Genomic DNA, 71604 nt, shown 5'->3' on the forward strand with positions numbered 1-71604 from the left:
ATTGCCATATTTGCATTTAGCCTGTATATCAAGTATCCTGCCAAATGTAGGCTAATTTATTTATTTGTGAATCCACCTGTAGCTAATCCAAATATGCCCATGTGACCTATCTGACTGCATACTGCCTAATACTACTACTAAAACAGTCAATTTTCTCTTCCACAAAACATAGTCTAATCAAGGATATATATATATATTTATACTTTTATTTTTTTATTCGGTGTAAACAAACAAGCATGCGTGGAAGCCTGGAGTTGTCAGTAGCGTTCTACCTTTGAATAAAATGGGAGTATTACGGGAAGCTACTTTTATGCCTGTTCGCTACAGCTATATTTTGCATATTGCAGCTAATACGTCAACTGGGCTAAAAAGCATGTTAGGTTACCTTTCCTTCTCTCACTGCATTCTCAGAATCTTATCCTGTTCCTCCTATATCCGATTAATTCGGTGGATAGAAGGCGGAAGAACTAATTTCTTCAATCTTTTCATCTTGGCTGGCTAGTCTAACTTTCCGCTTTCTCTGCGCGCTCATGGATTTCATAGAAGCGACTACTACTATCGAGTCCCAACGCGAAACTGCTAACGTTGATGGGAGGTGTAGTTTTATGCTGCATTCGCGACGTGATTCTATGGTTTGCACCAGTACTGTTTCTCGATGTTGCGGTGTATTTTGTAGACAAACATTGACATGGTTAGAAGTCATTCGCACCAGTGCGCCTAAATATTTTTTTGCACTCGCACGTCATCATTTTTACTCGCATATGCGAGTGAAATGGGCGCACTGTAGAGCCCTGTCCCCAGGGGAAATTCAAGATACATACAGTTAACCTAAACACACACGCACGCACGCACGCACCCACGCACACACGCACACACACACACACACACACAGCGAGATCAGTGAACATCGCCACACAGGAGGGGTGTTTTTTGGGTGTGCCATAATGACAGCTGTCCCTCGCCACCAGATCCAATGACACCAATCGTCACCTCAGCGAGAGGCCCGGGGACAACCCCTGCCCTGAAAGAAGGAGGTGAGGAGGAGAAGAAGAGAAAGAAGGAGGTGAGGAGGAGAAGAAGATAAAGGAGGAGGTGAGGAGGAGAAGAAGAGAAAGGAGGAGGTGAGGAGGAGAAGAGAAAGGAGGAGGTGAGGAGGAGGAGAAGAGAAAGGAGGAGGTGAGGAGGAGAAGAAGAGAAAGGAGGAGGTGAGGAGGAGAAGAGAAAGGAGGAGGTGAGGAGGAGGAGAAGGAAAAAGCTGGAGGAGGCGGACGGCTCTTACCAGGTCGGCCACAAGAAGCACGTGTTGCAGGCACAACTCTGCCGTTCCATATCTATTTGGGGTGGGGATACATGAGAAATGATCAAACAGTGATACACTGTCCATTGTCCAATCTCAAATATCAACATTTCAACAGAATCGCAAACTGCATTGCTGCACTGTCGACCATGATAACTCCAGCAGTAACCCTTCATACTGACTACACTGATAAGTTCTGAGGTGACTTGTGAAGCTGCTATTGTAATGGACCCTAACGTGACTTGGGATCCTGAATCCCCGCTCTATAGCAACAGCAGAGCGCCAGTGCTTACGTCTCTGCATGACCATCTGAGGCTTTATAGCTTTTTCATTCGAAAGCCACAGTAATGTCGCACCCTACCTCATTAAGAGTCACAGTACTCTATTAGTAGCTAATCAGCCTGGGCTATTCATAAATCAAGGCTAAATTGCTGAAAGCAAACACACAATAAAAGCTGTGTGCTGCACCCTTTGAAAGTGAAAATAAATGTGACCATTTCAGGGGGACACCTTTTCCAAGGGCCAGCCTTGAGGCACGTGGGGCTAAATCTGGGCAAGATTGGGCGTGCTGGTTGGAGAGAGAGAAAGAGAGAGCGAGGGAGAGGTGGGAACTCACCGTGCCAAGAAACACCAGACATCTGCGGCCAGCAACGCTGTCTGTGCGTCAGGCTGCAGCAGAGCCCGCAACAGGGAGCGCTCCTGAGAGCGAGGGAGGGAGAGAAAGAGGGAGAGAGAGAGGGAGACAAGAACAGAAGAGGGGGAGAAATGCAAAGGGGAAAAAAAAGGTTAAAGAAAGGGAAAGCAAGAGAAGCTTGGCTCGTGAGGCCGGGCTAAACCAGGCACGTAACTGAAGCATTCCATTAGCGACGCGTAAAATCCAATTTAGATGAATGGTCTATTTTTTCGAACGTACGCGCCACTATCACGTCAGGTGTAGCTACTTCCATTGATTATAGTGGAAGCCAATGGTTGCAGCAGACGCAACGCGAACGGAACGCTTCAGTTACGTGCCTGGTGTAGCTCAGCCCTACACAGGGAAGCTACACCAGGCACGTAACTGACGCGTTCTGTTCGCATTGCGTTTGCTGCAACAATTAACTTCCATTATAATCAATTCAATTTAGTAATTCACCTTGCAGGTTAACACAAGAAATTGTTCTGTGCCTGGTGAATTTTTTTGCGTGCAGTGCTGTTCCCTTACCAGCGGGTGGAGCTGTGGGGCTGGTAGCACAGCCACACAGGCGCAGAGCTGCACGCACACGTGCTGATGCAGGCTCACGGCGCCCTGGGCCTGGCCACGCAGCATCACCCCCGGCAACCGCACAGGCCACGCCCGCTCCAGCGTGCACCGACCGAAGCTTCGGAACACCGCGTCAAACACACTCAGCCTAGGAGGGGAGACAGGAGAGGATGTGGTATGAGAGAGGGATGAAGGATGAGAAGGAGAGGGAGAGGGAGAGAGAAAAAAAGAACAGGAGCGAGAGAGAGAGAGAAGCTATAAACAACATAGGAAACAAACAACCAGTCCCTTCCACAATCCATAAACGAAACACTAAATTTTTCAAACATTTCAAAAGTATACGACACCTCTGCCAGTACCAGTGCTCTCTTTACATTGACAGGTTTACGGCGGTCGGTGGTGTCCCACCTGAGTGTGTCCTCCGGGAAGCGACTGCCATCGCACCACAGCTGCAGAGTTCCATCTGGTTGGGAGGACAGCTGTGCCACCACACTGACCAGCAGCAGGGAGTGGGCCAGAGCGCTGTCCCCACTGCAGGCTGATATCACACACACACACACACACACACACACACACACACACACATTTGTGTCAGATTAAATCGGTCGTAGAAACAATAGTTTCCAACCTCCAGTCTGTTGCTATGTTCTGTGATGTAGGGTCCTGACATCAACCTCTCCTTTCTCGTCTTACACTCATTGTACTCTCATTTGTACATCCCCGTCATCAGGTATTAAAGGTGTAGTTCTCAATCTTGAAGAAATGTTTTTTTTTTTTAACTCAGCAGCCAATCAAACACACTCCTCTCTTCAGTGCCACTTTGTTTGTTACCCATTTACAAAAGCCAGTACGGTGGTGTGAATGAGCCCTGGACATTTTGGGTGCACACGCAATGCAGGCAGCTAGAGGATGACGTAGAGAATTCAGCATAAAACATTACAATCTGCACCTTTAAAGGAACCATATGTAAGATTGTGGCCAAAACAGGTACTGCAATCACTTTCAAATTACTGTAGAGCAGTGTATCCTCTCCCCACCCCCCCTGACTCGAGGTTGCCAACCCGGATGCCGAAACACTACTGACTTTGTGATTAGCAGATAGGTGGAGGGTGGCGCATCAGGCCAAAACACAACATGACATGACAAAACATCAACATCAGTTGAGGGCTGCAACTTCACTTTTTAAATGGCAATATCCTGGCCGGACTACTGTTGTCAGTGATATAAGTATTTGAAATGAACATGATTTCTTAATGTCTAGTGACATATCACCACCAACTAAGTGTAGTGCAGTAACGTGCCGGTGCGGTGCACTCACTCTGGTTCTCAGCCAATAGGCTCTCAGCAAACGGTCGGAAGGCGAGGAGCTGGGACAGGAGCGCATCCATGGCAACGAGCACTGCCCCACTCAACTCGTCACTTAGTGCAGGAGGGAGCGAGGGAGCTCCAAGACAGGGTGGGAACTTACTGGATGGAAGGAAACAGATAGATAGTGGATAGATAGATAGATAGATAGATAGAGATAGAAAGAGCAAGAGAGAGCAAGAAAGAGAGGGGGGTGGGGATGGGTGGGGTATTACGGCCCTTGTATTATCGTGAGGTAGTTCTCACAATGGCATTACCAACAGTAAATCCCATCTCTTACAAGTTGCTTACATATGTGTATGGATAATTTTCATGGATCATATGGGCATTCTTAAAGTATTGTGTTCACAAGAATGGGAAATATATGCAGTTGAAGTGGCCTTTGATTTTTGACCTCCAAAATTGCATAATTTCATGTTAAGAGTCCAAGCAAACATTTGTACAAAATGTGAAGCACTTTGCTCAAGACATTCTTCAGATACAGCGTCCACAAGACTGAGGGCCAGATGTACTAACGCGTTTGCGCCCACTTCATGTGTATTTGTTTCGCAATGTGCGTGTAAAATCATTGCGAGGTATGTACAAACAGGCCGCAATGATGTAAAAGCGCGAACTGCCTGTCGCGGGAGCTGAACATGGCTAATTGCGTTTTTCGTGTCATGCATGCATTCATGGGAGGATCCAGGGGAAAGTGGGAGTTTAGCGTAAAAAGATGGGAGGGGAAGCGTAAAGAGCGCTTAATTATGTATTCCGCGGTATGTACAAAGACTGTTCCTGAAAGCGCGCGTCTATTCTGCGCCTAAATACTTCCGCCTTGTAAAAGCAGGTGTTAATCCAAATTGCAGTTCAATGCATCAATAAGAGAACCTTTCAAAGACAACAGAATCGCTATTTAGAGCACCCGTTTTGTAAGTATTTGTACTATCAAAAGCAACCTTAACTTTCGTTGGCCTTATGAATGTCTTACTTTTACTTTCACGTCATTCACTTAAACTTTCCTACTTGCTAGATTTGACCAATTTTCCATAGCCTGTGTGCACAAATACTTTGAGTAAAACTACTGATCTTCATTATCTCCCTGTTTGTTGACATCTTATCATGTATGGTATAATTTCATGATCGCTAAACGTTTGATTCTTTTTAATGTTGTCATCAGTTAACTTCATTCAACTGCGCTTGTATAGGCTCTGCCATTTAGTTGTGGACGTTCATAAATTGCGTTTATGGGCGGAGAAAGGCGCAGTTCACACTAGTTTGATAAATACGACGGAAACTTGGGTCTGACAGCGTTCACAATCTGCGTTTTGTCCATGACGCTGATAACGCTACGTTCGCAAATGTACATACATCTGGCCCTCAGACTTTCATGGTCACAGTGAAAATATCTAATTGAATATCTAATCAAATCACCTTTCAGTCCAAATCAAGATTCGTGTTACATTTTAAACACGTGCCCCAATGCATTCTTGAGATATAGTGTTCATAAGAATGGGACTTTTGTTAAACTTAGACCTCCAAATTCATCCAAACTCATACCAAATTTGAAGCATGTGCCTTTGTCGTGATCTTGAGATATTGAGCTCACGTGATCAGGATGGACAGACTGTACATACGGATGTACGTACAGACAACGCGAAAACAAGATGCCTCAAAACATGATGCCCATAGCTATCGCTGGTGCGGAGGGATAATAAGGGTATCAATGTGAAGAAGGGTGGGAGAGAGATGCTTGTGGTTGAGTCCAGATAGATGGCTGAATGGGGACCTGTGTCTCCATTAGAACAGGTATATTCCTGGGCACTGGAGAGATGTCAGCCCAGGTGACAACCCCTTGACCAAAGGTACCTGTGGATCTGGAGGAAGAGCAGGTGAAGCCGTGGGCAGGATGCGGCCATAAAGTCTTTGAATTCCTGTTACAAACATACACACAGACACAGACACAGACACAGACACACACACACACACACTCCTGTTACCATGAGAACTGCCAAAACAGGATGTGATAGCTGGCTTCCCAGCCTGATCTTCATTGTTCTCTGGAAGCCAATAACTGGTTACCTTCACATAGTGGACCAGAGTGTTGGCAAAGAAGCGGCACATCTTCATACTTCTCTGAAACAGCTTGACTTCTGGGCTCTGTGCCTGTTCAGAGAAAGTCAGTTTAGGTCATGTGCTACTGGACTACAGGAAACATACATCACACACACATCCTTTATCACTGCTTGCGATACTGTGGGGGGATTTCTGTGGGGGGGGGGGGGGGGTTATTGCATTCAGTGTAGTCTGGAAATGTTCCCATGGGTTCAGACTAGGTGACGAACATAACTGATAAGCACTGATCCAAACTCCATTTGAAATTAGCACAAACCCATGAAATTACAACAAATTCCAGAATTGAATTAAAAACTGGCTCTTTTCTTGAATTTCACTTGCATTTCAATTGAGGTAGCAAACAGGAAGCAGAATTGCAATTCGAATTGTGCACAACCCTGTCATATATACAATGTCACACTTAGTCATCTATTTCAAGATGAACACACAAGAATCCTCCCTCAATTTCTTCAGACAATTCATGTCTGCAAAATTTCAAAACCCAACCTCCACAATATACCTTGAGGCTGACCAAATGTTCATATACACAGCACTGTGTGCACTTACTGTACTAACTGCAGGTGCTTGATACCTGTCGATACTGTAAACTGTATATGTTTACTATTTTGTCTTCGGCTATGTGCACACAGGTATATGTCTAATACCTTTAATCCTTCCTGTTTGATTTGTTCTGCTAGTTCCAAGCAGCCGTTCAGAGAGCCTTGGAGGTCCTCACACAAACAGGACGTGATGTCAGCATGACGCAAGTGCTCCTCCACCAGAGACTGGTATTTCACACTTTGCCTGGAATCAGTGATGATGGATCGACAATGGCATACAATGATCAGCCCAACCCAACCAAACTGTTTTCATTTTCAGTATTACAGCGGCCTGTATTGGTCATTGTTTTCAAAGCGATAAGTCCAAACAGTGTGCTGTGAGTGCCTGATAAAAGCACCAGATGGACCACATACTTGATGATGAATTTCCAGGTGTTGGCATGCAAGGCCATGTCCAGGCTGGAAATGATGGAGCAAATCTCCAGAAGACTGTGGATCACTGAGAAGGTAAACGAAAGTTCATCAAAAGTTTGTCTCAGATCTGACTTATTCTCAAAAACACACCACACACACACACACACACAAAATCAACTCCGCTCACTCTCTAATAAAGGCAATAGCTAAGGCACGTTAGAACATTAATTAACATTTTTAACATTATAGCTATTTTTATGAAGACCTTTCTTCTGATTCATTAATTAACATTTTTAACATTATAGCCATTTTTATGAAGACCTTTCTTCTGATTCATTAATTAACATTTTTAACATTATAGCCATTTTTATGAAGACCTTTCTTCATTTTTCAGGGTTTTTCCTGCATAGAGCATTGTGAGGCAGTTTTAATCAAAGTCAAATTTAGTGTCGGCTCCACCTACCGACAAATTTCTAGTACTTGTTTTCACGAAAACCATTATCTCCAAACATGCATTGACAGTTGTAATTTCAATTGTTGGCTCTACGCCACTACGGCAGTGTATTGCCGCTATACTAAATCCGTGCATCGGGCAAAGCAATCCAAAATTGCACTCTGACTTTGCAGCTCTCGAAACAGGTTTTACAATATTACATCTTTTACCACCAAGCAGACCCAACATTACATCCTTTTACCACCAAGCACACCCGACATTACATCCTTTAAAAACAGAGTTTGCGAGGGGGAGAATCACGACAACAGGTCAAAGAGTGCAGAGTGCAACATTTTCCTACTCAGTCAGTAGCACACTTCAGTAGCACTTCACTTCAGTGGATTTCTTTTATACCTGTAACAATGTCGGAGACGTCTTCGTCTGAGGCTGCTTCATGCAGGCTGATGTGGTCCAGTAGCTCTATTAGGCCTTTCTGCAGACTGTAGGCCTCCTTGAAAAGTGCCTGCAGCAAATCCCCAACCAAAGACAGGCGTCCACTGTACACCACCTCGCTCTCCTGCAACAGGCATAAACCACAGGAAGAAATGCGGCTGGCTCACTAGATAATACCAAGCTTCAAGAACCAGTTCTCTGTTGGTCGAAAAAACGCCCTATGATACAAACACAGATAATGGATTTGGTTGTAATATTAAGGACCCCAAAATCTACTGTAGACATGAACAGTGGTCATGCTTTGGGTACCTTGCAGTGCTGGAAAGTGTTTCTGAGGAGGTAGAGGACACAGGAGGGGACAGAGCGCACTTCGGACAGACGGGAGACACCTTCCAGGGCACACACATGCCTCACACACATAGTCACTGCCTCAAGTGTCTGTACCATCACCTGTAAACCCCAACACACACAAAGTAGTTAGTTGAGCCTCCAAATTAACTACCCAAAGATAATAAGGTAGCACACACAAATCTTCATAGAACTGGACACATCTTTATTTCACCAGTTTATTTTTAGCCAAGTCTAAACCAAATATGCCAACATTTCAGCCACATGGCCTTAACCAAAGCATTAAATAGCTACACCACTGTAGCACATTTTAGCAAAATACATGCTTTGGCTTGACACAGAGGGTGTCCTGGATTTGGAACTATAGAGTGCACTCTCTGAGGCAGGCCAGCCAGAGAGGCCTTACCTGAAGAATATTCCTCAGTGAGGCGGTCAGCTCTGTGTTTTGACTGGACAGCCCACTGACTTGACTGGAGATTTCATCCATCAAATTACCAAATACTCCCACCACCTACACACATAATACCTTATTTTCTGATGTAAAATGACATTTAACAATTGCACACTTTTTTGAGGATATTGATGATATTATTTTTGTAAGGAAGTGCACATTATCACATTGTATAGAGTGTTAAAAGGATGGCTACTATAATTTGGGCATCTGTAAATGGGCTATAATGTATCTGCCTAGACAGGAGCCTACACACCTTTGGTAGAACTTTAGAAAAGCACTCCTCCTCCAGTTCAGACAGACGTAAATGTGGAAGAAACATGTCCATGATTATCCTCAGCACACCTAATGATGCAAGTTACACAGGACAGTCTATGTCACTGATTGATTGTGTATTAGTTCAGCGTGCAATTCATTTAACGTTAATACTTACGTATGTGATCTGTCCAACTATCAGTGAGACAATGAATTGAGTAAAAGTAGTTAAAGAATGATACCTTATAAAGCTGCTACTTCAGTTTCCAACCAAACACCACATGTATAACAGTGATTGACAACAAATGTATTTCGTAATTAATAGTGAAAGGATATGACGAGCTTGGGCAGCACTGTCTTCAGCTCCTTTTTGCAGGTGTCAGGGCTCCACTGCTCAACCTCCTCAAGAAGGGTAGTCTGCGACATGGTGGTTTTCTCCCCGAATTCAAGGTGAATGTTGTCGAGTTACATTCAGCAATCTGTCAGAGATTGCATTTTAGCTTTTAGCAGCTTAACTGTAGAATGTTAGCTACGTTAGGTTAACTGTTGAGACTGTTAAGGAAGTAAAACTAATTTTACCTAACGTTAGTCCACGAACATTAAGTACTGCACACTGCATCATTTAGAAACAACCATTGCTCAAATTAAATATAAAATTCACCATTAATAGACACACATACCGATTTTGTTCACGGCAACGTTAATTTAGCTGTTAACGTTAGTCAGGCAAGAAGAGAGTCATTTTAACACTCATCTGCTGCTGCCCTGATCACTAAAGCGAAGTTTTCTTTCATTCACGCTGAAAATAGACTCCAAAAGGTGGAATTGTCCTTGAGGTGTCCAATGACAAATATTAGTTTTCGCATAAAAGCATGGTTTTTATTAAATATTTAAGACATGGATGCTGCAGAAGCAAAGCTAATCATAAATTGTTTACAGTCTGTTCTAAATTTCGCGCGTTCTGTTGCCGTCACCAGTCATAATATTTTCGGCAATGTACCGCCACCTTTGGTTTGGAGTACTAATTGCTAAAATCTATGCCCCTATGCCTAGGCTATTTGCAGCAAAGCAAAAGCAAAGCCAGGATCTCAGGATTTTATTACAGTTTTTTTCTGAATGCTGAAACACAACTGTGATTTTTATAGCACAATTTCTAAAACTATTAATACTTATAGCAAAACCACTCACTGAGTTTGCAAAACTAAAAGCACAAACACTGCTTTGCACTCAGTTTGCAATTTTGTAACACACACTTTGCACAACTGTAGGCACAATTCACTACACAGCACTCTTTTTGCAGAACTGTAAACACAACTCATGCTTTACACTCAATTTCCAAATGATCAACACACTCCTAGCAAATCTATACACATGTATGGCTATTATTTTCACTATTTTGCCAACTCTCTGGCACACTTTGGTTCTGGTTCACTTTGCAATCAGCCTAAGCACTAAGCCACAGGTAATGTACAATGGGTACAATAGAGGGAGCAGGAAGAGTGAGAAAGGTAAGAATTAGGGGAGGCTGAAGAATAGGACATGGAGGTGTAGAAGTAGGAGGAAGAAGAGGAGGAAGAGGATGCGGAGGTGAAGAAGTGAGAGGGAGAGAATGACAAGGACAAGGAGGTGAAGTTAGAGGAAGATGACAAGGAGGAGCAAGAGGAGGATGGGGAGGGGGAAGAGGAAGGGTAAGAAGAGAAATATTTTTTTACAGGCCCTGTCTACATAACTGTAATTTTTTACAGGCCCAGTCTACATGTGGGGATATTGTCATGTCAGACCTGGATACGGCATTCCAGAATATATTTTCCCCGGTGCCTTGGACTAGGACATTGCATGTGATGTAGACGAAATTTTGAGAGAGACGACCCAATGTAGACTGATTTGTTTTGTCTCAGTGAAATGCTAGTTTGTGTTTTGACTTGGAAAAACACACTTGTGTTTGTTTTTTTTGTTTTTTTGGGCTTTTTATGCCGTTAATTGGATAGGACAGTGGAGATTGACAGGAAGTGAGTGGGAGAGAGAGTCAGGGTGGGATCCGGAAAGGACCACGGGGCGGGAATCGAACCCGGGTCGCCGGCGTACGGTGCAGGTGCCCCAGCCAGTTGCGCCACGGCTGGGTCCCACTTGTGTTTGTTTTGATGTGTGTAAATAAACACTAATACTTGAATTTTGGTCCCCTGTATGTTTACAGAACTATGACAAAAGTATGACCTCAAACTGACATAGTCTACCTTGTGCACAGAGAAAGCAAAAGCCAGATGTGTTTTTTATTCATACCATCAGTGTGTAGTTGGCACATTGTGTGCTTACTATTGTGATGGCTTGTGTTTACGGTTTGATAGTAGCTAAGGTGTGTTAGCTTTTGCAAGAGAACTACAATGTTTTGCTGATTGGGTGAAAGGTTTTCCTATTTGTGTGTAGAGTTTTGCAAAAAAAGCCATTACAAAAAAATTGCTTAAGCAATCAGAAAAAACATAAGTAAACTAAAGTGCAGTTGAAGTATACGGCCTAGTATAATTCCCAAGTTTACTTTAAGTAGTAAGTTTACTAGTATAAATGTGGTATACTTGTAAGTGTACTATTTTAATATTATTTTTTACTAATATTTTTTATATTAGTAAACTCATAAGCATACTTTATTTTACTGCAACTACAGGGTAAACTGAGTACAGTTGAGAGACTTTTTGCTCACACAAAATCAAACAAAAATTAGGATACTGAAAATAAGTGATTTTCCACATGACATTTCCTTAGCTTGTAGACTAAAATATATTAATCAATAATATCCATAAGTATTCTATATTTTTCAATTAGCTCATAACCCATATGGTAGCCTACAGTTTCAACACCCATTTTTAATGATATATAGTTAACTAACCGTTCATTGAAAAATGTAATACATAAAAAAAACCATAGCAATTGCAAAGTATTTTTAATTTAAATTCATTCATTTAATTTAAATTAGCATTGGTTAAAAGGAATAAAACAATATGTGACACAGGAACAGATAACGTGGCAAGAAAAAGTATGTGAACCCACACAGCAAATTTGCCAGTGTTAATTAACACCCACAGTGTTAATTTTAACACCAGCAAAGTGTCTATATGCATCCACTCTCTCTAGTGTTAAATTAACATTTTTGAAAGTGTTAGAAAGTCAACACCCAATTTTTGTTGAATCAACACTGTATATTGTTAAAACTCAACACTACACCAATACTATACAACACTTTATGGTGTTGAATTCACACTACACTGGTGTTAGTGTTAAGATAAAATGTTAAAAAAGAACACTGCTTTCTTCAACACCAACACCAGTGTAGTGTGAATACAACAAAACTCAAGTGTTAAAAATAACTAATAGTTAACACTACTAGGTGTAAATACCAATAACACTAGCTGGTGTTATTGGCATTTCTTGAATTTCCCCTGGGGATCAATAAAGTATCTATCTATCTATCTATCTATCTATCTGGTGTCAAATTCCCCAATACCCCACTAACTGAAATAAAAGACAAATGGCAGAAATTTTAGAAAAAAAATGACCTTTGTATTAAATCATTTCACAATTCAAGGCACATCAGACAAAACTGCAGTAGGGCACAATATACTGTACATTCTTTCGTCATTTTCAAGTGAAAATCTTTGATAATGATTTATAATCTTAATACACATAGGAGGGTCAACAGAACTTGAAGCTACACAGTCTCCATGTACTCTCAATAAATGTTTCTTCAATCCTCAATATGTGTAAAAAACAGAAAAACACCCTGTCTCGGCACATTTCAAACGCAATGTCCTGGATACAAAGCATGACCAGACTTCAAATGTTGGGGGCAAAAAAAAAAAGAGCAACTTTTGTGCTGTACCTTGCAAATGTAACAGGTGAATATTTTCAAACCTCAATATGATCAACTTTTGCCCTGATTTCCTTGACCCGTGGACTCTCTTTTGTAGTGCCGACGTCAATCCCATATACGGTAGTCTGAATGAAGGTGTAGAAGTTGCACAAGGCCTCGTCGTAGGATACAGCAAAGACAAAGTGGGCCTTAAACAGTTCGTCGAAGGCAGCCACAGCTGTCTGTGCCACGCAGGGAATGGTCTTCTGATCGAGGATGACGTAAAACTTCTGGATACTACTCTTCTTTTCTCCAACACATAGGAGGAAGGGCTGTGCTGATCCAACTCTGTCAAGGAATGTCACCATGCTCGTCCCCACCTAAGAGTGTTGGAAGGGAAATTAGGAACAGTATTTTGTGTTTGTTTAAACACCGAAGAGGCAGAAAAAAACATTCTCTACCTTCCTTTAGCTGGATAGGCATCTAAACATCTCAATGACATGGCACATTAAAGGCAGAGTTTTTTGGGATCTACTGAATATCTATTCAACCAAGAGCAACGTGCATACATATTAAATAAATAATGAATTCCCTCATTATCTTGGCCTCCTTGATTACAGTGTCACCATAACAGTGAATAAAATATCACCAAATCATTTTAAGAGCATTATTTTATGTAAACAATATACTTCAACCATTTGGTCACCAGACTACAACCGTAAAATATATACAATATATATTAAACAAGATGAAATATTCCATGTTCACCCATCCTTTGCTAAGAGGCGTTTTCTTTTAAAGGAACATTACAATATTTTAAATGTTATCCCCCAAAGTTAGATATGATGATGCATACCCTTCTCGTCACTGTGCGTGCAGTAACTCAGTCTGATGCGGTTAGCCTAGATTAGCATAATTCATTGACCAACTAGCCTAAAAAAAATTTTCAAAAAAGTGACAACAGAACGCCAACATCGTCCTATTTGAATAATGTGACCAATAATTACAATGTGTTTAAAATTTAAATGTGAAATGACAGCTATATTCTAAGCATGTGCATGCTTGGAACTACATTCTCATTCAGGCAAAGCACTGCTACTTGGGATTTTCAGAAGGAACACCGTGCTTTTTAGGTGCTGCATGCAAATCACTCTGCCCAACTAGTAGTGCTTCGCCTGAATTAGAACATAGTTCCAAGGATGTATATGCTTAGAAAACCACTGCATCTCATTTTACATTGATGTTTACATACAAATGGGAAAATGTTGGAGTTCTAATGTCACTTTTGAGTTATACTGTAGGCTTGTTGCATCTGCCCACCTCAATGAGCTGTGCTAAACTAGGCTAACAGTGGGTGTGTCAGACTGAGTTACGGCACGCACAGATCTAACTCTGAGGGAGACGATAAATAATAAATCATTTCCCTAAATGTTGGTGTGTCCCTTTAACTGCTGTGAGGGGGGAGATGCACACAGCTGACCAAGAAAGTGACAAATCATAGGCAAATTAAGTGTTAAGAGGCAAAACAATATTCAGTCACCATTTATGTCCCGAACGTACATTCATGAACTTGACCACATGGTCAGTCGCTTCAGTGGCACTGATTTTCCCATGTCTTTTTCCTTTTGCGGTTGGAGGTAAGAGATGAACGAGCAGGAGGATAGCTGCCAAGTCACTGTCCCATCCAAGTGGATTAGTATGGCAACACCCACATCGCATGAGTATACACAGTCATAGTTCATGGGTGCACATGAAGAACACTGGCAAACACAATCCGTGGACACTTACCATAATCATTTGATTCCTCTTGAGCAGACAGAAGGTCATCCACATGAGTACCAGGGCTAAGGCCTTCGCTGACCGTGATAATCCTAGGTTTGTAGAACGTTGGCCATTTTGCAATAAACTTGCCTGAGATGTCTTCTCCAAATAGCATTGTGAAGTCTTGGTTAATCTAACACAAACAGAAACCATGTCAAAACATGGTACACAACATATTTAATAATTGGTACATCAAGCTAGTCTCTATTCTTACCAAGCCTGGTGTATCCAGGAATCGGGGAAAGTGATCTAGGATGACTGAAGACTGGTCTGGATCGTGCAGCATACTCTGACGGTGCTTGAAGGTTGCCTTCATTTTCTCTTTAACAACTGGTTGGTCTGCTGAATGCTTCATCACGGACATCGCTTCTCTGCATTCATCACCTGACAGCTGCTCAGATGTTGATGTCTTACGCAGAGTCTTAGGGCCATGTTGATCAGCAGACTTGGAGCTCCTCTTAAAGTCACTTGTGATATTGCGCTGAACCGTTTTCAATCTGTAGGCCAGGTAACCTTGGCCACTGTGAGGATCGTAGTAATGTTCCTGTCAGACAAGAACACAAGCAAGAGGCACGATCAATATTAAAATCTATCAAAGCTGATGTCTGTATCAGGACCTCACAATAAGGCTTCTCTATACATGACCAAATTAGACTAAATGAGGAAATACTCACATAACCAGTTGGTGAAGCCTTATCCTTCAAATTGGAGAAAAGGGTGACTATTCCAAGGGCATAGGACACACGGACATTGATTGATGGGACCCTCCTACACCATAGCAAGACAGGGTCAGTTTGAAAAGTAGTTCAAATAAGTTTAACATGGCTGGTGTAAAAGCTTGAGAACAGAGTATATAACAGACATTTTAACAAGTATTTCAGTTATGAAGTAGACTACAACCCCAATTCCCAAAAGGTTGCTGCAAAAATGACATAAATGCTGACAATTACAAATTTCTTTCAACTTTCATGGAAAATAAGCACATTTTGAATTTTATGCCAGCAACACATCTCAAAAAGTTAAGACGGGGGCAACAAAAGGCTAGAAAAGTTGTGTAATAGACAACAAAAGGAGGAACATTTCACAACTAATTAGGTTAACTGGCACCATGATTGGGTATACATTTTTCTTAAAAAAGCATTCGAGCCTCTCAGAAGTGAAGGTAAAGGTTAACATTTTGGGTGGCCAAATAATTAAATAAAAATAATGTTTTTTAACATGAAATTACGAAAAATTTGGGGATTTCATCTACAGTAGATAACAGCATGAAAATATTCAGAGAATCCAGAAAAAAAAGAAATGACCCTGTCCCAACATTTGAGACATGCTGTTGGCATCATATTCAAAATGATATATTTTCCAAAAAAAATAACTTTTTCTGTGCCAACAGTTGTTATGTTGGTCTTTGCACTATTCAGAATTAAATAAAGGGATAACATAATTTGTAAATCATAGCATTCTGTTTTCATTCACATTTTACACAACGTCTTAATTTTTCTGGAATTGGGGTTGTATTTTATTGGTCACTTACCCATGACTCTCAATCATATCTGCCACCAGGATGTTGACAAGTTTTCTTCTTGTTTGATCAGAAAGGCCTTTGGTCGCGTTGTACTCTTTGAATACGTCTTCACCCCCGTTTTTTTGATGTAGAGCTACATAGACCATCTGTAATATAGACGTTGCATGTAAACTTGCTATGCATTTTGAAAATGGTTTGACATCCTACCAACAACCTAAGAACTACTTACATCTTTTGCTGCCTTACTGTCAGGTGGTCCTTCTACCAGTTGCCTTCTCCGTGCTTTGGTGCATTCTGTAATAACAGTGGAGCCTGAACTCGCAGACTCAACTGATGAGAATGACCCCTCATCTGAGCAGAAGGAGGCCTCAGAGACCTCTTTCTCAGCTAAGGGAAGAGGGGGGAATATTTTTTACATAAGGCAACATCACCCAATTTTACCAATAGCAATATTGTTGTTTCTGTTCCTATTGACAGATGTACTCATTTTAAGTCAATCTAGACAAAAGTGTCTGCTAAATGACCTAAATGTAAATGCAATGGGAGGGGCATTTCTGTGTCTTACCAGAGTCCTCAGTGAACACCTTGAAAGACACTGCAGCAGATCTCACTAACTCATCAAAAATGTCAGCATCTACATCAACTCCTGATGAGTCCTTCAGGTCCACATCAGATTCGTTTGGCAGGTTGAATTTAGCTGAAACTGAAATAAAAATAAAAAAAAAACTGTAATTTCTCAACAATTAACCACAGTTGATACAGTAATTTTGTAAAATTCCTGCATCTCTGCAACTAATACTCGGGTGCGGCATATAAACAGAAATGGTAATCATTGGACTACCAATGCACTGCCGCGAGAAGGTGGTGATAATGTACATAAAAGCTGTTTTGCAACAGCATCACAAACACATGCCATTAAGTTTTAACCTATAACACAATGAAATAACTGTTTTAGAATAAAACAATCATGAGGTTTATTCACTTGGCTGTTAATAATCAAGAACTGACCCATATTGGCATGCAATAATAGGTGTAATGTGAAAAAATGGGTGAGTTACCCTTTTACTTACCTTCTTGAATGAACTGAAAGTAATCATAGCGATCATCCTTCATTGGTATTCGAACCCATTTCAGGACACCCTTGCACTCCATTTGAACCAGCATTTCTTTGCTAAAAAATAAATTGATACAACATAAATCTCAGGCAAACAGTTAAACATGTCAATGCACCAGTTTCAAAGATTAAGAATGACTGACATTTACAGGAACACGAGTCTAAAGAATATCAGTGCCTAATTAATTTCAGTTCATTCCATTTTTCTAGATTTTGTTTTATTAGTATTATACACTGTCTAATCTAATAAAATCTAATCTAATATGTCAGGGTAGACAGGATAGGACCCAAGCGCAAGACTCTTTCAAACAAAAGTATGAACAACCACGTTTTATTAAGTATACAAACTATACTTACAAGACTTCCAACACGACAGAGAAACAAACCGTCAAAGAACAGAGGAACAGGTAAATATACACAGACTAATTAACAGAAAGACAGAGGACTGGACTAGACCAAAAAGACAATTACGGGGAACAGGTGCGAGCAGAAACAAAGGGAAACTAATGAGACAGGAAGTGCAGACCATACAAGGGTGGAGACAGTCACATGAGTCAATCAGTCCCTGCAGGATCCTGACAGGTCATATTTGCAATTAGCCTGTATATCGAGTCTCCTGCAAAATTTGGCAAATCCAAATATGTCCATGGTGACCTGAGCCTATCTGACTCCATACTGCCTAATACTACTACTAAAACAGCCATTTTCACTTCCACGAAACCCAGCATAGCCTAATCAAATATATTTATATTTATTTGAAATATCTGACTTATGGTCAGTGGGCAAATTTTCGTTTTGTAGGCCTACTTATAAATATACAACATGGACATAATTGTCGTTATGAAGATTATATTCGGTGAAAATGAGCATGCATGCAAGTCGAGTTGTCAGTAGCAACTCTTTGTATTGGGGAAGACGAGTATTACAGGAGGCTAACATTCATTTTCCCCTGGTTCACCAAATCTATATTTTGCATAGCCTATTTCAGCCAATTCATCAACAGGGCTAAAATAAATATTACCATTCCTTCTCTCACTACCATCTCAGAATGCCACCCTGTTCTCTTCCTTTATCTTTCTTCGTGGTTGGTATATTACTTGATCAACTCGATGAATGAAGTCGGTGGTTGGGAAGAACATTCCGCTTCTTCCGGCCCCTTCGTATGTTCCGAAATACCGCGAAACCGCTAACGTTGATGGGAGGTGTAGTTTTTAATGCTGCGTTCGCAACGTCTTTCTACCAGTAATGCTTTTTCGATGTTGTGATGTATTTTTGTAGACAAATATGGACATGGTTAGAAGTCCATGTCATAAGTCACACCAATCCTGTCAATGATGGCTAGCATGCTACATGTTTTCACCATCTCAGCTTGCAGCAACCAAATGTGACTAGCACTACGTTAACGTTAACTTAACGTTAGCCAGCTTGCTAGTTAGCAATAACATGCTACTCCCGCTAAACACTGCACATTGCAATTTTCAACTCTGACATAACCAATACAGCCTAATAACTTCATTTTTTAACAAGTCCAACGATATATTCCCGCTTACACAGTAGGTTCATTATCAGGGAGTAAACTGTTCACTAACGTTATAACCTGAGAGTAACGTTGAGTCATGCTAAAATCTTTGCTATAACCTAGCTATTACCTAATGTTACAATACAAAACAGACGGTTACAACTTAAATAAGCACAAAAAATGAAGCAAATATTAATTATGTTAAATAGGTGTATGACTAAGTATTGAATACCCAGTTAGACAGTCAAATTAATCACTTACCTTCTACCGTTTTGCGTATTCCCATGTGAAAGAAAATGGCGCAGGAGAAAGTTTTTCTTCTTGATCACGTCCTGGACAACCGTTACGTAAGGGCGTGGCTTAGAGCTGCATCAACACTGTTGAGCTTAACACTCCGATTTGACAACGCAAATAAGTTACAGGCAACACTAACAGTGCTATTTTATAACTGTGTGGTGTTAAAATAACACCAACACTCTTTATTCAACACCGTCCCTAACATTTTAACACTCATATATTTGCTGTGCATGTAATGCTAAAGTTGGTTCTCAGATTTTTTCTGTTATTCTCTCAATTTGGAGATCGGGAATTTTCAAGCCCCATCTGACCCCATCACCCCGGCAAAATGGTAACATTAATATTTTATTTTCACATTTTTTGGTTCCATATTACATTTCCTAGGTCTTCTGGATCTGATGATGTTTGAATTCATATGTCAGTAATGTTTATGACTCATGTTGGTGTGTGGCTATTTTTGAAACTATAATCTTTCTTGTCAACAAAGAAAGGCATTAATAAAGATAGGCACAAAATACAATGTACTCCTGTTCATCGTACCCCACCTGTCATGTCTCTATTCCCCTAGTGGGGCCCGCCCCAGACTTTGAGAACCACTGGCCCAACCCAACCAAACTGTTTTCATTTTCACTGTTTTCATGGGTCATAGAGCCCACCTTTTCCGTGGCCAGGTCCAGGCTGGAGATGATGGAGAAAATGACTGTGAATCACTGAGGAGGTCACCTCAGAGACACCTGTAACAATCATTCAAAATCAATTCAGCTCACTCCCTGACGAAGACAATAGCTGAACTGTGTCAGAACATTAACGTTTATTGTACTGAATAGCTATGCAACAATAAAAGCTTTTTATGAAGGCTTTTCTTTATTTTTGGATTACTTCTTTGCCCCTCTCCGTTAAGTACCTTAACTCTCTGTTAAGTACCTTAACTTTGCCGCATCATTAACAGTTTCCTACTCCCTCTGTAGCAAATACAACCAGTGGATTTCTTTTATACCTGTAACAATGTCGGAGACGTCTTCGTCTGAGGCTGCTTCATGCAGGCTGGTGTGGTCCAGTAGCTCAATTAGGCCTTTCTGCAGACTGTAGGCCTCCTTGAAAAGTGCCTGCAGCAGATCCTCAACCGAAGGCTGTACACTTGTAGTTACAGTACATTTGTAATATAAATAGAGTGCTATGGGTGGGATAGGGTAGTGCCACCTCCTTGTTGTCCCTGTGAAGTGTGGTCGTGGTGCAGCGGTCAGGGGGGCGTCGGTGGGGTGCCCACACTGTGACCTAGTCAGTTGTGGACGATTGAAATGTCATGAAGGAACATAAACTGAAAGGAATAGAACAATGACAAAAGCCCAACACAAAAATGCCATGCTGCACTGCTTGAAATATTTACCTGTGGTGGTACCTACGTGTAGGACCATCAGTCTGAGGTAGGGCCAATCAGCTATAGTTTCGTAATCGAAAGCGGCTGTGGCAAACATTTACCTTTTATGAAAGGTAGACCTACATACATTGTTTCCTGATGCAGTTTATTGTCCGTTTGTAAAGTTTAGGCAAAGTAGGAAGTAACTTTAAAAATCCCTGATTACTGTTATTGGTTAGGCTTGACCAATGATTTCAAGTTAAAGAAAAGTCTACATCCGTTACGATTGGAAACGTGTCCAAATCATGAGAGGCCAGACTCTCTTCACAAAATGAATGAGTGGTTTACCAGACTAGCAATAAACAGGCTCCAAGTGGCTTCAGAACATATAGTGTATGGACATGGTATTTGTGACTATACTAATAGTCCAAAACAATTAAAATTTAGACTTTCCTAGATTCAGAAATGTGTAACTCGGTGATAATGATCCTATACAAACACCCAGTGAACAGCAGCACTCTATTCTTGAAGTAGTCCCGAACTGTGCGCGCACACATTTCCTTTCAGGGCAAAAAGGCCCGACCACAGGGCTCGATTCAATTCAATTCAATTCAATTCAATTCAGTTCAAAAAACTTTATTTATCCACGAGCAATTTTCCCTATGCAGGCATAGTGACATATAAGACATAACACAACATTTAAGACAGGACAAAAGAAAGAACAGGACAGACAAAGAAAGAACAGGACAGACAGGAGTGTAAGAGAGGGGGGGGGGGGATTAGTCCCAGGAGATGGAGGAGGAGGGGGCTGGGAGCATATTCAAGTTCAAAAGGCGAATAGCCTCAAAAGTAAAGCTAGCCTTCTTCCTGTTAGTCCTAGCCAGAGGACAGCGCAGATGCCTGCTAGAGGGCTGCCATTCAAAAACTCTATGTAGGACATGTGTAGAGTCTTCTAAGATGCAGTTGGCTTTCCTTAATGTTGCCTTGTCGTGCAGTGATGTCAGAGACTGAAGAGGGTGGCCAATGATTTTAGAACATGTGTTCACAATGCTCTGGAGGTGTTTCTTATTTTTGACTGAGAGGGAGTGAAACCAGCATATAGATGAAAAGGTCAGTACTTTCAATAAAGGAGGTGTAAAAAATGCTGAGAATCTTTCTGCTCACTCCAAAGGAGTATAGCTTCCTCAAGAAATACTGACATTTTTTAAGAATCACCTGTCTTAGAGTCAAAACGCAGTTTGTCATCAATGACGGTGCCCAGGTATTTATATTCATGTACTACTTCCACTGGTTCCCTCGTGGAGAATTAACACCCAAATAGTTAAACACACAGTGGTAAAAGCAGTTCCAAGGGATATGTTTGTACGGGGAGTCTAATAGGTCAACTAGTATGACCAGTATGACCTTTACAGGAAGCAACCGAAGAAAACTGAAGTCATTCCTATGTTCCATCTACTTTGACGTTAGCCTCAAAGTAGCTTTCCCCCGGAAATCTTCCTTAAGCAACCATATTTATTGGACACTCATGAGTAGGGATGGGCATTGTTATTGATATTGATGCCATTGTCGAGTTTGCTTATCAATGTGATTCCTTATCGATTCCCACATCGATTCCTGTACCATTTGCTGAACACTTATAGGATGGCTTTGAGAGTTGTTGGCTTTGAATCAGGGTTGTGCACAATTCAAATTGCAATTCTGCTTCCTGTTTGCTACCTCAATTGAAATGCAAGTGAAATTCAATAATTGAATTGGAATTTAAGAACCAGTTTCAATTCAATTCTGGAATTTTGCACAAGCCTGCTTGGAATGTCTCATTTAAAGTGGTTTTAGAGAATGAATACCAAGTGTGCAATATCAATACAGAAGTTGAATGCTTTAACATTTCTAAAAAAGTAACATTTTAAAACAAAGCTTTGTATTGGAATTGTTAGTGGAATCGTTAACGTGTGGATGTGTACAATTCCGATGGATTGGAACATTTGGAACCGGTTCCAAACCGATACCTGGAACCGATTCCCAAGCATGAGAATCTCTGTAAGTCTGACAACTGCAAACTTATTAATTCCTCTCTTTTAGATGAAGTGGAGAGGAGAAGCTGAAGGTGGCCATCTTATATCTGTTCATGATAGCGAAACCAGTAATGGTGTGCGAACTGGTTCTTCCAATACACTGGTCTGAATTGGAGGATTCAGGCTGCCTAATGTATGAGTGAATACACAATTATTTCATACAAAAGGTAACATTTCTATTTATGATCTCTCTCTCAGGGTAGATTTATTTTTATGCTATTTGATGATTTAAAAATTATAATGATTCTATCCACTCTCTATAAAGATGTTGACGCTATTTGATTCTCTCTCTGTCTACTTCTGAAATTATTTGGTTTAATTTCACTGCTGGTTACGGCCCTGGAAGTCATTTCAGAAGTGCAGCGAACACATTTTGCTTGTAAATGAAGGTTGTAAAGACAATACTCTCTTCCATATCTGTTTAACCCTGTCGTCATCAGCGCAGCCATTTAGTTGTGTGTGTCAATGCACATCCTGGGTTTTTGGTGATGCGGAAACTGGTACCAACCTTTTCAGCCTAATCTGCAGAGCAAATTCAGATTTGCTAACAGGTCCGTCTGGCTTCACCCTATCATCAGGTAGCATATGCTACCAAGCTTTTATCAGAGCCAGTTGTGCTGTTGTTGGTATTTATGTGCATGCCTTTTTGGTAGTTAGTGTATGAAAACCAGAATCCACTCAAAGTAAAACATACGCAGAAGAACACATTGATATCAACTCAACAAAGAGATGTCTTTGCAATGCAGTTTTATTTCTACTCAGTACTACTCAGTCTACTTCAGTTTTACTTCTCATACATAATTGAGTGAGAATGGAGAGTCTTCAGATAGTCTTCATGTTTGACTTATCTAGCAACCTGAAGAGTACAAAAAGGGCCACAGCATTAGAGAGACCAAACATACAAACCAATTATTTTACAACAAGTGCACAAAAGTCCTGAAAAATAACTGAGTAAATAACATGCAACTTGGCGAAAAGTGTGTGAGTGTGTGCGTGTGTGTGCATGTGTGTGTGTGTGTGTAAATCACACACAGTGGTGGGTAGTAATGCGTTACAAGTAACGCAAATGAGTTTCGGGTAACGAATACTTTCCACATTCCTTTTTTAAGGCTGTAATTTTACTCTTACTCAAGTAAATATTTGAACTAGAATTGTACTCTTTACTCAATTACATTTCCAATTGGGCCTTCATTAAAATGAGTATTTCGATAAAAGTAGGCTACACATATCTTCGTTGACTGGAATACAAGCATAGCCTACACGTTGGCGACGTGCCCTCCCTAGGTTGCAACATTGTTGCGATTACACAGCAGAGGAGACGAGTCGGCCGTTACGTTGGTACTGAGGACTAGAAACGCCATGGATGCAGAGATGAACGTTAGCCTACTACCAAAAGCAGCCCCCACTCCCATGGTCAACGTCTGGCCACATCTGCAACACTGTTCCGTCCCATGCGAAGGAAGGGAGACAACCGTATAATGAAAGGAATGTGTCAGCCTAAGCATAAATCAGCCTTCAAAATGTTGAGGTAAATTGCATTGTTTTCTATCAGTGGTTCTCGTAGTGCTACTTAGCGAGCTAGTCCTAGCTGTATTCGACTGAAACAAAGGCTATTTCTTGACATAACTCAGGGGTCTCCAAAAACGGTGCCCGCGGGCACCATGTAGCCTGCGGGATGCCAAATTTACGGCGCCCACAGCGCACTTTCTAAAAATAGCCAACAAGTCGCCTGCAGATCACGCTCTAAAACATCCTCCATTGTGTATTTTTAAATAGATATTTAATTGTAGACCATACATCTGTAATATTGGCTATATTAGCTTGCTCATCTGGTGTAGCCAATGCAAGCATATCTCTGCAAAAGTTCTGTGGCTATTCCGTGTCCGTACGGTTCGTGCATGATTGTTCAAGGACTGTAAAACAATTGCTCTAGGTCACGGGCCCTTTCTCCTCCGTAGCCTACTGGTGTAGCAATAGCGTTGAAAATCTTGTGGCATGCATACCAATAGGACTGTCAGATCATGGAGAGATTTCAGATGTGCAATAAGGCGTCTTCATAAGTTAGTCTGGTGTTGGTGATTGCTATTGAAATGTTACAACCGAATTGTTCACTGAAATCCGAACTTAAACAACCTCTGAATTATGAATGGTGGGCATGCTATTTGTAATCTACATTATTAATTACATTAATGATGGCTTTTTTCGTTTAAAAAATTAGATCAGATTCCTCATGGAAACTTTGAATTGAACTAACTGAACAAAAACGGTCAGTGTTGCATATTGATATTGATGTATTGAAAAATCAGATAAAAATACAGTTGCTTAATATATAAAGGCTCATAGGCCTACATAATATTGATAACTTAAATGTAAAAATCACATAGGTCTATTATTTAGGAGGATCACCCTCACAAAAAAGAAGTGAGGGTCTGTTTGTCTCAAATGAGTAGCCCTATGATTTTGGATCCTTCAGGTAGCCCTCAATCCCAAAAAGGTTGGAGACCCTGCATGGTATAACTAGTAGAATGTATGCTTCAGGAAGGGTTGACAACTGATTATATGCAGCAATTATTGTATGGGATTTTGTAGATTGCTTAACCAAAATGTAATAGTTGGTAACTTGTTCCAGCTATCATCTCCCTCTACCATTCTTCCTCTCTCTCTCTCTCTCTCTCTCTCTCTCCCTCCTTTGGTAGTTGTGTTTCAATTTGATTCCTTCAAATGCGCCACTGACTATCAAAATACAGATGCGCTGTTTGAAGTTGCAGTGCTTGCTTCTAAAGGGAATGACAGGTGTCATTTTGATTGGTTTAAGCACCAGGTGCCTGGTTTTTGCACCAGGCGCCTGACGTTTGATAACAAAACCACCCCAGGTGTGGACTGGACAAACCCCTAAATGTATTTAAGCTATCCGCAAGTGACCATGTGTTTTAGATCACCAAAATAGGGCCTGTTATGTCTTTTCACTGATCCAAGCACATCAATACAAAAATGAAAAGTAACTTGTAATTTGAGTAGTTTCATAAAGAAGTACTTTTTTACTTTTACTCGAGTAGGTTTGTCCAATTGGAATATTTACTTTTACTCAAGTAGATTTTGAAGGAAGTAAATATACTTGTACTTGAGTATAGATTTTCAGTACTCTACCCACCACTGATCACACATGTATGTTATGGTACATGTAAGCTCTTACTCTGTTGATCCAGGATGTGAAGGCAGACACACGAGTGAAAACTGATGGCTTCCTCACGGTGTTACATCCTCTGCTGGAGATAAAGCTGGTCAGTCCATGGACCACCCATCTCCTTCCAATGTAGCAGTTCAGAGGACCACCGGAGTCTCCCTATAACAGGACAGACAAAATTCACTTTGTATATCACATTTACATTTATTATTTTAAATTGTGTTTATGGTAACAACAGACTGACAAGGTGTCACTGATATTTATCCATATGTGAAACTGGAGATAAAGTTTCAAGAAAATAAAAGGAATAGGCCTACTTATGGTCAATACAATTAAAACCATTAATAAAAACAGAATAACTGTCATCCATGTATTGGTTAAACTATAATGTCTACTAAGTTTAGTAAACATGGTGGTCATAATTTCAGGTCAATCAAAAGATAATGTTAACTTAATTTCTTAGCCTGCAACAACATGTACATTTAATATTAAATCATTCAATTCAATTATTATATCGATATATTAAATATGCAAGAAGGAACACTTACATAACATGCTGATCGGCTTGTAGTTCCTCCGGCGCAAATCATGGAGGACTTTATCAAACTGCATCCCCACCAGCTTGCCTGTGTACAAGTGCTGCGGCTTACGATAGGCAGGTAACTGTATCTCAACACTTTTGAGGGGCTGCTTCTGGCTGTACACAGTAATAGAGAAAAAGACATTGAAGAAAATAACAGTTTTAGATAAACATTACAATGAGAAAAGGCTTGAATGCATTAGGTAATATTCTAGGACAGCATTGCTAATGGCAGACTTGCTATTGGATTAATCTGTTAATCTGAACTGCATCTTAATTGGTTGAAGTTTGTGATGTCAAAGGGGTTAGAAATAGCTATTGTATCTTTTGGAAAGTTCACCCTCTATTCCAATGGGGGAATGTGTGACCAGTACACTGATTATATTATTACACAAGCTGCCTTTATTACATACATTTCCCCCCAAAGTACCACAGCATTATCTTTTATCAGTGAAAGCTCATGATTGTGGTTTGAATGCACTGTTGATACACAAACCCGAACACAAAGCTGACCATCTCTTTAAATACTACATAACATAGCACTGTTACCCCATGTTGTATCAGACTATATCACATGTAATTGTACAGTTACAGGGGGGGTGCTGCAGTGCAAGTGGCTACAGGGCTCATACCACATTCAGGTTCAAGTGCCCGGGGACCTAAGTCTGCCCCATGTCACTTCCTGATCCTCCCACCCCATCTCACCCTCCCACTCACATCCTGTCTCTTCACTCTACTGTGTGATTAAAGACATAAAAGCCCCAACAATATCCTTACATAATTGTGAATTGTGTAGTTGTATGACAAGGCCAGCAGCACACTTACTAGATGTCCGACCCCAGCCAGTGACGTAGCAAGTTCCACTACTGAGCACCCTATTGGCTGAAGGCAGGGTGGCCAGCTTCACGTAACTGTTCAGTGTGGCATACGTGTAGAGGCGCAGCAGGGCGATGTCATTGCTGCAAACAACATACACACATTTTTGATGGTGGCATTTTCCTGGATGCTTTGCATAAGTGTTGGAATGGGAAGGTGCTAGACCTGTAGTAAATCAATCCTATTAGTAACACAACAAATAATGCCCTGTGTGAAAACTAATGTACATAAGGATTCATAGCTAGCTACATGCTTTCTGCATTTATTTTAAGATTGTGGGATTTCAGGTTACTCCAAAGGACAATGCAAATTTACAATTTCATGCACACATTCACACACCTTGAATCAGATTAATACCTCAACTAGGCGAGGCCGATAATACTTACCCAGAAGCAACATTTTTTTTCCAACCAGGGTGACTGTAGATGCGATAGACACGTAGGTTTTGCTCCCTGCAGTTTACGTTGTTAAGATCATGCTCACCAGCAACCACACGATAGGTCCTGCTCCTATGGTACCACATAAGGTAATAAAAAATGTATTATTTTCTGGGTACTGCATGCTAGCCCAGCTCCTTAGCCACTACGCTACTACCGCCCCCACCAACCCCAATACTTTGTCAAACTCATTATATGTACACGTAAGGTTCTTACGACTGACAAGGACATAAATAAACATTACATTAACATATAAAATAACAGGTTAAAGTCCGACTAAATAATAATAATAAAAAATACAAATTTTCATAATAGAATTAATGACAGAATAATTTATAGCAACAACCATAAACATAATATAAATAATGTTTGGGGATCATGCAGAGTATAAGTCAAACGAAGGAGCCCTTTGCCCAGTTCAGAATCTCTGCTGTGACTGATATACTGTACCTAGAGTTCACACAGTGAGCAGCGGTCAGCACCCAGTTCCTCTTGATCAGAACGCCTCCACAGGTGTGGCGGTATCTACTGCCAGACTTGTACTGGAGAGAGACCTGAGAAAAAGAGAGTGATCTTACCAGATCGATCTGTCTGTCCTATGGGAAGACTGAAGAGAGAGAATACTGCAGACACTGCAGTCCTGTATATTGTACGTCACTTACCTGCCAAGGCCATTGGTTCACTCCGGACACTCTCCCACCCACAACCCTCTTCACAATGGGAGCCTTGGAATCAGCTGGCATCACACAGATGTATACACAAAACAATGTATGTGTAAGTACAATGTGTAAATGTAGTTTGGGACAGAAAAATGGCTTCAGTACTATCAGGGCAACTCACCAGAAGACTCGGTCATGTCTGATCCACTACTACTTGCCTCACTCAAGGCCTCTGTCAACTCATCTGGCACTGTAGGGAAATCACAGCAAAGAGACGGCTCCTTTAAAAAACAACCTCAAGAGCCACATTAGAGACAGAGACAGACAACTGCATTATCCTCCACACATTTACTAGATCCCTTAATACAGTGAGTGAAGTGAAATTATTTGTTCCCTATTTTATTAACACATAGCTTTTATAAAATGTGAATCGCTTCAAGTACTTGATAACACTTGACTTCCAAAGACGAAGTCCATGACAACAGGGAGAAAGACAAACTGGATCACAAGACGGAGCCTTGGTAATGTTGTCAAGGATACACAAGAACTCACCTGGAGTGTCATCCTCAGCAAGATCTTCAGTAACTTCCTGGTCAGACCCCAAGGGCACTGCAGAGACATAAGTGTAGAACAGTCACAGCTTGCAAGAGGCTGCTTTAAAATGTGCGTAACAGACAGGATTAAGATTGAAGATTGTCTTCATACTGCAGTCCTACAGTCTTCATACTGCTGTGTATCTAGTCAATTCACTATCACTACAGTAGGGGATACCGAACATATTTACTTCCAGGTCTAGTGACCTTTTTTTGAAGGACCCACCTGGATTGTCATCCAGAGCAAGACCTTCAGTCACTTCCTGGTAAAATCCCAAGGGCACTGCAGAGACATAAGTGTAAAACAGTAACAGCTTGCAAGAGGCTCCTTTAAACTGTGCATAACGGACAGGATTACGATTGCAGTCCTACAGTCTTTATACTGCTGTATATCTGCAGTAAATTCACTATCACTATAGGGTATACTGGATATATTTACTTATGCAAAAGCTCCAGTGACCAGTATAGAAAATACACCAATTTTTTTGTCTTTTTCTTTTCTGAAGGACCCACCTGGAGTGTCAGCCTCAGCTACCTCATCATCACCGTCCAGGGCATCAATCACCTCCTCCTCCTGGTTATCGTCTGGAAACACATCAGTATAAGTAAGTATAAGTATATATACTCTTTTGATCCCGTGAGGGAAATTTGGTCTCTGCATTTATCCCAATCCGTGAATTAGTGAAACACACTCAGCACACAGTGAACACACAGTGAGGTGAAGCACACACTAATCCCGGCGCAGTGAGCTGCCTGCTACAACAGCGGCACTCGGGGACATAGACAACATCAGAAAATCAACCTCAACATGGCAAAGCAGCAGCAATATGGAATAACCCCTCAGCAGCTTGGTACATGGATTACATAATAAACATCCAGTAACACAGAATAATGACAGTACACATTTTTTCACTACAACCTCCAGTTTCTGAAGGTCTCACCTGTAGTAACATCCTCACTTTTGTCCAAGGCATCAGCAAGAGTGGCATCCATCTCATGTGACAATTCTAAATGGGCAAAGACCAAACAGTGAGAGATCGCAGAATGCACCCAAATCAGCCTACAGCTAACTAGAAATCATATGTGTGTTAATAATCATGATAGTCATTGCATTTGAGTCATTCAAGAGCATGTGCCTGTACATACAGTGTGGTTAAAATGACCTACCAGGAGTGCTAGGTGGAGTTGGGACCTCACCTGCTACCGCATCTATGGGAGAGAGAGAGAGAGAGAGAGAGAGAGAGAGAAAGAGAGAGAGAGTTAACAGTGACAGGCTAATGGTAGCGTGATGCAGTAGGTCTGTTGTACTTGGCTGCATGCTATTAACTTGTGATTGTCAGTGATATAAGTACAATATATCACTATTTGCAGTGATTGGTAGCCCACAGTGTCTTGGTTATACCTGTATACAGTTTGTTATATAAACATACAGAATTGGTTTAGCTCACAGGTGAAAATGTCACACTGAAGAAGAAGAATAGCACATTATGGGAATACCAGAAATACCACATATTTGGTGAATCAATGTGACACAAATGTACCCCCATATTTCTCACCTGTTGCCATGCCCATGGCAAACAGAGCATAAAGGATCGAGAGAATTGGCAGAATCCCCATTGGTATGTTGGGTTAATCTAAAAACAAAACATACACACACATCAAGAGCTCAGCACACACCTGCAAAAGTTAAAGGTTTGAGAGAAGTATACAGAAGCTAGTACTCACCTACTGATAAGAGACTGACTTACAGCTTCTGGAAACTGATGACAGTGAGAAGCAACCACATATTTTATAGGCATTTTGGACAAGGTGTATGCCATCTTGGTAAACATGTCTGTTGAAATGAAGAGAAGGTTGCATGGCTCAAGGACAATCACAAATAAGGACATCCGTGATGTCTTTATTTTCAAATGATATATCATGTTTCTACCACGGTTAAGTCAAGTCTACTATTGAAGCTGCATAGTCCCCCCCCCCCCCCACACACACACACACACACACTCATATGGTTTACACATATGGCAAAGCTTTCAATAATTAAACTACAGAAGAATTCCATTTTACATTTTTACATTAACACATCAATAATCATGGAAGTAAAACATAAAAGTGTGGCACAGAAGGTTGAGACTGGCACAGGCTGATATTATGAAAAAAAGTTATTTTTTTGTGTTTGACCCCAAATAGTGGACTGAACAGGCAGTCACAAACATAATCTATCCCTCCATTACAAATATTCAACTGGTATTAATCTACCAGTGCCAGCCTCTTAGTCTTATCAGCACAAATAAACCCACAGACACTCATAGACAAATTATCTCAAAAATATTTAATTCTGATAGACTCATAACCAATTTTTTTGGACAGGGACACTGTACTGCAGGAGATGTTGTCCTTTGGATGAGACGTTAAATTGAGGTCCTGACTCACCATGGTTGTTAAAGATCCCATGGCACTTATCGCAAAGAGTAGGTGGTTCCCTGATGTGCTTTATTGACGTACACATACATAAAGACACACACACATACACATACACACATACATACACACATAAAAACACACACACATAAAATCACACACACATAAAAACACACACACAAAGACACATAGACACACACACACTACACATGCACACACACACATACATGCACACACACAACACGCACAAACACGCACACAAACACATAAACACAAACACACCTACATACACACACACACACACACTCACACACACACACACACACACACACACACACACACACACACACACACACACACAAACACACACACAAAAAAACTAACTTACATGCAGGCACACACACTCAATAAACACACACAGAAGCACACATACATACACAAAAACAACCACACACTCTGCACATACTCAATTACAAACACAAAAAAGGAACAAAGTAGGAAATGAACACAATTTGACAAGCGTGATTTACTTTTGTGGAAAAAATATGCTGGACTGGGCAGCGGTCATATTTTGTACTGCTCTGCGGTACATCTAGTTTCAATTGTATTGGGGCATAGGGAGCATTTATAATGGCATTCACACATAATTCACCTGGCCTGCCTGGAGAGTCTGCAGGACCCTCTTACAACATTATCTGTAGATGTTACAGTCTGGAGTTTGACAGATTGCTACACGAGAGTCACGGATTAGTTTTACAAAGGAGCACCCAGTCCCATGTTTTTTAATTGTACCTTTTGTTAAGCTGAGTGCAAACCTGACAGAGGATGAAAAGAACCTATGTCGCTCATTTACACACACACACACACACACACACACACACACACACACACACACACACACAAACACACACACACACACACACATAACGAAGTTGATATACTGTAGATTCTGGTGACAAAATTAAACACTGACATCCTAGTGATGTTTATCTTATGTGACATATGAACTTCCTACAACAAGGGATATTATCACTGATCAAATAGAAAGGCTGAAGGAACACATCATCACACCCAAAATATGAGTCTGTTCAAGCCTTAACTTGTGTAGACGGTGGCAGCACTGCCTTGAAGTCGACGGTGGGGGCCCAAGCCCATCAAACAGCCACCTAAAACTTCATGCTCATGGATGTCTTGTGCATTTCTCTCAGTAAAAAAGCATAATAATATCAATTTGACATGAGTTTGCACCACACTGTACAGTAGATGAACATATGAAGCATATATCTGAAGTGTCCTTGTGTATGTTTCTCTTTGGCAATGTTGCGTGTACTTAAAATCATAAATATACACAGGGTTAATGAAAGTCCATATGCATACTATATTTTATATGCTCTCAGTAATACATTTCCCCTTTATCCTACTCTTAACACTAAAGAAGTTCACTAGTTCACATTCTGAAATTTGCATAAATAAATTGCAATAGAATCCAGAATCCTGAGGTGTTTTGCAGGATTGTGCAGGAGTCAACTGCGCAGGCAGGAGTCAAGGATCCTGGCATACAGCCCCTTACTCTTTACCTCATGAGCCCTATTTTCAGGGCATTTTCACTGCCTTAGTTATACGGATTTATCCTGGTCATTGTATGTGCCATTCAGACATGCTAAATGAGTCTAGGCCACCATTTGATGTAATACTTGCATTGATTTGATTTTAATTTTGAAATAATAAAAAGACAAACATTCTGGTAACATAAGAACCATGGTGGAGGGACATGATAAAAAGTTTCATCTCGCTGTGACGAATAGTTCCGGAGCTATTAATCAGAGAAGAAGGTGTGTGATTTTTTGACACAAAGTGCTCATATTACATAATTACAGAAGACAGGAGGTGTGAGGGGAGGTGGTGGGTTGAGAGCGTTAAGAGTTAAGTCGATGCTGCGGCTTCTGCAGGTAGACTGCAAATAAGTTACCTGACAGATTTGAGAAGGAGGCATGGCACATTTCATCACACTCCTCCCAAACTTCCATTTTATAATGACATTTATGGTTTCCTGAAATGTATGTGATGTGTGTTAATCTTGCTGCAAGTACAATACTTTCTGCACAATATGTATTATGTTGCACAATCTCTCTAATCAATGTTCTTGTATTGTATTGTATTGTGGTTTAGTATAGTGCATAAAAAGGGTTTTAAACAGGAGGTGTCCTTACATAATTCACAAGAATAAACATGGGGGGTTGGGAAATAAAAGGTCTCGCAGGAACTGACCTGCAGTGTCAGCATTGGCCTCCTCAAGTGTGACTGTGGCCGGGCCAAAGCCAGTCTCCCCTGCTCAGACACCAGCCACAACCACAAAGGAGCACAACGTGCTGAACAATTCTATTGTCCCACATGTCCAACGAATATTAGCAATCACAGGGGAAATCAGGTTTGTGTTTATTTCTCACTATTCCTCACCAAGACCATCAGTCACTTTCTCCTCAGATTCAGCAGGCACTCTATGGATATCAGTGCAAAACAGCCACAGCTTGTAGCCATTAAAATGGACATTGTTTCAAACTTCACATTTATTTCAATTGCATTGGAGCACAGGGAGCATTTAATGGCATTCAAAACACATAATTCACCTGGCCTACCTGGAGAGTCTGCAGGAACCTCTTACAACATTATCTCAAGATGTCACAGTGTGGAGTTTGACATATTGCTACATGAGAGTCACAGATTAGTTTTTACAAAGGAGCACCCAGTCCCATAGCCTAGAAATCTAGACGCACCCTAGCGGCGGCAAATTAATGGCCCCGCCAGGCTACCAGTCCCATTTTTTTTAAAGTTGACCTGTGTGCGAACCTGACTGACCTGAGGAAGAAAATAAACTACTTAGCTAATTTAGGTAATAAAACACAAGTACTGTATGCAAGCACATACACAGACACACACACACACACACACACACACAGACACACACACACACACACACACACACACACACGCACACACAAAGTTGATACCAAGTCTGGTGACAAAATTAAACACTGACATCAGAGAAAAGTTTATCTTGTGTGACATATGACCTTCCTACAACAAGGAATATTATCCCATGGTCAAATAGAAAGGCTTAAGGCATACCATGATTACAGCCTTGTTTTACACGTGACTTCATCATCATTGACAACCATTGTTTATTCAGGGAAGATCTTTTACAGCAATACCACGAGTTTACAGTCATACAACAAGGAAATAATAAACAACAGTAGAAGAGTATACGATTCAAAAGCCAAACAAAATGGAAAAAAAGTAAGATAGAAACAGAAAAGTAAAAATAGTGATAAAAAAGCAAGAAAACAGCCATATCGCCCATACCTTTAAATTGGTCTACTGACACAAACTGATGTAATTTTAATACCTCTTGTAATTTATTACATTTATTAATTTACCAAACACAGATTTGATCTGGAAACTTATAGATATTGTTTTGACATCTTTAGGAATGAAGACATTTGTCTAAATCGTGTCTTGTCCCTGTAGTGCAGAGAGCACATGTATAACAGATACAAATAAACAGTGGCACAAGTGCTCAAAATAGTCCTTTATGTTGTACATTGCATCGCATCAAATGTGGATCTGCGGTTAAGACCCACCATCAAAAACATAAAGGAGAAACATACACAAACCCACAGACATTTGTATAATATGCACAAATACACTATTGGGCCCTGCAGGATGTCTGTTGCATCATTACAGCACGGATGCTACAATCAGTAAGGTATTAGGGTCAAATTGGTGTCTTTGTGTTTTAGATCATTGTCCCTGGTTAGAGGAAGCCTCTTACTTGTATGAGAAGTGAAAGACTCAGTGCTGGATGGGTAAATGTTTAGATGACAGATAAGACAGTGAGATATAGATTTTACAAATATATCAGGATTTCAAGTTTAAGAAATGAATTGTGCCTTATTCGAAGAGTCATTTATAGTCACCTTTATTATTTGTGGGTTTATTGGGTTTTACTTATTTTTAGCCACTTGGGGGTGTAGTGCATTGGGTGTTAGTCACGTGAATAGAAAGGTGTATAAGGTGTGGATGGCGGCTCTTACCTTAGCCATAGCCAACAAAATACCAACACACTACAGCACTAATATACAGAAATACAGCACTGTTCGATATCACCAGCAGCACCAGGTTTCATTTAGGCCTACAGGTATATCAAAAAGCTCATAGGATAGCCTCCACGCATATATTACACATTTTCTGTAACAGTAACTGTAAGAAATGTCAGTGTTAGCTTGAGAAATGATGATTGTCCTTGCAAAAAAGTGGGATAAGGAAGTGATTGGAATGAAAGATTGATCACATAAAATTTCCCTCCAGGGATCATATATAGTATATATACTTAAAATATGTTCAAAGATTTTCTTTCAAAAGATACAGAATGAGAAGTGTGCAAGCATTATGCAGGACCATACATGGATATCCTCAAACTAAAGCAACAACATCTCCAACTTCCGACTTCTGCCGCCTCTGATGCTGCTCTATTATTCTCCAAAGCCCGTGGGGTTTGCCAGAGGAAAGCGCTACTCCATCAAGCCGCATCCTTAACATCCGGCTGGCTGCGTGTGGGTCAAGGCTGCTTTGGTTATTCTGTGACGGTCATTCTCTTTCATGCTACTGCTCTGTGTTGTGTGTAATGCAATCTGAGGAGCAGGAGAAAGTGTTGATTGGTTAGTCTTGTTCAGGCCCTGGTCCATTTATGACAAAATGCTTCAGATTTTGATATTAAGCAAGACATTTACTTATTTAATTGCCAAGTCAGTTTAATACCCTGCGCTCTAATTTGTTATACACGGTATGTGCAATGTGTTACCGACAAACTGCACAAACTAGTACTGATTCAATGAACTGGGCAAAACATTTGGCTGATTTTATACCTCGCAACACCATGCTACAGTGCATGGATCAGCGCACAGACGAGGAAGTTCTCAATCCTTTACATGAAACCTCTAAAAATCAGCAATGCTTTGTTTAATAAAAACTGAACTTGTTATATAAGGACCAGGACCAACCTATTCTTTAGTTGTTTTGTAGATGGGGGCAGTGGGCTTCTTCAAAGGTGTACTATGCGGGCACACACACAAACACACACACACACCAACACACACAGACACACACACACACACACACACACACACACACACAGACTCCTATTCTAGCTTTCTGTTTTAGCTTAGTTGTAGGACACACAAATTACAGGTAACTTTCTTACAACCCCTAATTATGATCTGCATATTCTAGCATTTTAATTGTATAAAATATATTAATTAACTGGAAAATGTGATGCAAACAGCTATGGTTACACATCTCACCATAGGACATGCAGTACATGGCATGGTTCTAAGGCCAGAGGAGGACAGTAGTGTCCATGTTACAGGTAGATCATTTGAAGCAACTTCACTTTCAATGGGGTTCTCTAAAAAAGTCCTTCAGACAGGTGATACACATGCATGCTCATTATCCACTTCAAAAAATAAAATAAAATAAACTGAACACTGCCACCAGAAACGTTTGCTTCCACTGCAGAAATGACTGACAGCATTGCATTCTGGAAGGCCACGCCAAGCACTGGACACCATGCTCCCTCTATTGGTTATAAACCAACAGATTGGTAGCAAGGGAACCAATCCAGTGGGGGCGTGTTGTGTAAGTGCTGTGTCACACTACAGACCCAGTGGAAAGGAACATTCAAAATAAGATCTTTTTTTGTCTGATCTGTTTCTCCAAGACACAATGAACTCAGCATCAATGAAAGAATGTAACTTCGGGCCCTATCATGACAGTCTAAAACGCATGGTCACTGGCGAAAAGCTTATTTAAATGTAGTGGGATGTCCAGTCCACATTGGGAGTGTTTTTGTTATCAAACGTTGGGCTGACAAGGTTCAAACAAGGCAATTCTAGGTTTTTTAATGAGTCATGAATGTGTTTTGAGCGTAACATCATGTACACCAATGAGAATGGCATCTGTCATTCCCTTTGACAGCGCACAGAAAAAAAGAGACATGCAAAATATAAATGTAAACGTTGCGCCAAGAAAATGACCCGTTTTCCGCCATGCGCCAGGTCAAAATGAGTGCCTTTCATCTCCAAAGAAATAGCCTATTGTCTTGTTCTTAAAATAGTCTTCTACTCATCATAGGGCTTCAGGAGAAACGGGGCAGAATTCAGTAGGAGGTGATCTATGTCTGACAAGAAGACAAGAATGTTGTAAACATCAATATTTTCCTCTGGAGGAAGCAGGGGCACAGAAACAGCACAACCCCCTGAAGTATTGTAATTCAACGAGGCAGTGATGGTGGTGATAACACTGATATGAAACTGACAAAGGTAGAATTAAGTAAGGGATAACAGCCACGAGGTGTCCCGATATACGGAATTAAGGGACGGATGGAGGCAAAGAATTCCATGACACAAAGCAGACTGCCAATTGAATATGTCTAATATTAGGCTAATTGAGGATGAGAGCAGTTTAGAATGGCTTTGTTCACAGTTTTATTGGGATTTTGTGCGTTACCCTTTTTGCCTGCACAATTTGTGAGATCGAACAATTCTGTTGACAGTTGACGCTCTAGCTAACAACCTACAAGTGAAGGGGCTTGGAGTGATCATGACCAGAATTTCCTGTCTACTGACGGCCTCCCTCCAGCCAATCATGGCAAGTGAAAGCCCTATGCTCTTTCAGTAGACCCTTTAAAAAGTCTCTCAGATGGAAATGATTAAAAAAAATACTGATAGTGAATGTCTGAAAAAGTTTTTGTGAACATGAAATTGGACATGAGAGGAGAAAACAATGGAACAGAAATCCTAAAGGGAGCTTTTGATTTTTCCACTATTTTCCATTATGTGTGGATGTTTTCATCTCATTAATGAAAACACAAAACCTGAAAAAAGCATGTGAATAGAAAATAAATACCTTATTGGTTTGAAGGTTGGCTGCATGAACAGGGTATGAATCATAGATCCACAGCAAGTGTTCAGTTTCAACTGTTTATTACTTCCACCAAGGAGGCTGTGTGTGTACTGTAGTGTGGTTTGTTGCTGTGTAGGATTGCGTAGACACTATTGGAAAGATGTATGGGCCAAGGAAGAACTCATCAAATGGTGGAACGCTTCCAACTCACATTTTGTTTTCACTTTCGCTAATGTTGTGAGATCTGCACTCTCAGAGAGTGCCCCTCTATTACTGTAAAAAATATCCGTAGATTTTACGGTGAAAATTTGTGAAATTGCAACAGTACAAAACCGTAAACTTAGAAACGGTAGAAAACATTTCTTACAACAGTTAAGTATTGTAAATATGTTTACCAGCTGGAACCATATATTTCACCTTTTTTTTGTATAGAAAATACGTTGATTAACCGTTAAGACAACAGAAACATGCCATATTATATAAAACAGGGAGCACACAATTTTTTCCCGCTTTTACCCTCATCTAACGGTCGGTTTCCACATGGCGAAATTTCGCTTCACTCATTGAGGTTGAATGGAGATGAAATTCGCCCTGGTTAGGCGAAATGACAGCGAATCACCGAGGCAGGCGAAATGAGGACCATTCCAGAACCAATCAGGTCCCGTGTTTGTGTTTGGAGGCGGGAGTTACAAAAAAGTCTGACCAAGATGGCGGAGACTAACTGAGCTGTAACACGAACATTTGTATGTGATTAAAATGTTTCTACACGAACATTGGCACTTGTATCAACACAAATTGTGGTTTATATGCCACACGAACTTAGTCAGGGCACATACACCACTAAATAGACCACTATATGTTAGTTTAAACACTGAAACTTTTTAGCTAGCTGACAAGCGAACTGCTAGTAATTTCGGACATTGGATTGCATTGTAAACCTAGCTAGACAGCTAGGCTACATGCTGCAACACAGGTATGAAATATATTATGTCTTATTGATCTTGTTGTTTCTATGAATATGAATTGTTGTTTATAAGCAACATCAACTTAGTCAAGGCATAAAGACCCCTGGATATCTTCATGAAGTACTTAAACGTTTGAACTAGCTCGCTTGCCACCACTGGGCTGGCTAGACACTGCAGTCAAAAGGTTAGCGGTTTGGCTGTCACGCCCCGAGGTGAAATTTCGCTGGTCTTTTTGAACTTCAGAAGGGGGAGCCGAAGTGCATTATAGGGCGGATAAATAGTCTGATTTACCATTAGAAATATGACATAATACATAGAACAAAACACATTAATATTTTGCTTTTATTTTCTGTAAAAAATACTGGTTACCCCTGTAAAATTCACTGCAGGTAGTCTAATGGATGAATCAAATTGTCTAAGCACCCTTCTTTGATTTATACATATAATATAATAATGTATGTAAATTAACGAATTAATATGCATTAGCCATCTATGTCCATGTGCATTAAATCACTGAATTTTCCCCAAGGTATTTCCCCAAGCTAGCCTATAGGTGGCGCTGCATTTTGTTAGTTAAACCACATGGCCAAATATCAACCGCCATTTTGTTCGCGAAGGAGACAGTGATTTGTGAGATGGTAAGTAATGAAAACGACAATTTAATAAATTGAAGAGTTCAATCTGATTAAAAGTATTAATTAGTAATGCAATTCTAAGCTTCTTGTGTTTGCAATGGCTTACGTCTAGAATTTCCTTCGGGATGAATAAAATACTATCTTATCTTATCTGAATCTCTGTTGTAGGATAACGTTAGCCTATGACAAAATTGCCAGCTAGCATTCAGATTTCTGACCATGCTTTGATTAATGTCAACATTACCTTAGATTATGTATATTGTGCTTCGATTCTAACTTGTAATACAACGGAGATATCATACTTAGTCTACACCGTTTTTCTCTACAGTCATAAAGTCTATATTCTGAGCTGGAATGTCAATTGTCTCAGTGTGAAATATCTAACTGAGTTCTGATTGAGAACGCCATTTTATTAACGTTAATCCCTTCATTGTGCACAGAAGCTTGAAATGACTTGACGGGAGTTCCAGTCATTTAGCCTTGCTTTATGTTTCCAGGCGAAACTTTTGGCGTTGAAGTACATTAGGTGTTAAACATGTTTTATTGAATACATTCATTGTTTGGACCTTTACAGTTAGTAATTGGATAATTGCTAGAGTTAAAGCATAGTTTTGGCTAATGTTAACAGGAAAATTGTGCATTGGAAATCGTATTGCTTTGATGCAAGTTAACGTTGTCTAATCTTTATGTTGCAGGTATGTTGGGAGATACGTCTACAGGTAAGTTTTTACATTTTCTTTACTAGGAGTAGGCTATTTAGAAGTGAAGTGGTGAATAGGGTTTCTGAACGTTTGGGGAGGAGGTTTTTTTTTCGCGCTCGTTTTAGCCATGCTTTCCAGTCACATTTTGTGGAGCTGTTCTGTCTGCTAAGGCGTGCATTGCAAAGTGCTTCGTCTGTTGAGTGTAAGGGAAAGGTAGAAATATCATTGCATTGCTGAGGACTTAATATGTATATATTTGATTGGTTTGTCTCAACAGGGTATCAACAAGGTACAGTGATAATTTATTGCCACAGAAATGTTAACTGATGAAGAGTTTTGTCATTGTACAGGTTAGTAAAAATTAAATGTCCAGTTTTATGTTATAGATTGAACTCTTCAGTAAATTAAGTAAAACTGTTCAACAGAAATTCCGATAAAGCAGTAATTCCAATTGTAAAATAAAAACTGGCGCTGTATTTCCAAAAAGAAAAGCAAGCATGAATTCGGTAAGTCTTTTTTGAACTGTAGATGGTTCATTCTCATTACTACTTGGTTAGAACAACTATGGAACCAATGATGAGTATATGTAAAAGGTATGCAATGTCTCTCTGTTTCTCTCTCTCTCTTTCTTGCTCTCGCCAACCATGGTAAGTATCCCTGATTTCTTGTCTCTGCCTTGATCATTTATGCTTTCATTTATATTGTAATGCTTGTCCACCAACATTACATCTTGCTCCTACTGCATCAGCCCTAATGTCTCATCAATCCCCTGTTAATCCCCTCTTCCAGATCAGACCATCTAGAACAGGACACAACACCCTGCTTACACCTGAAGGAGGGCTAGGACACACAGGAGACCTGTAGGCCCACTATGCTGGTAAGTCAATAGAATGCATTTTACATTTCTTAGTTGAGACAATACTGCTGTGTCAAGTCAACTACAGATTGCTATTCAAAGCTAAGCTAGACATACTTAAGAACTGTCAGGTAGCAAATGAACATTTTGAATTGAAATGCTTGGTTGTATAAGTAAAGGAATGTAATGTAATATAATATGTAATAAGTTTGCTAATGTAGTTTTACATTTTTTTTTCTATCTAGTTTGTGTGCCATTCACCCCTAAATTTTCTTTTGACCTGCCAAGCAGCAGCACGAACGACTGGGTCGACTTAGGATTGAGTCCCCTCTCTGCCAGAAATTATCACTGTGTTCAAGGAAGACCCAGGCCCAAATAAAGCTGCTATGTCTAAGGTGTGCTGGAAAACTTTCTGTTTTGACTTTTCATTCATTCACATTGTATACAATTTAGCAGCCACATGTGGCAACATGTCAAAGATGATGCAAATCTAGTTCTTTTGTAAGTTATAACAATGTGATATATTGGTGAAAGTTAACATTGTCTCGTCCTTGCAGGTCAGCCCCTTTTCCTCAGCTATTCAAGTTGGCAGTCATCTAATATTAAAGGTAAGATGTTGCTAATTTTGTTAGTGGTTAGTGCTCAAACTATGTTTTCTATGCTCAAGTTCATATGTAGACACAGAGTTCATTAAAACGTTTTTTTCTAAAGACACACATTTGCATAAATGTGCAGTCTTCAGAAACAAAGGTGTTTATAAACTGCTCAAACAATGTTCTCTATGCTCGAGTTCATATGTAGAGACCCCGATAATACTTTGAACAAAGTTTTATGCAATGTTGAACCTTCTATAAACCAATCTATAATCACTTAGAAACCTTGAATTTCTAAGTGTTTATAGATTGACATTTTGTGAGTGTGTCCCACTTGCCCACAGTTCACCCATAGAAGCAATATAGCTGAAAGTGAGTAGAACACTACTACTGGAAGACACGGGTTTGGACGTAATTGTCTCGTTGACCGAATTTTTGACTTGTGCCCATGCACACATAGAGCCTACAATCGAAGTTCGCCGATGTTACACTTTAAGTTGATTTTCATGTATAAATTCTATCGAGGGGTGGATAAACTCAAATTTGAGAGGGGTAAACTGTGTTTACTTGAGTTTAGTCTCCACTACAGCCCTGGCTGTCTACTACCTTTTGCCTATTTTCCCACTATGTTCCTTTGTGTCAGTCATAATTTTTCATAATGTTTCATCAATTCACTCCTGCCAGACCAAGCCAATGTCCCGCTCACCTCTGAAGAAGGGAAAGATACACATGAAGCCTGTTGGTTGGCTCGGCAGTAGCAGTCCATGGTGAGACTAATCATTTGTGTTATGGGGTCTTGGGGTTTTGTTACTATCTGTTATATTCTGCAGGTTCCACCCCAGCAATGTGTCAACTTTTAACTGATAAACTATGTACCTACTGAGCTGGTGGCAATTGCATGTGACAGTAAATTTATGAATTGCTTTATTCTACCAGTACTCGTTGTAGATATGACTTAAAAGTGCCTTTGTTTTCTCTTCCTATGCCGATGTTCCTGATCGATCCATTCAATGGCGCCAGAAAGGGCTGAAGCAGCTGACCTTTCTCCTTCGGCACACCTACAAGCCAGGGTAGATTCTTGATGTCCAGTACTGTCCCTTTTTTGACTTCACAAGCCACAGAAAGGCAACACCTTTGAAACATCTCAAAGTTTTGCAGACCTGGACTTTTTCCATGCCATAAGACTGTTGAAATCTGTGGACTTATGCCTAATTACTATGTAAGAAGGGAGGTATTCCTGGTAATTCTATTCAAGCTCATTGTTTTTGACAAGACATTTTGGTACAACATGGGCAGAATGGCCAACTAACAGCTTATTAACTGATTAGGGCATAGATGATTGTAAGTTCTAGGAATAAAGTTGTCTTTTTCACCAAACTGTTAATTGTATGGTTGATTTGTGTGGTAAACATAGGATAGGTAAAATAGTAGTAGAGACTGTTCAGACGGATTTGTTAGGGTGTTAGTTAATGTATACAGTAAAATGTGTTTGAAACAAAAGTTAATCGTAAAATCAACATACATTTTAGCGTAAATGTAGAGATGGTTAAACTGTATTTATTACGGTAAAATTTTGGCAACCCAGATGCCAGTCTTTCACTGTTAAAATGACGGAATTGTTTTTTTTTCGTATTTATTACGGTCAAATTGCGGCAACCCAGCTGCCAGTCTTTCACCGTTAAAATGACGGAATTGTTTTTCCGTATTTATTACGGTCAAATTGCGGCAACCCAGCTGCCAGTCTTTCACCGTTAAAATAACGGAATTCTTTCTATTGTATTTATTACGGTAAAGTTCTGGTAATCTAGCTGCTGGGTTTTTCCGTAAAAATAACAGAATTTTTGTACCGTATTTATTACGGTGAAATTCTGGCAACCACAGCTGCCAGTTTTTCACCGTAAAATCAACGGATTTTTTTTTACAGTGATACTATCATAATACTGTTACAAGGATTTTCTTTGTCTAAAAATATTGTTCCTTTTAAAAAGCAATCATCACTGTGCATACATTTTGTTTTAGGGATGGCCCAATCCATTTTAGTGACTAGTAAGGTAAGATTAAGAAAGTAAGTAAGCCAGTCTCTGTCACTTTGTCTTAAACCAGAGGAAAGAGGGGTGTGTTTTCCTAAAGACATTCTGCAGAGCCCGTTAGCCCCTGGACTACTGTGCAAACAAAGAGGACTGCTGCATCACTAGTGTTAGTCATCCCTGAGATCAACACATCAAAAAACTGCTTTGATGGCCATTATTTGCGCAAAATATCAATAACAATATCATCTTTCTTAAAAATAATAATAATGAAAAAAACTGATTCAGGCTTCAGCTGTGATTAGCAATCCCCAAAGAGAGGTCTAGAAATAGATCAATCTTATTTCTTATCATCAGACCAGGTTATTTATAGTCTTTGAATACTGGTTTCTGCTACTCCACATGGCAGTATCTGTATTGCAGAATTATAGATTATACATTGAGTAAAACACACCTTGTTATTGCTATGTTGCTTTATTCAATTCATTTGATTGAAAATACTTTTAAAGTCACACTATCACGAGATGTAAGCAGCCCTTAGCAACGAGTCCCAGGCATCGGTGTAGTCTACGTCATACGCAGGATTACGTAGTATACCCACTTAAAAAGCATCACCATCTCAGTATACCCACTTGAATTAGGCAAGGATATGTATTAACATTTGGGTTCACAGTATACCCAGATAGATAGACCTTTAAAGACGTTAACAATGTTACACCATGGTACCAATTTCACCAAAGTCCGAAGCCCTAACCAGTAGGCCACAGCTGCCCCTAAACATGGTTGTTTTTGCCCCTGCACTTCAAGAAGTCTGAGTATTTCTGTGAGCAACCTTTTTCAAGACTTTCACCCAAATCCCTATATTTTACAGGTCTGTTTAGTCGATGTGGCTATTAAGTCCATTATATTTTTTGAATGTGGGATCTCACAAATCTGTATTTCCACTACTGTTGTTGTGAACTGCCGCGGTATTCCTTGTGACTAACTTGGTGAAATTGTGGAGAAATAGCCTCTTTCAGTCAACTCGGCTGAAGAGTTATAGTATTCATTGCTTGGCAATGCCAATGTGCTAAAAACTTATGTCGGAACTATTTTTTGGAGAAGATAATGATGATACTCATATAATATTAGGGTGCCCAGACGAACCTGTTATCAAATCTGAATTTGCTCTGTCTGGATCCCATTGACACTTGTTTCCGAACTTCCAATTTTACAACTTCCAGGGCGCAACCAGCAATGAAATTTAACTCCAAATCGTTTCAGAAGTGCAGCAAACACATTTTGCTGGTAAACAATGGTTATAAATGCAGTTGTAGACTGAGTTGTAAAGAAAATACACATCCATATCAGTTTAGCCCTGTCGCCTTCAGCGCAGCCATCGGTTGTGTTGAATGCACGCGATTGTGATTGTATTCTGGGTATTTCATGATGCGGAAACTGGTGTCAATGGGATCTTTTCCAGACTGACCTGCTGTTCCGTCTGGCTTCACCCAGGCTAGTATATAATATTGCCAACTAATAGACACCATCAGGTAGCATGCTTTTATCAGAGCCAGTTTTTGCTGTTGATATTATTTGCATGCTCCACGCTCAAAGGAAAAAAGTATGCAGAAGAACATATTGCCTTTTAAAATATCAACTCAACAAAGAGATGCCTTTGCAATGCAGTTTTATTTCTACTTCTCATACATAATTGAGTGAGAAAGAACCAGAATGGAGTCTTCAGATAGTCTTCATGTTTGACTTATCTAACATCCAGCAACCTGAAGAGTACAAAAAGAGCAACAGCATTAGAGAGACCAAATATACAAAGCAATTAGTTTACAACAAGTACACAAAAATCCTGATATATAAATAACTGAGTAACTAACATGCAACATAGGGAAAAGTGTGTGTGTGTGTGTGTGTGTGTGTGTGTGTGTGTGTGTGTGTGTGTGTATGTGTGTGTTAATCACCCTGGGGTGATATGCTATGGTACATGTAAGCTCTTACTCTTTTGATCCAGGATGTGAAGGCAGACACGCGAGTGAAGACTGATGGCTTCCTCACGGTGTTACATCCCCTGCCGGACGCAAAGCTGCTCAGTCCATGGACCACCCATCTCCTCCCAATGTAGCAGTTCAGAGGACCACCGGAGTCTCCCTGTAACAGGACAGACATACAGTAATTAACTTTGTATGTCACATTTACATTTATTATTGTATATGCTTTTTATAGGCAATAATAGATTGACATAGTGGCATTGTGTTATTTTCCCTATAAAGTTCAGTAGTTGAGCTGCATTCTGTGTATGAAAGGTGCTATACAAATAAAGCTTATTATTATTATCAGTCAAGGGCGCGGGAAGGGGGGTGCTGAGGGTGCTGCAGCACCCCCTGCTGGCAGGAGATATATTTAAAAAAAATATTATATAGGCCTACATGTTTAAATAATTACTAATTCGCTGTCTGACATTATTTATATTTTTGTATGTGAAATGATGAGTCAAATAACAAAAAAGGGTTATGGATAGGTTCGAATATAGCCTGCTAAAAATGAACAGTTATAGAGATCAACGTGAACGTGAGTCAGTTACTGTAAGAACCATAGCGTGGTTTCAGCTAGGCCTAGGCCTATGTGATAGCGATCTACGGTTGATATAGGTCTACATATTATATGCTATTTACACGTTCAAAAAAGCATGGATAAGCTGAAAGAAACTTTAATTGTGTTTTACAGTTTTGCAAAATTAATTAATGTATAGCTAGTGAAATCATTTCACTATCCTAGTCGCTAAGATAGAAATTATTAGGACACTTGCTGTGGAGACGACACACTTGGTGGTTTTGACGATCAGAAAAGTAATTTTCCTTAGCTATACTGAAATAGGCTAATGATGTCAAGTGCGCTTCTGTGGGGTTAGGGTGGGCGAGGTGGCTTCTGATTGCTGTCGCGGAACATTGGAATTTGTGGCTGCCCAGGACTTTTCTAAAACTTCTCTCTATCACCCGCACACCGCACTAAAATGACGTATTTAGCAGTCAAAATCCGAAACATGTCCAGGAGGGGAGAAATAGTCGGACATCCATTATTTTTGTTATTCAGCACCCCTGGTCAAAAATAGGTTCCCGCGCGCCTGTTATCAGTAAGAGGGAATACTTACAAAACATGATGATTGTCTGCCATTTCCCCCGGCGCACACCATGGAATACTTTACAGTGCGTCCCCACCAGCTTCTGCTTCTACAAATACGGTAGTTTACGATAGGCAGGTAAGCGTACCTCAACACGTTCGAGGTTCTGCCTCTGGCTGTACACAGAAATAGAGAAAAAGACATTTAAAGGTCCCATATTATACTTCTTTTTCAACAAGTCAAAGTAGACCTATGGGTTGCACAAAACATGTCCCTGAAGCTGTTGGCAAAAACATCCCCTCAGATTACACATTATCAGCAGCTCCATTCTTGCCAGTTTCAGTCCCTTTCAGAATAGGCTGTTTCTGGGGCCTGTTGCCCTAAATACAAATGACCTGTTTTTGGCCACGCCCCACTCCGGAACCGATTCCATGTTTACGTCAACGGGTAGCATGGTGGTTTCTGTCTAAGGGGAGTACGAGTCAATGTCGGTGACACGGTGATGGAGGATTCTCCACCAGAAAGCCTCCGACTGCCAGTGATGAAATCCAATTTGTTATGCAGGAATAATAAAGAATCTGTGACAAACGTCATTGACGGTTCTGTTTGAATTTTCCTAATAGTCAAGTTATTGGAGTTTAGCCGAAACGTCTGCTAAGTACAATAACCATAGCAGAATCAATTCAGACACCTGCATGTATAACATGGCCTAACAATGTTAAATGACAATGGGTAAAACTTTATTTGGGTCGGTATATAAGCCCAGTAGAGTTGATGTAGCGTATTCAAAAGTATTTGTGAAATTGGCTGCCTATTACCGGATGGCCTGGGTCGCTTCCAGTATATGGCCTTTGGCCTCGTACCTATGGCCGAATTACAGCCGCCGGGATATCATTTACTAGTCTAGAGGAATATGCCTGGATTCAGGGTAAAATAGGGCGGGGGGAATGTCTCTGATTTCGAACAAATCATTTTTCAATAGTCAATCGCGGAGAGGTGGCAGACCATGTGAGTATGCACATGTACTGGGTGTTTCATAAAAATACTGCCGACAACGGACTAACAACCAAAACGATGGTGTTTAGTTTGCCTTTGTAGCCATCTCTGGTTAGCCTTTGCTTAGGCAAATGAGACATAACTTCTGCAGAGGTTTAAAGCAAATGTTGTTACGAACTTAAATTTCTTCAAAAATCGTCTCTAAACACGCTTCAATTACGTTTGTATCAGCAGCCATTTCGCACTGGTTTCAGTAGGAACTTTTGCACACGATATCAGGTGCGTAAAATTGGAAACGAAAAGCTACCATCAAAATGGAGGATCTTCGACAGGAAGTTCCTAACCTAGTGGGTGAGAATTTTCAGATGGGAGTGGGTAGTCATCGCCCTATATGGCTCTGGGGGAAGTAATATTCAAATTTCCCTTATTGTGACGTCTCAATAAGGGAGATTTCTGACTATAGCTCACAGAAGCGCATAGTTTCTGAGATCAATCTCTCTCAACTAACCCACGAGCACCTGGAGTGTTTGTAGAAGCATCAGAGATCCAAACGGAAGTACAAAAGCACAGAAAAAGTGAGCTTTGCATAATATGGCCCCTTTAAGAAAACAAAACTCTTTTAGACAACCATTACAATTGGGAAATGCCTTAAATACATTAGGTATATTATAGGACAGCATTGCTGTTAAATGCTAGAGATGTAGACAATAGACATGCTAATAGATTACTGCCAATGAAAAGTTAATCTGACCTTCTTCGTAACTGATTGAAGTTTGTGATATTGAAGGGGTCAGAAATAGTGTATCTTTTGGAAAGTTCACCCTCTATTCCAGAAGGAGAATGTGACATTTGTGACCAGTGCACTCATTACATTATTACACAAGTTGGCTTTATTACATTTTACCCCAAAATAGCACAGCATTTTATCAGTAAAAGCTCATGATATGATATGAATGCACTGTTGATACACAAACCCGATATTGACCACTCCTTTAAATACCACATATCAAATTGTTACCCCATGTTGTATCAGACTATTAAAGCAGCACTAAAGAAGATTTGCTCTCGGGGTCCCCCAACAGTTGAGAAGCGCAATAAAAAACAAACGAAATATGCATCTTTTGCTACAAAGTACACTCTTAAAACGAATGTGTTATTTCAACACATATTATGTAACAAATAAAAAAATTGAAACAACACAAACGTGTAGTCCCTATCTGGCCAAGCAAGTTGTGTTGTTTTCAACACATTAGTTTTAAGAGTGTATGAACATACTTAACTCTGATACAATATAATGGGAATGCACCGACAGCAGTCTGTAGAAAGAGATCTCCGAATTCCTGTAGGATAGCAGATTTTCCATTTTTGGAGGAGGGGGGCAGTGTTCCTACCCGAACACAGAAAGTTGCTAGGTTGGTAATCGCCTATAGAGGGCCGCTAAGATAATGGCAGAAGAGCCGTTCGTCATGTTATGAGGTTATGTGCCATCAAAATGATTTTGGAAGCTTTATTTTAAGGTAAAAAAAACTCTTAAGGGCCTTTAAATACACATGTAATTGTGCAGTTACGGGGGTGTTGTACTACAGTACAAGTGGCTACAACACTCATACCACATTCAAGTTCAAGTGCCCACAGGGACCCGCGTTCGCTATGCGGCTCAGCTCTGGAACCAACTTTCGGATGACATCAAAAATGCCCCAACTGTAGCCAGTTTTAAATCTAGACTTAAGACCAAACTGTTCTAAATATATATACTCTTTTGATCCCGTGAGGGAAATTTGGTCTCACACAGTGAGGTGAAACACACACTAATCCCGGCGAAGTGAACTGCCTGCTACAACAGTGGCGCTCGGAGAGCAGTGAGGGGTTAAGTGCCTTGCTCAAGGGCACTTCAGCCGGTCCTACTGGTCGGGGTTCGAACCGGCAACCCAAGTCCGAAGTGCTAACCAGTAGGCCACGGCTGCCCCCCAGATGCTCAGATGCTTTCTCCTAACTGCACTGAGTTACAAATTCTGAATCTGCCTTGATTATTTTACCTTGTCTTTTATTACTTTTATTACTTTTTTACTACTTTTGCCTTTGTTTTTTATGCTTATGAATTATTCTTTATTTTTAAATGATTTTACCTTGTGTGTTTTATGCTTTCTTTTTATTATTATTCTTTACTTTTTAAACTATTCTTTGACTATTGCCCTTCTATGCTTTCATCAGCTATTCCTGTTTGCTCTTGTTTAGGTAAAGCACATTGAATGACCTCTGTGTATGAAATGCATATTACGCTATATTAACAAAGTTGACTTAACTTGACTTGACCCGGGTTCGAGTCCCACCCAGGTCATGTCCTGATCCCACCCCACCTCTCCCTCCCACTCACCTCCTGTCTCTCTGTTCACTGTCCTGTCTGCTAAAAGGCATACAAATTCCCCAAAAATATACTTAAATGTGCAGTTACAATATGACTTGCACACTTACTAGGAGCACACTTACTAGATGTCCGACCCCAGCCAGTGACGTAGCAAGCTCCTCTACTGAGCACCCTATTGGCTGGAGGGAGGGTGGCCAGCTTCACGTAACGGTTCAGTTTGGCATACGTGTAGAGACGCAACAGGGCGATGTCATTGCTGCAAACAACATACACACATTTTTGATGGTGGCATTTTCCTGGATGCTTTGCATAAGTGTTGGAATGGGAAGGTGCTAGACCTGTAGTAAATCAATCCTATTAGTAACACAACAAATAATGCCCTGTGTGAAAACTAATGTACATAAGGATTCATAGCTAGCTACATGCTTTCTGCATTTATTTTAAGATTGTGGGATTTCAGGTTACTCTAAAGGACAATGCAAATTTACAATTTCATGCACACATTCACACACCTTGAATCAGATAATACCTCAACTAGGCGAGGCCGATAATACTTACCCAGAAGCAACATTTTTTTTCCAACCAGGGTGACTGTAGATGCGATAGACACGTAGGTTTTGCTCCCTGCAGTTTACCTTGTTAAGATCATGCTCACCAGCAACCACACGATAGGTCCTGCTCCTATGGTACCACATAAGGTAATAAAAAATGTATTATTTTCTGGGTACTGCATGCTAGCCCAGCTCCTTAGCCACTACGCTACTACCGCCCCCACCAACCCCAATACTTTGTCAAACTCATTATATGTACACGTAAGGTTCTTACGACTGACAAGGACATAAATAAACATTACATTAACATCTAAAATAACAGGTTAAAGTCAGACTAAATAATAATAATAAAAAATACAAATTTTCATAATAGAATTAATGACAGAATAATTTATAGCAACAACCATAAACATAATATAAATAATGTTTGGGGATCATGCAGAGTATAAGTCAAACGAAGGAGCCCTTTGCCCAGTTCAGAATCTCTGCTGTGACTGATATACTGTACCTAGAGTTCACACAGTGAGCAGCGGTCAGCACCCAGTTCCTCTTGATCAGAACGCCTCCACAGGTGTGGCGGTATCTACTGCCAGACTTGTACTGGAGAGAGACCTGAGAAAAAGAGAGTGATCTTACCAGATCTGTCTGTCCTATGGGAAGACTGAAGAGAGAGAATACTGCAGACACTGCAGTCCTGTATATTGTACGTCACTTACCTGCCAAGGCCATTGGTTCACTCCGGACACTCTCCCACCCACAACCCTCTTCACAATGGGAGCCTTGGAATTAGCTGGCATCACACAGATGTATACACAAAACAATGTATGTGTAAGTACAATGTGTAAATGTAGTTTGGGACAGAAAAATGGCTTCAGTACTATCAGGGCAACTCACCAGAAGACTCGGTCATGTCTGATCCACTACTACTTGCCTCACTCAAGGCCTCTGTCAACTCATCTGGCACTGTAGGGAAATCACAGCAAAGAGACGGCTCCTTTAAAAAACAACCTCAAGAGCCACATTAGAGACAGAGACAGACAACTGCATTATCCTCCACACATTTACTAGATCCCTTAATACAGTGAGTGAAGTGAAATTATTTGTTCCCTATTTTATTAACACATAGCCTTTATAAAATGTGAATCGCTTCAAGTACTTGATAACACTTGACTTCCAAAGACGAAGTCCATGACAACAGGGAGAAAGACAAACTGGATCACAAGACGGAGCCTTGGTAATGTTGTCAAGGATACACAAGAACTCACCTGGAGTGTCATCCTCAGCAAGATCTTCAGTAACTTCCTGGTCAGACCCCAAGGGCACTGCAGAGACATAAGTGTAGAACAGTCACAGCTTGCAAGAGGCTGCTTTAAAATGTGCGTAACGGACAGGATTACAATTGAAGATTGTCTTCATACTGCAGTCCTACAGTCTTCATACTGCTGTGTATCTAGTCAATTCACTATCACTACAGTAGAGGATACCGAACATATTTACTTCCAGGTCCAGTGACCTTTTTTTGAAGGACCCACCTGGATTGTCATCCAGAGCAAGACCTTCAGTCACTTCCTGGTAAAATCCCAAGGGCACTGCAGAGACATAAGTGTAGAACAGTAACAGCTTGCAAGAGGCTCCTTTAAACTGTGCATAACGGACAGGATTACGATTGCAGTCCTACAGTCTTTATACTGCTGTATATCTGCAGTAAATTCACTATCACTATAGGGTATACCGGACATATTTATTTATGCAAAAGCTCCAGTGACCAGTATAGAAAATACACCAATTCTTTTTTCTTTTTCTTTTCTGAAGGACCCACCTGGAGTGTCAGCCTCAGCTACCTCATCATCACCGTCCTCATCATCACCGTCCAGGGCATCAATCACCTCCTCCTCCTGGTTATCGTCTGGAAACACATCAGTATAAGTAAGTATAAGTATATATACTCTTTTGATCCCGTGAGGGAAATTTGGTCTCTGCATTTATCCCTATCCGTGAATTAGTGAAACACACTCAGCACACAGTAAACACACAGTGAGGTGAAGCACACACTAATCCCGGCGCAGTGAGCTGCCTGCTACAACAGCGGCGCTCGGGGACATAGACATCAGAAAATCAACCTCAACACGGCAAAGCAGCAGCAATATGGAATAACCCCTCAGCAGCATGGTACATGGATTACATAATAAACATACAGTAACACAGAATAATGACAGCACGCATTTTGTCACTACAACCTCCAGTTTCTGAAGGTCTCACCTGTAGTAACATCCTCACTTTTGTCCAAGGCATCAGCAAGAGTGGCATCCATCTCATGTGACAATTCTAAATGGGCAAAGACCAAACAGTGAGAGATCGCGGAATGCACAAACAGCCTACAGCTAACTAGAAATCATATGTGTGTTAATAATCATGATAGTCATTGCATTTGAGTCATTCAAGAGCATGTGCCTGTACATACAGTGGTGTGGTTGAAATGACCTACCAGGAGTGCTAGGTGGAGTTGGGACCTCACCTGCTACCGCATCTAAGAGAGAGGGAGAGAGAGAGAGAGAGAGAGAGATAACAGTGACAGGCTAATGGTAGCGTGATGCTAACAGTCACATGTCTGTTGTAAACTTGGCTGAACACTATTAACTTGCCACAATGTTGCTACAATCTTGTCTAATCAGTGATATAAATACAATATTAGACTGCAGTGATTGGTGATGACAGTGCCTTGGTCATATCTGTTTACAGTTTGTTATATTATATACACAGACTGAAGAAGAAGAATGGTACATTATGGAATACCAGAAATACCACATATTTAGTGAATCAATGTGACACAAATGTACCCCCATATTTCTCACCTGTTGCCATGCCCATGGCAAACAGAGCATAAAGGATCGAGAGAATTGGCAGAATCCCCATTGGTATGTTGGGTTGATCTAAAAACAAAACATACACACACATCAAGAGCTCAGCACACACCTGCAAAAGTTAAAGGTTTGAGAGAAGTATACAGAAGCTAGTACTCACCTACTGATAAGAGACTGACTTACAGCTTCTGGAAACTGATGACAGTGAGAAGCAACAGCATATTTTATAGGCATTTTGGACAAGGTGTATGCCATCTTGGTAAACATGAAATGAAGAGAAGGTTGCATGGCTCAAGGACAATCACAAATAAGGACATCCGTGATGTCTTTATTTTCAAATGATATATCATGTTTCTACCAGGTAAGTCAAATATACTATTGAAGCTGCATAGTTCCACACACACACCCTCATATGGTTTACACATATGACAAAGCTATCAATAATTAAACTACAGAAGAATTCCATTTTACATTAACACATTATAATCATGGAAGTAGATAAAAATCATAAAAGCTAACTAGTTGTGTGGTTGACTTTGGAGCTTGCAGCATACAGTAATGTTCCTCAATGTATATATGTTTAAAATAGGTAAATAGGTTTTTGTGAGATCTGCTAAGATGAAGGGAAAAATTTGCATCAGTTCCGAGACGTGCTCTTTATGATGTCATCTTGGGCAGCGTATGTGTCTTTGGGATCTTTGTTCTGTAAAGCCTACAGTAGCCTGTCCAGCATGATGTAAGAGGATACATGGTGTACAAGGCACAGAAGGTTGAGACTGAGGCACAGGCTGATATTATTGAAAAAAAGTTTTAAAAAGTTTCAAACACCTCATTAAACAATTGTATTTGACACAAAATAGTGGACTGAACAGGCAGTCACAAACATAATCCATCCCTCCATCACAAATATTGAACTGGTATAAATCTACCAGTGCCAGCCTCTTAGTCTTATCAGCACAAATAAACCCACAGACACTCATATAGTCCATGAGCCACAGGGGGTCGTCGCTACCACTTGGGGGGGAAATTCTCACTATATTTTTCTGAAAGCTACATATCTCTGGAGTATAAAATGGTATGATAGCAAGTTGGATCATGTAGCTTTGTGGCTGTACAGGCCTTCAAAGTTGACCTCTGATTTGAAAAAAAGGGAAATTCCGCCTATTGGCTTTTTTTGTTAAAACACTCATAAGAGCCCAGAAAATAATCCAAATCTTATTATTACTGATGCATATGTGGTGTTTGGCATACATATTTTGACTCATTATGTGATTTTGCTCTTCATTTTGGTTGATAAAATTCAAGATTTATGTGCAAAAAAAAGCTAATTTGAGTTTTCAGAGCAACATGTTATGGCAATACATGAATGCAGACCTTATTGATCATTACTATTCTACCTTCCTTACTTTCAATTGCGAGTTGAAATTAATGTTAAATGATGACATACATAGATCTGCAGTACAAATGTTTTTTTAAATTGTAGCTGAAACGAGTACAAAGGATTTTTAATCTATTCATTGAATTCATCGTCAGAACAGGAGCACAGAGGAAGCCATCTCTATGGCACTTCACTCTGTCCTGTCCCACCTTGACAATAGCAACACCTATGTAAGAATGCTGTTCATTGACTTCAGCTTAGCTTTCAACACCATCATCCCCTCCAAACTGATCACCAAACTCCGTGAACTAGGCATCAATACCTCCCTCTGTAACTGGATTCTGGACTACTTGTATTGCATTCATTGTGTCTACACTTAAATAAGTAAGTAATAAATAAATAAGTTTGTTTTTTCTTTTGTCACATACACATATATTGGTATATGTTTTTTCTTTACCTTGACATGTTTCGGCGTATACTTCCATCTTCATCAGAAGGTCACACGGTGGAGTAGTGTGACACGTTTTTATCAGCTAATGTTGTTACGGAGGTTTGATCCACCTGTCAGTTTTTTGACAGATGGACCACACCTCCTGCTGTCAGTCAGCCGTCCCCCCGGACGGCACTCCAGGTATGGGAGAGCATATATGCTCCCTCATCTCTGTTCATCGTCTTTGGGCTCCGCTTTCTTATTTCAATCGCCTCATTTATCCAGTGGTGGTATCGGTTGTTCTCCTGCTTAATGACTCTAGCATGCAGGAGGTGTGGTCCACCTGTACGACTGCACACCTGTACATGGCTCTAACACCATTGTCAAGTTTGCAGATGACACTACGGTGATTGGGCTCATCAGCAATACCATGAGACGGCCTACAGGGAGGACGTCCAGCACCTAACATCGTGGTGCACTGTGAAAGTAATTGTAGTGAATAATTACTTAATATTAATCTTAGACTGGCGAACTTCAGGAAAACTCAGGAATCAGGTTTATTCTGTTACAAGCTGAGAGGGTACAAAAAAGGTCTATGGTCTATGTAGGCCTATCCCAGGCCTGAAAGGCCTAGGTTGGCCTGTAGCCAACTCCTCTCTTCCGCTCTACATCCTTAGTCTGACAATCCAAAATCTGATCGATCTGACAAACATTGCAGTTTAGTTACTTTTAAATGTTTTAAACAAAGAACAAAATGGCGCCAAGAACAATCCCACTTGGTTGGCTCTTCACTTGGTATCAGACACACCTACTCACACCCACTTCACACCTATATGAATAGCATGAGGAGAGATATCTTATATATCAGAAATATCACTTATAGAATGTTCCAAACATTCTCACAATCACATCATTACAATCCTTGTAATGAGACTATCAAAATGATATCAGACATGAATACATTTACATTTCATGATACATGGATACATTATATCAAGGAAGCATCCTTTGTCTTGTGTAAGTGATAGGCCTTAAACCAGCACATTAGCATTCCATTGGGGGAGGGTCTTTGTTTAAAACCATGAAGGGTTACATGGCTAACTAAAAGTAGTCTTGAAGTTAAATTATTATCCATTAATTTTATTGCTATCAATTGATGACAACCTGGCTCTCAACACCAAGAAGACCAAAGAGCTCATTGTGGACTTCAGGAAGTCTAAAGCTAGCACACACACACCCATTTTCATCAACAGGACTGAGGTGGAGCATGTCACCAGCTTCAAGTTTCTGGGTGTCCACATATCTGAGGACCTCTCTTGGACCCTCAACACCTCTACCCTGATCAAAAAGGCTCACCAGCGTCTCTTCTTTCTGAGGTCTCTTCTTTCTATCGAGAGCATCCTCACCAACTGTGTCACAGTTTGGTATAGCAACTGCTCTGCCCACGACCGGAAAGCACTGCAGAGGGTGGTGAAAACTGCCCAACACATCACCGGTTCCTCACTCCCCTCCATCGAGGCCATCCAGGGCAAGCGATGCTTGCGTAAGGCGCGCATCATCAAAGACTGTTCTCACCCCAACCACAGACTGTTCACCCCACTCCCCTCCGGGAGGCGTTACAGGTCTCTCCGCATCCGAACCAGCAGGTTTAGAGGAAGCTTCTTTCCTGCGGCTGTCATTCTACTGAACTCTAGCTCTGCATCCCGGTGACATCCAACAAACTAAGCCCCCATCACCCCCTGCCCTGCCCCCGCCTGATGCCTCCTTGCCTGTGCCTGTTGAGGTGTCCACGACCATGGCAACCTTGACAGGGACAACAAGGAGGCGGACATCCCCTAGCCCCCCCCACAACTGCACTACCCTATCCCACCCATCTATCCCATCCATCTATTTATTTACAAATGTACATACTGTAATTACACTTATACTGAACATAGCCATATTCTACTGCTTTTCATCCTGCACATACACTTATTATTAATACTATTGTAATGTTACTGTTTCTGCACTACAATGGTACTGTTACCACACTGCACATAGTTGTACATACTGTACCTCAGTGGCGGAACAAGTCAGAACCGGGGCACATGACCAGGCCCTTTATTAAACTCGTCATAACATAATTTTACAACATAGGCTACACATGCCCGCAACAGCGGGTCTTACAAGCGTCAGCGCCACGGAGAGCAACTATGTAATTTTGAAGTCCATCGAACGTACATGAAGTGTAACCAAGAGAACAACAAAAACATTAGGCTACATGACCCCTAATAATAAAACAACAATAATACGCAGCACTATTTAAAGGGCATACGACGAGCCTTGCGCTCCGCGAACTCGTCCACGATGCTCTGTGTATGTCCATTTTCTTTGCTCTCTCATTCTCTATGGACAACATGGCAAGTCCACTCAGTCTCTCCTGTCCCACTGTGCTCCTCAAGTGGTTTTTAATGGTCTTTAACTTGGAGAATGAGCGCTCAGAGGTTGCAACGGTGACGGGAAGAGTCAAAAATAAAATTAGGGCGGTGCAAATCTCACTGAATGCAGAAGTTACTGCTGGGTGGTTGCATTGGCGGAGCGAGGGGGTGGCTTCGGGGGGCTCAAGCCCCGAATCTCTTTTTAAAAGCCCTGAATCTTTTTATTATGTGTTTTCAATTTCCAACGATTTCTAATTTAACTTCCCCTCGGTTTCTCTATAAATGTTACAAAATGTAGCCTAGGCCTACTATTACTGAGCAAATATCTCTTACTTTCAAAGCCCAATATTGACAGATAATCTGATTTCCCACACGATGAGTTTAGGCAATGCCAGAGCCGAGATGTAGCGGTTTACGTCATAAACCTGGCAGGAAAGTTCAGAGCGGCGCAGTCAGTTTAAACAGCAAGCCGGTAAGAAAAACTATTGTCAAGACATTAGGCAATTAGGCTACTGTACATACAGCAGAACATTTTATTCAATATTTTACACTTACTAAATCATCAAAGTAAATTTCAAAACTTTTCAGCAACCGTGAGTCATAACTCGTCCTGACTGGGGCAACCTATAAGCCTAATACGTCCCACTCTGATGAAAATGATTGAAAAGAAACCGTTTGCATGATCTTAGCTCCTCCGGCCTTGTGCCGTGGGAGAGGCCCGTCCCACCTTACCCGGAGGTGGGGGAGGGGCGCCCTCGCACCGGGCCCCTGCGGGTCCCGGGCCGGGGGCGTGCCGCACCCCCCGCACCCCCTCAAGCTCCGCCCCTGCTGTACCTATCTGTCTATATGTTTCATACTAAATATCCATATTTATTCAGTTTTTCTGTAATATATTCTGTTAATACACTGCATATATCTATATTGTTCTTACTACTACTATAATGGTACCGCCACTACATTGCACATACCTGTACATGTTGTTCATACTTCATATTACAGTACATAGCCATATTTATTCTGCTCTTATAAGGTAACTGCTAATACACTACACATATTTATATTTAATTTATGCTACTCTAAACCACCTTCTGCAAAACAACTGTCTACACTGCACTATATTTCTTCTCCTGTGTATATCACATTGTACTTTTCTGCTTTTTTGCACTTCTGGTTAGACACAAACTGCATTTCATTGTCTCTGTACTTGTTATCTGCACAATGACAATAAAGTTAAATCTAATCTAATTTAATCTAAAAAATGATCTGCCTCTGCTTTGCCTCTTTACGGATCATGCTATGAATAGCAGCAGCAATGTCTGCATAAGTTGAGACATTGTTATTGACCTTCTGGACCAGAGACATTCCATCAATGATTGTTGCTGTATTATATTCATCTGGAAGATTATCTGATAGTGATGCAAGTTTCTGCAAATGCTTTGCAAGTGCTGCTTTAGAGGTTTTCCTTGGGGTCCCCTCAGGTGTCGCCAATGACCATGGTTAAGGTCCAAAGGGTGACAAAAGACTTCTTTCATGTCCAGTCTTTAACATGATGGTCTTGCCATGTGCCTGTGTTTTATTTTTTGACTCATGCTCGTAAATGTATTTAATTTTTGCTTTGTCAATGTATCATGGAATTTGTGCTTAGGTGTATCTGACTCCAGCCTCTATGTCATGATCTTTGCCTGTAGTATGAGCCTGAATCAGGTCATCCCTAACCTCGTGTTGCTTTGCCTGCTGTAGATATGCAAATGAACTCATGTTCCTCTGAAAATGGATTGATCCAATTTCAGTTTCTGTCTCATCAGATCTAACTGTGTAGAATTTTTAAAACTATAAAAAATAGTTATTATTTCTTTTCAATGGAAATTATTTTAACATCAGATGAAAGACAATTTTAAGTATGATAATAATAATAATAATAATAATAATTGTACATAATGATAACAATGTGTAAAGTATGAATATTTTCACCAACCAGTTCATCTACATCTCATTCCCACATTCTTACTAGTCAAAAGTACAACTGAAATGTATAATGTAGATCATTTTAGCACCTGTGATGCAATTACCATAATTTCCCAACTATTAGCTGCAGCTTATACGATGATTTTGCAAAATTTCTTCAGCTATGAGGTTAATACACGGGGGCAGTTAATATGGTATATGGTTTTGTTTCTTTTAACTTGCATAAAACACTGTCCTGTGGCTTATACACAATACGGCTAATACACAGGAAATTACTGTATGTATTTCATGTGCCCTGGACATTATAAAATTATAATATTTATGTTAAGCTGGGTACATGTGGTGATGTGAACAATTTTCATATGGTATTCCTTGAATGTAAAGGTAATATGTGATTGGTAATCATGATGTTTTGATCTCTTGGAATATCTCTTATGGGTAGTTTCAATAAAATACTAATTTACTGAATTTTGGGGTGTTTCCGAATAGTACATTTACAAATAGTAAATAGCATAGCAATGCAGACCTATGTAATCATTTGTATTTCAAGTCTCTGCTGGGAGGTAGGAAGGTATAAATACATTGATTAATGAGGTAGTGGGCATTTCAATTAGTGCTGCAACACGTTGTGTCTCTGAAAACGTAGATTTGCTCATTATTACACATAAATCTTGAATTTTATCAACCAAAATGAAGGGCAAAATCACATAATGATTCAAAATATGTATGCCAACATCAAACACCACATATGCATCAGTTATAAGGTTTACATGAGGTTTGGATTATTTTCTGGGCTAGGTTTAACAAAAAAAAGCCAATAGGCGGAATTTCCTTTTTTCAAATCAGAGGTCAACTTTGAAGGCCTGTACAGCCACAAAGCTACAAGATCCAACTTGCTATCATACCATTTTATACTCCAGAGATATGTAGCTTTCAGAAAAATATAGTGAGAATTTGCCCCCCCAAGTGGTAGTGACACGCCCCTTTTTGGGCCTGTGGCTCATGGACTAATAGACAAATTCTTTCAAAATTATTTAATTCTGACTCACAACCAATTTTTTTCGAATTGTTTGATGACATTTCATTGAAGCCATTGATACATGCAGTCGATAGTTGAAAGTTGTGCATGCAAATAATAAAATACAACTCTACGTGGAAGATTTATTATTTGCTATAAAGCACAAATAAGACCCAGCTTTCACAGCCATGCCTTGTTTACACTGTATATGATTACAAGGTTTGATGAATCGCATAATGGTTAGTGGTTAACCATACTGGGTCTTAATCCACTTAAAACTCTTCATGCTCATGGATGTCTTGTGCATTATTCTCTGTAAACAACATAATAATTATGACCGCCGCTAGCGAAGCGGTCATATAGGGATTGTCAAAGTTTTTTTTTTTTTTTTTTTTTTCCTGTCATCTACTTCCTGAATTTTTGGTCAACGATACCCGGGACACCGAACCACCGGGGCACATGAAATTTGGTGGGTATGTAGCCCCACTAGACTTTTACGGAAATATTTTGTTTCGTCCCCAGGGGGCCACCCCCCCCCATGCTGGGCCCCCCGAACCGCAAAAAAAACAGTTTTTCCTAAATAACTACCTGAACCGTGGCACTGAGGATGAAGAATCTTTTATGGTATGTTGGTCTCAAGGGCCCACATCAACCTGGCCCATAATCACTCATTTGTGATTTGCACCCCCCCGGTAAAAAATGAAAATGCAATATTATTCTGCTTTAATCGCCCCTATCTTCAGTTAAGATGTTCAGAACTGCACCAAATTTTATGTGTATGATTGACCTGGCATTCTTTGGGGGTATGCCAAGTTTCGTAGAATTTCATCCATGGGGGGGGGGTCCTAAAAAAATTAGGTTATGTGTACATTTAGTGACTGTACACTCATTGGCCTGTAGATGGCGGTGCACACATATACACATGCACACACACACAGGCACCCACATACTATCGCTATTAGAACGGCCGATACATAATTACAAATTCAGTAGGATTAAAAGAAAGCCAAAATAAATATTCATCATCATCATCATGGCTGCATTTCCAGTATTGGCAATAAGAAGTCTTTTGTCCACTAGATGGCGCATCGTTGCAGTGAGACGTAATTTTGTTGGAAGTTGGAAAAACAATGGACGCTTCCTACAAGGACTGTTTACCGCAGAGAACGTCTAATAAGGATAGGACAATGTTCACATGAAATGTAATTCCCATTTCTTCTTGAAGCCGAAATAAATCTGAGGATGTTAATCGGACATGCTTGGTTTTTACTGCAGGTACGTTAATCTTATAATATCAATAAGGACCTAATGTTACCGTTAGCGTTGGTTGAGTGATGGAGGCCAATTTGATTGATTGCATTTGTAGAAAACTATAAATGCGGTTATACCAAGCAAATTGATAGCAGCACTGTAGTTGTATCTTTCGACTGTCATTTGTTGCACGTGCTACAAAAATCATTCTGTGCAATGGAAGATTTACCAACGTTACACCGGTCTGATACAGTTTTGCCTATACATGCGTGAGACTGAGACGCCTGTTTATTTTGTTTTAAGTGCGTGCAGGGTGTGAGGGGAATCGATGTGCTTTGATTCCAGCTTGGTAGTTGTAGTCTGTGAAATTAAAGAGCACGTGTGTGTGAAGTATCCAAACAATGACACCTTAATTTCATTATGGCTGATTTAGCAACACACCTTAAGCTACTGTGTAGTGGGTCCCATTTAGAAGTGGCTACTTCATTCGCGCTTTCCTTGACTCATGGAGCTGCGTGAATTTTATTACAACTTTTCGCCACGATATGGCAGTTTAAGTCCACTTGATACTGTAAGACGTAAGCCATTGGTTTCCAAAGGAGATTTTATTTGTGTCGCCAGCATAGCCTATTGACAATTTATGGTGTAAATAGGCCTACCTTATAAGCCTACCTGTAGCTTAGGGAAGCTAACAGCTTTCTATTAGGATCTAGTTTGTTAGTTACAGTTTTGTCATAACTCCCTGATGCATTTTTGCATTTAGAATAGCCAGAGCGTGGATATCTCAATCGGAAAATTAAACAATATCAGGTGCCTATGGACTTGGCTGGGTGAACCCAGCCTGATCTGCCTGCTATTTATTATGACCGCCGCTAGCGAAGCGGTCATATAGGGATTGTCAAAGTTTTTTTTTTTTTTTTTTTTTTTTTTTTCTTTTTCGTCATCTACTTCCTAAAATGTTGGTCAACGATACCCGGGGCACCGAAACACCGGGGCACATGAAATTTGGTGGGTATGTAGCCCCACTAGACTTTTACGGAAAAAATTTGTTTGGTCCCCGGGAGCCACTCCCCCTCCGCGATGGGCCCCCCGAAACCCAAAAAATGCAGTTTTTCCTAAATAACTACCTGAACCGTGGCACCGAGGATGAAGAATTTTTTATGGTATGTTGGTCTCAAGGGCCCACATCAACCTAGCCCATAATCACTCATTTGTGATTTGCACCCCCCCGGTAAAAAATGAAAATGCAATATCATTCTGCTTTAATCGCCCCTCTCTTCAGTAAAGACGTTCAGAACTGCACCAAATTTTATGTGTATGATGACATTCTCTGGGGGTATGCCAAGTTTCGTAGAATTTCATCCATGGGGGGGTCTAAAAAATTAAGTTATGTGTACATTTAGTGACTGTACACTCATTGGCCTGTAGATGGTGGTCCACACATATACACATGCACACACACACACAGGCACCCACATACTATCGGTATTAGAACGGCCGATACATAATTACAAATTCAGTAGGATTAAAAGAAAGCCAAAATAAATATTCATCATCATCATCATGGCTGCATTTCCAGTATTGGCGATAAGTAGTCGTTTGTCCACTAGATGGCGCATCGTTGCAGTGAGACGTAATTTTGTTGGAAGTTAATCTAAAGTGGGTTGGAAAGACACTACGCTTCCTACAAGGACAAGACTGTAGGCTACAGTAGTTTACGCAGAGAACGTCTAAGGGTAGGATGATTTCTGCATGACATGTAATTCCCATTTCCTCTTGAAGCCGAAATAAATCTGAGAATGGATAAACATGCTTGTTTTTTACTGCAGGTAGGCTACGTTAATCCTATCAATAGCAGAACGTAGGTAAAATAATGTTACCGTTAGCATGGTTGAGTGATGGAGGCCAATTTGATTATTGATGTATTTGTAGAAAACCATAAATGCGTTTATAGGCTACCAAGCAAATCGATAACAGCACTAATTGTATCTTTCGACTGTCATCTCATTTGCTTATGACCATAACCTAGGCTATTAACAGGAGCTAAGTGAGTCAGCCACAACACGTTCGCTACGTGATGTTTTTTTAATGGAAAATATATAGGCTACCTGAAAGATAACCTGTCTATGATGCATCCTAAACACCGGGCTGGGACATTTCTGCTCAAGGTCTCAAAAAGCATCTGAGTCAACGTTCATTCCCAAACACCCATATAGGCTACTTCAATCCTCTATTTTCAAAGGTGATTCAAGTAAGGAAGAGCATGGCTCAAAGTAAAGTAACTGAAACTACATAAATTCTTCAAAGTGAATAATTTGTGTCAACTCGCCGCAATGTAGATTTATTAACGCACCCGTGATGATCTACATCTCCATTTAAACCAGATGTTTTAGAGCGCACGTTGAGATGTATTCAGGGCAGGGCTGTACCTACACATATTTGTTGCACGTGCTACAAAAATCATTCTTTGCGATGGATGATTTAGTACCAACGTTACACCGGTCAGATACAGTTTTGCCTATGGCTATTCCGTGAGACTGAGGCGCTTTTTGTTTGTTCGAAGTGCGTGTTTAGGGTGTGAGAAGGGAGTCGATGTGCTTTGATTCCAGCTTGGTAGTTGTAGGCTATGCGATTAAAAAACACGTGTGTGTGAAGCATCCAAACAATGATAACGCTTTCATTATGGCTGCTTTAGCCACAGACCTTGAGCTGCTGTACAGTGGGTTGGGTTCCATTTAGAAGTGTCCACTTCATTCGCCCTTTCCGTGATTCACACAGCTACGTAAAATGTATTACTACTGATATACAAAACTATTAACTTTTCGCCAAGAGGTGGCAGCTTGATACTGTAAGGTGTAAGCCATTGGTTCCAAAGGAGATTTTATTTGGGTCGCCAGCATAGCCTAGTGACAATTTGTGTTGTGTAATAGGCCTAGCATAGGGCCTACCTTATATAGCTTATAGTTTGTTAACAGTCACGGTTTTGTCATAACTCCCTCTATGCATTTTTGCATTTAGAACAGCTCTAAAACCGGGGGGCGAACACGTCGCAGGGGGGGGCGCCAGTGCGTGGATATCTCAATCGCAAAATTAAACAATATTTCTATCGGGCGCCTACCATGGACTAGGTGAAAATCAAAAGATTGCGTCAAAAGATTGAGCTTAACCATGGACCTCATAGTTGCAAAATGCAAGGGAACATGAATCAGCATATTATTTGCACAAACAATAATGGACAGTAGCTCTTCAACTTTGCCCGTTAAAATGTGTATGAACAGTCTCGCAACGCATTTCATGAAGGCCCTTTTGGACATGTCAGTTATTTGCACCACTGGGTAAAACGGCATTTTGTTTTAGACTACTGGTATTTAATTTGTGCATTGACAATAAAGCTGAATATCATTTGAACTAGATGACTAAACTTATGCATATGTAGAAGAAGAAACATTCACAAAAATCCATGACATGACCTCTCTTCTTGATAGCTGTTGAAAACTGCATGGAACTGACAGGGATTGTTTTGTTTAATAATAAATAAATAAATACATTATGCTGCTACCTTCTGCTTTTCCCAAATACAATGTAGCCTACAGGTGTACCTTTCATCAGTCCAGTTGTGATTGTTTAGAGATTTTAAAGGTTTTATAACAATGCTACAGATTTTTTGGCCCAGAAACAAATCTATTCACCTTTGCAGCGCCAGTAGGCTACTTTGTGTTCGGAATGTGTGCAAACACACATTCCAAACAAGCATACACAAAAGTTTCAAGAGTGGGGGATGGAGTAGAAGATGGAGACAAATTCATTAATATGATTTATTTTCGCAGAATGGATGTACAGGACTGAGCGGCGGTCATATTTTGTACCGCTATGTGGTACATCTAGTTTTTTGATTTCTTAAAAGATTGAGCTTGGTCTGGTGAAAGCCAGACTAGCCATGGACCTCAGTTACACAATGCAAGGGAACATGAATCAGCCTATATTTGCACGAACAATAACGGACAACAGCTCTTCAACTTAAAATGTGTATGAACAGTCTAGCGACGCATTTCATCAAGGCCCATTTGGACATGTCAGTTATTTGCACCACTGGTTAGATGTAAAACAGCATTTCGTTTCAGACTACTGTTACTTAATTTGTGCATTAACAATAACGTTTCAGACTACTGTTACTTAATTTGTGCATTGACAATAAAGTAGCCTATTACATGAACTAAAGATGACTAAAATCTTATGTAGAAGAAGAAACATTCACAAAAAATCCATCCATCCAAAAATGACCTTTGTTTTTGATAGCTGTTGAAAACGGCATGGAACTGACAGAGATGTTTTTGTTTATTTATAAATAAATAAATAAATAAAATTATGCTGATACCTTTTGCTTTTCCCAAATACAATGTAGCCTACAGGTGTAAGTGACCTTTCATCAATCCAGTTGCAATGGATGGACTGTGATGAACTGCCCTACTTGTGATTGTTTAGAGATTTTAAAGGTTTTATAACAATGCTACATCTTCTTTGGCTATTCTACAATCTATTCAACTTTTCAGCACCAGTAGGCTACGTTCTGTGCAGCCGCACACACACACTCAGGCATGCCAAACAAGCATACACAAAAGTTTCAAGACTGGGGGATGGAGTAAAATATGGAGACAAATTGAAGTGTGATTTATTTTCGCGGAACGGCTGTACATGACTGAGAGGCGGTCATATTTTGTACCGCTATGTGGTACATCTAGTTTAATATGCACTCAATAATATCCTTTTCACCTACTCTTAACACAATGGAAGTTATGCTTTCTTTAAATCAATATGTGTTAGCCTTGATGCAAGTACAGTTTAATTTGAAATATTTTGTGTTAATCTTACTGCAAGTACAGCACTTTTTACACAATGCCCTAGTGTATTATGTTGTGCATTGATTCTAATCAATTTTCTTGAATTATATTGTATTATAATTTAGTATAGTGCTTTATGCTTTCAAGGGTTTTAAACAGGAGGTGTCCTTACATAATTCAAAAGAATAGACGTGTGGTCGTGGGAAGTAAAAGGTCTCACAGGAACTGACCTGCAGTGTCAGCATTGGCCTCCTCAAGTGTGACTGGCTGGGTCAAAGCCAGTCTCCTCAATTCTATTGTCCCACATGTCCAACGAATATTAGCAATCACAGGGGAAATCAAGTTTCTATTTATTTCTCACTATTCCTCACCAAGTCACTTTCTCCTCAAATTCAGCAGGCACTGCATGGATGTCAGTGCAAAACTGTCACTGCTTGTGCTAACCATTCAAATTTGCTTATGTGGGGGGGGGGGGGGGGGGGGGGTTTGTTTCAAACTTTTATTTTAAACTTTTTTCAAAACATTCAAACATTGTTTTTTTTATTTCAAACAACATTTATTTCAATTGTATTGGGGCATAGGGAGCATTTATAATGGCATTCACACATAATCACCCATAATTCACCTGGAGAGTCTGCAGGAACCTCTTACAACATTATCTGAAGATGTCACAGTGTCGAGTTTGACAGATTGCTACATGAGAGTCACAGATTAGTTTTACAAAGGAGCACCCAGTCCCATGTTTTTTAATTGTACCTTTTGTTAAGCTGAGTGCAAAACCTGACAGAGGATGAAAAGAACCTACGTGGCTCTCTCTCTCACACACACACACACACACACACACACACACACACACACACACACACACAAATAATGAAGTTGATAGTGATTCTGGTGACAAAATTAAACACTGACATCCTAGAGATGTTTATCTTATGTGACATATGAACTTCCTACAACAAGGAATATTATCACTGGTCAAATAGAATGACTGAAGGAACACATCACACCCAAAATATGAGTCTGTTCGAACCTTCACTTACGCACCATGTGACACACACACACACACACACACACACACAGTGACTAAGAGTCCAAAACAGGTATATCAGTTCATCGTTTCATTAATGAAACAAGATAGATACTAGATAGCTAGATATATGTAATAACCCATTGTGATGAATTACTGTAAAAAGCATGCTCAGCTTGGCAATTACTGTCAATGCTCCTTCATCACTTGCATGCAAATACCACAATTATACAGCAATACCACGACTTTACGTAATGTAAATCTAAATATAAAAAATGTAAAATGTAAATGTAAATGCAGAAATGTAAATGTAGGGACATCCGTCGCCTACTGGTTAGGGAATCCGACTTATGACCGAAGGGTGGCCAGTTTGATCCCTGACTGGTAGGAAAAATGTGGGTGGGGGGAGTGATTGAACAGCGCTCTCCCTCATCCACATCCATGGATGAGGTGCTCTTGAGCAAGGCACCTAAACCCCCCACTGCTCCCCGGGCGCCAGGATTAAGGCTGCCCACTGCTCCGGGTGTGTATGCGTGCTCCACTGCTCTGAGAGTGCGTGCGTGCGTGTGTATGAGATGAAGGGCAAAAAATACATCAGTTCCGAGACGTGCTCTTTATTGTGTCATCTTGGGCAGCATATGTGTCTTTGGGATCTTTGTTCTGTAAGGCCTACAGTAGCCTGTCCAGCATGATGTAAGGTGAATAGGCTACATGGTGTGCAAGGCAGAGAAGGTCGAGACTGAGGCACAGGCTGATATTATGGAAAAAAAAGTTAAAAAAAAGTTTCAAACACCTCATTAAACAATTGTATTTGACACAAAATAGTGGACTGAACAGGCAGTCACAAACATAATCCATCCCTCCATCACAAATATTGAACTGGTATAAATCTCCTACCATTGCCTTGCCTTTAATTACTAATTTGATGACTTTTAATTACTAATTTGACTGATAGGTGCAGTCGATAGGTGAATGGTGAATACATGCAAAGAGTAATAACATATTACAAGACTCTACATGGAAGATTTGTTATTTACTATAAAGCATAAATAAGACCCAGCTTTCACAGGCATGCCTTATGTTATGTGATTGCAAGGTTTGATGAATCGCATATGGTTAGTGCACCTACTGGGTCTTAATCCACCTAAAACTCTTCACACTCATGAATCTCTTGTGCATGTATTGTAGTTTAGTATAGTGCATAAAACTTACATAATTCACAAGAATAGACGTGTGGTCGTGGGAAATAAAAGGTCTCACAGGAACTGACCTGCAGTGTCAGCATTGGCCTCCTCAAGTGTGACTGTGGCCGGGCCAAAGCCAGTCTCCCCTGCTCAGACACCAGCCACAACCACAAAGTAGCACAACGTGCTGAACAATTCTATTGTCCCACATGTCCAACGAATATTAGCAATCACAGGGGAAAGTTTGTATTTTTTTTTTATACACTTTATTTCCTATTATTCCTCACCAAGTCACTTTCTCCTGAAATTCAGCAGGCACTCATTGGATGTCAGTGCAAAACTGTCACTGCTTGTACTAACCATTCAAGTTTGCTTATGAGCCAGGAGTGAAATAACGTGGGGGGAGATTATTTCAAACTTCACCATTTATTTCAATTGTATTGGGGCATAGGGAGCATTTATAATGACATTCACACATAATCACACATAATTCACCTGGCCTGCCTGGAGAGTCTGCAGAAACCTCTTACAACATTATCTCAAGATGTTACAGTCTGGAGTTTGACAGATTGCTACATACTTGCTATATTGCAATATTAAAGGAGAACCCAGTCCCATGTTTTTTTTATTTTACCTTTTACCAGCTAAGCTGCAAACCTGACAGAGGATGAAAAGAACCTACATGGCCCACTTACACACACACACACACACACACACACATACAACAAAGTTGATACTGAGTCTGGTGACATAATTAAACACTGACATCCTACAAATGTTTATCTTATGTGAACTTCCTACAACAAGGAATATTATTGCTGGTCAAATAGAAAGGCTGAAGGAACACATCATCACACCCAAAATATGAATCTGTTGGAACATTCACACATTACGCACCTTGTGCGTAACACACGCACGCAGATGCAGACTCACACACACACATACACACACACACATGCACACATGCACACACACATTTCATTGTTTCACAAATGAAACTCGATAGATACTAGATAGCTAGATAGATGTAATAACCCAATGTGATGCATTAGAAAGCATGCTCAGCTTGGCAATTTCTCTCAATGCTCCTTTTGCATAAACCGCATTATATAGCAATACCACAAGTTTACAATCATACAACAACCACAAGGAGATAACAAACAACTATAAAAGAGTATATGATACCAAAGCCAAACAAAAACGGAAAAAATAATGGAATAGAAAGATAAAAGTAAGAATACTAATAGAAAAGCAAGAGAACTGTATAACAGCCATATCGCCTATTCCCTTAAATTGGTCTACTGATACAAACTGATGTAATTTTAGTAATTCTTGGAATTTGTTTCATTTATTAATTTACGAGACCCAGATTTGGTCTGAAAAAAAAAAAAAAAATAGTATCGTTGTGACATGTTTAGACATCTTACTTAACCTTCTCCTGACAGCTGCAACTCATTTATAACAGTTAGATAGATAGATAGATAGATTGATAGATTGATAGATAGAGATACTTTATTGATCCCCAAGGGGAAATTCAAGGTCTCAGTAGCATACAGACATAACACACAACATGCACTTACAGCAGAATATAAGTATATAAATATAAAAAAAACACTGAACAATAAACAATAAAGACAGTAGAAGATACTTAATATACTAAATCAAATATCCACATAGATATAAAGAAGCATTGCCACACAAGTGCTCAAAGTACTCTCACTCCATGTTGTACATTGCATCACATCAAATGTGGATCTGCTGTTAAGACTCACCATCAAAGACATAAAAGAAAACGTGTAAACAACAACATTCCTTTATTGTATGTTTTGAAGTGGTATCTCAAAGAGCTTGACATGAAAGGCATTAATGCACAACAGTGCAGACCTTTTTGTACTTTGAAGACATTTAGGATAAAGATGTCACTTGGTAGCCTGTATAACAATGCATCTACTGAGAATTATTCAGTATGTGTGTTACGAGTTGTGGTACATTAATGCAACATGGTGTGTTTCTGTGTCCTAAGAGACGTGTGAACTGAGGTCAGTGTGTAACCTGTTTGTCTGTGTCATCAGTTGTTTTGAGTTATGTGTTATACAATGTACACACTGGGTGATATCATAAACCAAATACATCTTCTGTTACATGTGCGACACAAGCTTACGGGCATTTGTGTAACATGCACAAACAAACTGTGGGGCCCTGCAGGATGTCTGTTGCATCATTTTACAGCACTGATGCTACAATCAACAGGCATTAATACTTTCTCTCTCCCTCTCT

At 40.2% G+C, this 71604-nt stretch overlaps 4 protein-coding genes and 1 long non-coding RNA gene across 12 annotated transcripts in view; 1 reads left to right on the forward strand and 4 right to left on the reverse strand.

The window, feature by feature from the left end:
* The window catches only part of firrm (fignl1 interacting regulator of recombination and mitosis), a 15940-nt gene extending 6787 nt beyond the window's left edge, over nt 1-9153 (reverse strand). The window contains exons 1-14 of one of the 2 annotated variants that reach the window (XM_076278938.1): nt 9086-9153; nt 8909-8997; nt 8608-8712; nt 8163-8303; nt 7815-7977; nt 6968-7052; nt 6659-6797; nt 5961-6044; nt 5748-5812; nt 3856-4004; nt 2946-3075; nt 2499-2685; nt 1914-1996; nt 1280-1331 (exon numbers count right to left, since the gene is read on the reverse strand). In XM_076278938.1, coding sequence (XP_076135053.1) covers nt 1280-1331; nt 1914-1996; nt 2499-2685; nt 2946-3075; nt 3856-4004; nt 5748-5812; nt 5961-6044; nt 6659-6797; nt 6968-7052; nt 7815-7977; nt 8163-8303; nt 8608-8712; nt 8909-8980 — 1455 coding nt within the window. In that variant the 5' untranslated portion in view covers nt 8981-8997; nt 9086-9153. Of the gene's footprint in view, nt 1-1279; nt 1332-1913; nt 1997-2498; nt 2686-2945; nt 3076-3855; nt 4005-5747; nt 5813-5960; nt 6045-6658; nt 6798-6967; nt 7053-7814; nt 7978-8162; nt 8304-8607; nt 8713-8908; nt 9028-9085 lie in introns of those variants that run through there. The other variant, XM_076278939.1, reaches the window with a different exon arrangement.
* Nucleotides 9154-12437: 3284 nt separating this feature from the next.
* Nucleotides 12438-19241, reverse strand: LOC143116477 (uncharacterized). 2 transcript variants are annotated; one of them, XM_076277676.1, is made up of 9 exons: nt 18986-19241; nt 17162-17262; nt 16657-16794; nt 16321-16478; nt 16101-16237; nt 15244-15337; nt 14784-15113; nt 14537-14702; nt 12438-13128 (listed from the first exon to the last, which is right to left on the reverse strand). In XM_076277676.1, the coding sequence occupies exons 2-9, from the start codon at nt 17253-17255 to the stop codon at nt 13100-13102; spliced, it is 1146 nt and encodes a 381-aa protein (XP_076133791.1). In that variant the 5' UTR covers nt 17256-17262; nt 18986-19241; the 3' UTR covers nt 12438-13099. The 2 variants fall into 2 exon arrangements, with proteins under 2 accessions (XP_076133791.1, XP_076133790.1); XM_076277675.1 differs by having other exon boundaries at nt 17162-19241.
* A 3939-nt stretch (nt 19242-23180) lies between these two features.
* Nucleotides 23181-30545, reverse strand: LOC143116479 (elastase-1-like). Its single transcript, XM_076277677.1, has 15 exons — nt 30505-30545; nt 30336-30413; nt 29947-29988; nt 29721-29786; nt 29293-29364; nt 29006-29062; nt 28739-28795; nt 28368-28436; nt 28190-28263; nt 27978-28081; nt 27477-27599; nt 27040-27173; nt 26183-26331; nt 25644-25793; nt 23181-23306 (listed from the first exon to the last, which is right to left on the reverse strand). The coding sequence occupies exons 2-15, from the start codon at nt 30394-30396 to the stop codon at nt 23295-23297; spliced, it is 1170 nt and encodes a 389-aa protein (XP_076133792.1). The 5' UTR covers nt 30397-30413; nt 30505-30545; the 3' UTR covers nt 23181-23294.
* A 10180-nt stretch (nt 30546-40725) lies between these two features.
* LOC143116480 (uncharacterized) lies at nt 40726-43269 on the forward strand. Of its 6 annotated transcripts, none has more exons than XR_012985798.1 (6): nt 40726-40805; nt 41250-41332; nt 41603-41706; nt 41869-41919; nt 42589-42671; nt 42925-43269. It is a non-coding gene; the product is annotated as an uncharacterized LOC143116480 (long non-coding RNA). The 6 variants fall into 6 exon arrangements; XR_012985797.1 differs by lacking the exon at nt 40726-40805 and adding an exon at nt 40926-40961; XR_012985796.1 differs by lacking the exon at nt 40726-40805 and adding an exon at nt 40968-41102 and having other exon boundaries at nt 41245-41332.
* Nucleotides 43270-45583: 2314 nt separating this feature from the next.
* Nucleotides 45584-54017, reverse strand: LOC143116481 (elastase-1-like). The gene is made up of 15 exons (XM_076277678.1): nt 53977-54017; nt 53808-53885; nt 53441-53482; nt 53215-53280; nt 52775-52861; nt 52488-52544; nt 52221-52277; nt 51850-51918; nt 51672-51745; nt 51464-51567; nt 50963-51085; nt 50527-50660; nt 47074-47219; nt 45924-46073; nt 45584-45694 (listed from the first exon to the last, which is right to left on the reverse strand). Exons 2-15 carry the CDS (start codon nt 53866-53868, stop codon nt 45680-45682), a joined length of 1185 nt encoding a protein of 394 aa, XP_076133793.1. The 5' UTR covers nt 53869-53885; nt 53977-54017; the 3' UTR covers nt 45584-45679.
* Between the last annotated feature and the right edge of the window lie 17587 nt (nt 54018-71604).

The sequence above is a fragment of the Alosa pseudoharengus genome, unplaced genomic scaffold (genome assembly GCF_046254945.1).
Source record: "Alosa pseudoharengus isolate Yale_2024_CS ecotype anadromous, Long Island Sound unplaced genomic scaffold, YU_APseudo_1.1 YU_APseudo_1.1_scf_11, whole genome shotgun sequence".
NCBI classification, from domain to species: domain Eukaryota; kingdom Metazoa; phylum Chordata; class Actinopteri; order Clupeiformes; family Clupeidae; genus Alosa; species Alosa pseudoharengus.

Coding starts and splice junctions, on each gene's coding strand:
- LOC143116477 (XM_076277676.1), bottom strand. CDS start 17,255: ATGCTGGTTCAAATGGAGTGCAAGGGTGTCCTGAAATGGGTTCGAATA. Junction 14,703..14,783: donor TCCTGGATACACCAGGCTTG/GTAAGAATAGAG, acceptor TGTTTGTGTTAG/ATTAACCAAGACTTCACAAT. Junction 13,129..14,536: donor AGAGGAATCAAATGATTATG/GTAAGTGTCCAC, acceptor CAACACTCTTAG/GTGGGGACGAGCATGGTGAC.
- LOC143116481 (XM_076277678.1), bottom strand. CDS start 53,868: ATGGGGATTCTGCCAATTCTCTCGATCCTTTATGCTCTGTTTGCCATG. Junction 52,545..52,774: donor AGCTGAGGCTGACACTCCAG/GTGGGTCCTTCA, acceptor ATGTCTCTGCAG/TGCCCTTGGGATTTTACCAG. Junction 47,220..50,526: donor TGGCTGGGGTCGGACATCTA/GTAAGTGTGCTC, acceptor TTCTGTGTACAG/CCAGAGGCAGAACCTCGAAC.
- LOC143116479 (XM_076277677.1), bottom strand. CDS start 30,396: ATGGGGATTCTGCCAATTCTCTCGATCCTTTATGCTCTGTTTGCCATG. Junction 29,063..29,292: donor AGCTGAGGCTGACACTCCAG/GTGGGTCCTTCA, acceptor ATGTCTCTGCAG/TGCCCTTGGGATTTTACCAG. Junction 28,437..28,738: donor TGCTGAGGATGACACTCCAG/GTGAGTTCTTGT, acceptor ATTTCCCTACAG/TGCCAGATGAGTTGACAGAG.